Source organism: Bos javanicus, chromosome 17 (genome assembly GCF_032452875.1).
Source record: "Bos javanicus breed banteng chromosome 17, ARS-OSU_banteng_1.0, whole genome shotgun sequence".
Classification (NCBI taxonomy): Eukaryota; Metazoa; Chordata; class Mammalia; order Artiodactyla; family Bovidae; genus Bos; species Bos javanicus.
The window spans coordinates 73,139,792-73,197,519 of record NC_083884.1 but is presented as its reverse complement, the minus strand read 5'-3'; the positions used below and the strand labels follow the sequence as shown (position 1 = coordinate 73,197,519).

Below are 57,728 nucleotides of genomic sequence, written 5' to 3'. Positions count from 1 at the left end.
GGGGCCAGAAACCAAGATCGGGAAACCGCCAGTGTGAAGGGCAGCAGGCCCCCCAGGGCTGTGGGCTTCCTGGCTGTCCAGGGCTGGAAGGGTCCAGAGACACAGGCGACCAGCGCCAGGCCTCTGTCACCTGGAGCTGCCCTCCTCCTCGCCCTCAGGTGAAGGCTTCCGAGACAGGGTTACGGCAGCACTGAACAACCACTCACACTTTAGTGAGAACTGGTGGGCTGATCCAGGAGACTCAGCATTAGTCTAATGGCAGAGGGGTACTCACAGGGCCCGGAGTGGGCGGAGGCCCAGAGGCCATTCCCACGGGGGCAGAGAATGTCCCTGTCTACCGGCCCTGAGACCCGGGACACCCACAGGTACTGGGTGGAGATTCCTGGGCTCACTGAACCAAGCCAACAGCCCCTCCATAAGCTGCCAAGGGAGGGAGACAGGCTCCTCTCACCTGGCCCAGTGACTGGGCATGGGATCCTCACCCTATGTGTGTGGGTAACACCCATGCCCGGGGCGCAGGCCAGGAAGTGGGCAGCGGAGGGCCCAGGGAACCACACCCGTGTGTGGTTCCAGGATGACTCCTCCATCCCCCACCAGCACTGAGGTTCCTGCAGTGTGTAGAGAACCGGCAGTTCTGATGGGCTTTCGTTTAACATTTTCTTTACCACAATCACTTCAGAAACTATTAAGTGCAGCTATTCATCATTAGGTAATTATTATCTGCTCATATATTAAGTTTCTGGTCACCAAGAGTGTCACGAAGATTTAAGATCTTTAATTGTTAATAGTGTTTCCCAAACACAAGCGAGGTTTAATACCCCTCAATATGTTCCCCCCACCACCACCGCCTGGATGAGGCAGGGAGGGCCCCCCACTACATGTGTGTTCTGGGCCCTGGGCATGACCCAACCCTCCCCAGTCCCACTTAGGGCCCTAGAACACCAGGCCAGGAGTGTGGCCCTCTCCCATGGTCCACACCCACCCACATCTGCTGACATCTCGGAGGCCCTGTCATCAAGGTCGACTGGATAGTGGCTGTGCGAGGGCCCTGCTCTCCCCAGGTCAACTCCAGCCCTGTGACCAGCAGACCAGGAGGAGCCGTGATGGTGCGGGTGCCAAAGGGGGTGGTGGAGGTGGTGGTGGTGGAGGAGGTGGTGATGGTGATGGTGATGGTGGTGATGATGGAGGTGGTGGTGATGGTGATGGTGGAGGAGGTGATGCTGATGGTGGAGGAGGTGATGGTGATGGTGGTGATGGTGGAGGTGATGGTGATGGTGGAGGAGGTGGTGGTGGTGGTGGTGGAGGTGATGGTGACGGAGGTGGTGGTGGTGATGGTGGAGCTGGTGATGGTGATCATGGAGGTTGTGGAGGTGGTGATGGTGATGGTGGAGCTGGTGATGGAGGAGGAGGTGGTGCTGGTGGTGATGGTAGGGGAGGTGATGGAGGAGGGGACAATGGGGGATGAGGTGGTGAAGGCAGTGGCAATGATAGTTGTGCCCATGGTGACAGCAGTGATGATGAAAGCGGGTTCTCCTGGACGCAAGTTTCCCAGACAAACGCGGTTTTGCCGCTGCCCTCACCCCAGCCGCTGGCAGGGTGCCCACCTGGGAGCTGCCCTCGGAGGCGGCAGGAGAGAGAGCCTTGACAAGTCCTGACAGGACAGTGGGCTATCCTGAGCTGACAGACAGCGTTTAATCTTAGTTAAAAATAAATAAGTTCAATTATTTTTGAAAGGGAAAATACAGCCTAGTGTTTACTGCAAGTGAAAGGAAGGTGATCACTCAGGGAGAAGTCCACTGCGGGACACTGGGCACCTGTCCCAGCTGTCAGGGGCCCTGTGGGCCGGTGGGGCCACCTCACCTCACAGGCCTGGCAGGAGGGGGCCAGGCCTCCGCTCGCGATCTGGGGCCTCCCTCCACCCCTCCTGCCCCTGGCTGAGTGAGGTCACCTCCCCAAAACTAGCAGCAGGGAGTGCCAAGATTTGGGGGCTGGCAGAGACCCTAGCCCCGACCCCGGGCGGCATAGCTGATGAGCAGCAGAGAGCCCCTGCCCGCAGTAATTAGCGTGAAACGTGACGCCTTCGCCAGGGAGGAAAACCTCATCTTGGAAACACACGGCCAGAGCAGGTTCAATTTCACCCGAGGGGCCATAAAACCCTTTTCCAATCACCTGGAGCCATGGGCTGCCAGCGCCGTTAATCCTGGGGATGTTATTTAAAGCTGAGACGTCACTCGGGAAGAATCAGACCCGAGCCCCACAAGGAGCCCCTTCAGTTTCCACAGGGGCCCTGGGAGCCAGACATGGCCGCCCGGGTGCTGGGCAGGCCAGGGGTGTCCTCAGCTGCTCTGGGTCTCCCCAGCCGCCACCAGGCTGGCGGGGCCCCGCATGGGCCCACGGTGGGTGCAGCTCCGCCCCCCCCGCCCCCCCAGACTTCCATCATCCCAGACTCTCTTTAAAAGTCGTTTCCTTGATTACCAAGGGTAACAATGAAAACATGTAATTGAATCTCCAAGAAATTACCATTTTTATAACTTGTGCCCAGTTCCTGGGGTAAATGAACAGCTCCCTGCACACAGCAGGGGCCCCAAGGAGCCTCCGCCAGGGGTGAGCCTGCCCCCTGTCACTGCTGTGGGCCCCGTGCTATTTCCCGGGGGGGCGGGGGCGCGGAGGTCTCCCCTGCTGGAAAGCCATCGGTGGTTGGAGGGAGTAGGGTCAGGGTGGGTCAGGGAGGGCTGCAGAGAGCAGGCCTGGCCAGGGGGAATGGGGGCTCCCTACCTGCCCCCTCCTGCTGACCACCTGCCCCCAGGAGCCAACTGCCCAGCAGGCCAGGTTGGGCACCCAAGGATCCTGGGGCATCTCAGGTCAATGCAAGCAGGGAGGTTGGAGAGGTGACCAGTGTTGGAATGGTCATAAGCTGGTGGGCTGGTGGGGCTGGTAGGCTGGTGTGTAAGGTAAGTGCCTCTTGTGGCTGCGTGGTTGCTGGGTGGGTGGCTGGCTGGGTGGCTGGCTGGGTGGCTGGCTGGGTGGGTGGGTGACTGAGTGGGTGGCTGGCTGGGTGGGTGGCTGGCTGGGTGGGTGGGTGACTGGGTGGCTGGCTGGGTGGGTGGGTGACCGGGTGGGTGGCTGGCTGGGTGGGTGACCGGGTGGGTGGCTGGCTGGGTGGGTGACCGGGTGGGTGGCTGGCTGGGTGGGTGGCCGGGTGGGTGGGTGGCTGGGTGGGTGGCTGGCTGGGTGGGTGACTGGGTGGGTGGGTGGGTGGCTGGGTGGGTGGGTGACTGGGTGGGTGGCTGGCTGGGTGGGTGGGTGACCGGGTGGGTGGCTGGCTGGGTGGGTGGCTGGCTGGGTGGGTGGCTGGGTGGGTGGCTGGCTGGGTGGGTGACTGGGTGGGTGGGTGGGTGGCTGGGTGGGTGGGTGACTGGGTGGGTGGCTGGCTGGGTGGGTGGGTGACCGGGTGGGTGGCTGGCTGGGTGGGTGACCGGGTGGGTGGGTGGCCGGGTGGGTGACCGGGTGGGTGGCTGGCCGGGTGGGTGGCTGGCCGGGTGGGTGACTGGGTGGGTGGGTGGCTGGCCGGGTGGGTGACTGGGTGGGTGGCTGGCTGGGTGGGTGGCTGGCTGGGTGGGTGGCTGGGTGGGTGGCTGGCTGGGTGGGTGGCTGGGTGGGTGGCTGGCTGGGTGGGTGGGTGACTGAGTGGGTGGCTGGCTGGGTGGGTGGGTGACTGAATGGGTGGCTGGCTGGGTGGGTGGGTGACTGGGTGGGTGGCTGGCTGGGTGGGTGGCTGGCTGGGTGGGTGGGTGAGTGTTGGTCCCTGCTCCCTGGGGAGGGGCACACCCCAAGATCAGCGCGGGAGCCTTAGCTGTTCCCAGCCTGCAGCTGCCACCCTGGGAGCCCCGCCACGCCCAGGCCCTGCCCACTTCCCTGACTTCTGAGGCCCACCCCAGAGCCACAATGGTCCACTTCACCCCCGACCAGCGATTGGTGCTGCACCCCAAAACCCCACCTCACCAGGACACAGCCTGGCTCCACGGAGCAAGGGCTGGGCCCCAGGGCTGAGAGGTGCGGGCCTTGGGGCCCGGTCCCACATCCAGAGAGCCTGCCCTGAGCAGCCCCAGGCTCCGTGCCCTGCACATACACCAACACCGGGTGTGTCTGTCTGACCGGCTCTGAGAAGGATGAGGCCGGGCGTTGTGGGCTACAGGTGGGTCCAGGCTTGTTTCCATGGCAGCACCGCGAGGTCAGCCAAAAGCAGCGGCTCTGCCCACGGCCCGGACGGCCCCACCCCAGGCCCAGGGCGGTGGGCACTTGGCACAGAGCGCCCCCCATGCACCCCACCGCCGCCTCAGGGGCTCCTGGCTGCCTGCCTAGCCTCCCAGGCACCTTGGAGACCCTGCAGGCAACCGCCTCCGGCCCATCCTGGCCCATGGGGAGTCCTGGACACCGGCCTACCCCGCCCCGAGACAGGCTCTCGCCTCCCAGCGCCTGGGCCTCAGAGGCTGGAACTGGGACCCCCGCCAGCTGTGTGCCCACTGACAACCGGGCAGCCTGGGGCCAGCCCAGGGCTGCTGGAGGGTCCACACCCCAGCGGAGTGGGGTGGGGAGCCCCACCCCAGGCACCCGCACCCCAGGCAGGGAGCAGGCGAGGGGCTAAAGGAGGCGGGATGAGCCCCAGGGTGAACCCCGGGGAGGCGCTGGCAGGATGTGGTCAGACCCCCACGGGAGCACAGGTCCAGCTGCGGAAGGCTTTCTCCCCCGCACTGGCAGACGCGAGCAGGGATCACCCGCCGGGCCTCAGGGTCCTCGAGCCTGCAGCCCTTCTGTGGGCTTGTGTGGCCATCTGGTGGTGGATTCTGGGACCTACGCCTGGCTGGCCTAGAGAGGATGGACTGTCCTTCAGAGCCAAGGAGCCGCGGCCACGCGGTCTCTGCCCTCCACCTGACTCCGGGTCTCACTCACCCCTCCACGTCCACTCCCCAGGGGCAGGGATGGGCCCATGTGCTCCCCACCCCCCGCTCCCAGCGAGCGCGGGCCGGGGGCAGGGTGGACAGCATGGTGCCCATGCGTCCTGGACTCTGGCCCCAGGAAGGGTCTCAGGAGGTGACCCCAGTTTCGGCTGGCTGGGCTGGCTTCCCGGGCTCACTGTGGGCTAGCTCACCGTGGGCAGGTGTGAGCCCAGCTGGCAGGGACCCCCTTGGGGGTCTCTGGGCAGGTTCTGTCCACCCGTCTTGGGTGGGGCCTCAGCATGGCCACCCCCCAGCCTGCAGCCCTCAGCCCCTGCTGACGGTGCCCCGCGGCGAGGATTTTCCTTGACACTTGTATTCTCTCTTCTGATTCTAAAATAAAAAATGCACAGCAGCTGTCCAGAGGGGCTCCGAGGGAGGGAAGAGGGGTGGGCTGCCCAGCGCACACCCGGCGAGCCACCCGGTCACCCACTGTGAGCAGGCATGCCTGACCCCCAGCTGCAGCCTCTGAGACGGACCCGCCGTGGGAGGACCCCACAGGCACCTGCTCGCCCTTCAGCTGCGCCCCACTCCCAGGGCCTGGCCCGGCCTGCTCCCTGTCCCTCAGGCCAGGGCGGGGCGGGGGCCCCCAGCAGGCAGTGGCCGGTGTCCACTCCCCTGCAGTGCGCTGGCCCTAGTTGGGGCGGTCAGTCCACAGGCTGCCCCTCACTCGCCACTCCTGGTGGATCCATCCTCCTGCCTACGGGTCTGGCCACTCCCTTGCGCCCCAGGAGGGCACCAGACCAGCCTCGGAGCCCACAAGGCCCAGCCTTGGGCCAGCGGTGTCCGTCACAGACTCGGACCCCCAGGCCCTGGGAGTGGCCTGAAGGCCCAGAGGGGGGGGTCCCCAGCCTGGGGCTGCCCCAAGAAGCCTGCAGGCCCTAGGGTCTGAGGAGGGGGTGGGTCCGTGTCAGGGGCCTGCCTTGGGGGTGCGAAGAGGGGTTTCCCTGAAGGCTGCGGCTGGCCCAGGGGCCCCGAGTCCCACGTGCCCCGGGCCTGTTGGCCCACTTGGGAAGCATGCCTGGGGCCCTGGACACTGGGGCCACAAGGAGGCCAGGCCGGGCAGGAGGCGTGTGGCCTCCAGGCCTCTCCCTCGCGGCCCAGCCGTGTTCACAGCACCAGGCTCCCCGAGGCCCCCAGGCGTCACAGCACCTTGGGCAGGGAGCGGCCGCCATGGCAACTGGCGTCCAGGGAGGCACGCTGCCTGGTAACAAGGGCCGCGGCTCCCCGTGACGCTGGATCTGGCCCAGCTTCCCGCTGCGGCATGGAACTCGGCCACAGGGACTCACCCCCAACCCCTACTGAGCCTCCTGGGGCCTGGACTCGATTTGGGTGTGTGGGGGCACCCCCACGCTAGTGAGATTTGCAGGGCGCTCTGCCGTGGGCATGTGTGTGTTCGCACACGTGTGCTCGGTCATGTCCAACTCTGCGACCCCAAGGCCTGTCTGTGGAAATGCCTTCATAGCTGGGGTTCCCTCTGAGAGCCCGCCACCCGCTGGGCCACGCCCAAACTCAGGGCCGCACCGCAAGGGCCACAGGGATGGGGCGAGGAAGGGTCCAGGGTGTGGGATCTTCAGGGTTCCGAGCCACCACCAAGCTTCCCAGGCAGGGCACAGCGAGGCACAGGCTGAGTCCAGGAGCGGGTTCCAGGCGGCTGGGGGAGGCTCCGGTGTCATTCGGCGTCCCAGGCACCCCCTCCTGCAGACCACCTTGGGGGCCCAGGTGAGACGCGAGGCCGCTGCCAACAGTTCCCGGGGTGTCTTTGCTGTCAGTACAGGGGCCCCGTCTCCACGAGGAGCTCCTTTCCCCCACATGGAACATTCCCCAGCACCTGCTGGCTCCTGATGGGATGGTGCCCCCACCTCACCCCGGGGGTGCCATCTTCTCCAGCGGGGAGTGGCCTCAGGAGGCCTTGGGGGCCTGAGTTGGGCTCCTGGCCCCGTCTTTCCCGGCCCCTCCCAGCAGAGCCTGTTGCTAGTGCCCAGATGCACCCCCAGAAACACAGAGCAGCCTGCTGGGGCCAGGCCACATGCATCCAGCTGGGCACAGCCTGTCCTCTGTGGGTGTTCCGCACTCAGCGGGGGCACCAGACCGCCAGCAGACGAGGGGTATTGACGGACTTCAGACAGGAAGCGGGGGGTGACCGCACCTGGGTGTGGACGAGGCAGGGCTGCTGACCCGAGCTGGCTAGGGGGCGGCTCAGGGGGCCACCCAGCACGTGCGAGAGTCAGCAGGTGGCAGGGGACCCACAGGCAACTCCCCAGGCTGGCCCCCTCCAGACGTCTGCCCAGAGAACTCCCCGGCTGCTAATGGGGAGTAGCAGAGCCCTTAACCATTCCTGGCAGGAAGGCCTTCCAAACAGAAGATCCTGAAGCAGAAGCAGCAGGAAGTGAAAGCTCCCCTCCCCGCCAAATTCACTTTGTCCCTAAAGGAGAACAGGAAGCTCTAAGAAAAGACTAGGGAGAGGCAGAGAACAATGGAGACGTCCTGGAACGTTATAGCAGGGTCTCCCACGGGGAAGGGCCTGAGCTACCGGGAAACACTGTCTGACCGGCCCAGCCTCACAGGCAAGCAGCCTGAGGTCAGAGTGATCTGCCGGCTGATCCCCAGGGCTCTCCCGATCTAGCTCCCCACACCAGAGGCTAAAGCAAACACCCGTCAGCCAGGCCTGGACCACTTGGCTGGCCCTACCGGGTGGGTCTCTGTGGTCTCGCTGGGCTTGTCAATCCCCTCCGGGAGCTGGGGACCCGCCGGATGACCAGAGCCCCCCCTTCCCCGTGACCTGGAATCCGAGAGCAAGGTCACAGAGGATCCAGAGAGCAGCGAGAAAGTCACCGCCCGACACACAAGCGTTGTTCAGACCTCCTGGTAAGAGCCCACAGGCCCAAGCAGGCCCCCTGGGCTCAAGCTAGCCCAGAGCCCAGGGTCACGTTGCCGAGGGTCAAGGATGCAGGGACGGCCGGGGTCTGCAGCTGTGTCCCGAACACGGGCACTCAGGCTTCCGCCAACCCTCCTTTCTGAGGAAGCTGCTTGCGGATGCGCTTCTGTGAAGCAAGGGAGGAAACTCAAAGAGCGGACTGTGAGCTGGGGGCTCCAGGAGTCGGGGCACCGTGGAGGGCGGGGGTGCAGTGGGACAGAGAGCGGGACACCGCGTGACGCTGGTAGGAGGGGAGGGGAGGGTGGGGTGCCGGAGCCGGCTGTCGCTCAGTCCCTGAAAAGACCCCTGAAGCGGCGAAAAGCTGGACCAGTGTCCAGCCACTGAACAGGCCATGGCCATGAGTGGGTGACTCAACCTTGGATAACAGTCCTTGTGGGACCACTGAATGTTCAATAAATGACTTAAAAAAACAACAACAACAAAAACCTTGGAGATTCACAGGTGAAAAGGTCAGGCTGTGGGATGGTCTCTTCTGGGTGGAGAGAGGCATGGCCACTGCCTCTAGGAAGGCCTCAGCCTTGGGGCTCTCGGGTGGGACAGGGCCACATTGGACTCCTGCTGCTGTTTGACTTTGCTTTTAGCTCACGGCTGCAGGACCTGCTGTAGTTTAAGAAAGTAGCTGATGGGACGTGGTGGGAGGGGCCCGGTCAGCCCTGCTCCAGCCACCGCCCCAGCCCATTATGACCTCCCTGGTCCTGCCCAGGCCTTTGTGACAGTCGTCCCTGAGGTGCCTATGAGCCATGACACCCAGAGCTCCCTTAGTAAGAGGGTGGTAGGACAGGCCAGGCCAAAGCCTGGACCTGGGGTCAGGAAGGGGTCACAGGGAGGAATGGAGGGGCCGAAAACCCTGGGACCCTGTGGCCACACCCACCCCCAGTGCCCCCAGCCCCCAGCTCCGGGCAGCCGCGGGGGGTGCCTGGACCCACCCTGCCCGGGGTTCGCCAGGTGGCCCTGCATGGCGCCTCTCAGCCCCACCCACTCGATGGAGACTGCCAGGCCTTTCTCAGCCCTGGGGACAGGGGGTGGGGGGCCCAGGGTCGGGGGCGAGGTACCCGGGAACTTCATCACAAGCGAGGACGGCGAGCTGCAGCGACAGAGGCCGCGAGACCCGGCAAGGATGAGACAAGGACAGATGGACACCAGGCTGGGGTGGGGCTGGGCCCTGCACTCCAGCCACGAGCAAGAGCGAAGGGCTTCCCGGCAGGTGGCAGGGCCCAGCTCGGGGCCCCGGCCCTGCCCGTGCCCACCCCTGATCCCAGGCACAGGGGCCTCGGCCTCACCCAGGGCAGACCCTCCCCAGCTCCAGGGTATTCCCCTGGGGCCCGCAGAGCCGTCCTTCCTCCAGCTGGAGCAGGAGAACCAGAGTCTGGTGAGCACTGGGCCCCAGCCCTGCCAGACCCCACGCCCCACAACCGGGCCCCACCAGACCCTGCGCCCCAGCCCCATCAGACCCCAGCACACCGAGGACCTGCCAGACCCCACGCCCCGGACCCCACGCCCCAGCCCTGCCAGACCCCATGCCCCACACCTGGGCCCCACCAGACCCCGCGCCCCAGCCCCGCCAGGCCCATGCCCTCTCTCCAGCCCCACCCCAGACACGGCTGTCCCCATCTCCCCATCTCTGTGCCCCACCCCAGAAGAGGCAGAACCAGGATCTGCGGGAGCAGCTGGGGGCCCTCCTGGGGCCGGGGCAGCAGTTCCTGCCCTTGTGCCCCGAGCACTCGAGCTGCACGGCCCTGGCCTGGGTGAGTGCGGGACGGGGCACGGCCCCGGCAGGACTGCGGGTGGCACTGTGGAGCGCCTTGTGGCTCCATGCGTTCCCCCAACCCCACTCCCAAGCAGTCCATGACCACGGACGCTGCCGATGGCCTTGGGGCTGAGCCGGGGGCTCCTCCACAGCCCCCTGAGCAGGCCTGCGCCCAGCCCCTGGAAGACAGGGCCCCTCTGCAACTGCTGCGGCAGGAGCTGTGCAGGGGCGAGGAGTCCTTCGTGCAGCAGTCCCAGGTGGGCCGGGGGGCGGGGGAGGGGAGGGGACGGGATAAGGCGGGGCCAGGGCTGGGAGGGGAGGGGACGGGGCGGTGGGGGGAGCGAGGAGTCCGTGCTGCAGCCCCAGGTGGGCCCGGGGGCGGGGCCTTGGAGGGCGGGGTCGGGATGGGGAGGAGCCAGGGAGTCGTTCCTGCATCAGTCCCAGGTGATCCGGGGAGCGGAGCCGGGGGCGGGGCCAGGCCGGGGAGGTGAGGAGGAGTTCGTGCTGCAGTCCCTGGTGGGCCGTGGGCCCAGGGGAAGGGCGGGGGCGTGGCCCGCATGGGGCGGGGGCGGGATTGGGCGGGGCCAGGCACTCGTTCCTGCAGCAGTCCCAGGTGGTCCAGGGGGCGTGTCCAGGAGAGGCGTGGTCGGGCCGGGGCGGGGCCGGGGCGGGGCGGGGGGGGACCGGGGCCGGGGAGGGGGAGGAGTCCGTGCCGCAGTCCCGGGTGGGCCCGGGGGGTGGAGCGGGGCGCGGTGGAGCGGGAGCCGACCACTCTCCAGCCCTACCTCGGCCCACACTGCGCCCCCTCCCCAGAACGAGCTGCAGCAGATCCGACTGTCCTTTGAGAGGAAGAAAATGGCTATCACCGAGGTGCCACCTGCAGGGGTGGGTGGGGGCGCCGGGCGGGGGCTCCACCTGTGGAGAGAGGCGTCCAGCACGGGTCCTGCTCCATCCTGAGGGCGTGACCCAGCCTCGCCCCTCCCACCAGGTGTGGGACGGCGTGGCTGAAGTACACATGGCCCTCAACAACCAGGCCACCGGGCTTCTGGTAGGTCCCCAGAGGCGCGAAGCCCAGAGGATGAGCAGGCGGGGAAGGGGCCGGCGAGCAGAACCCCCACTTTACCCTCTCTGGCCCCCAGAACCTCAAGAAGGACATCAGGGGCGTGCTGGACCAGATGGAGGACATCCAGCTGGAGATCCTGGGGTGATGTGGGGGCTGGAGGCCCGGGGACGAGGGCTGGCTGAGCTGCGATGGTGTCTGGGTCAGGGTGCGGTGCACCCGTCCCTGACGGGTCCGCAGTTCCCCAGCGCCAGGGCAGTGGTGAGGGCTGAGGAGGGGGTGTACCTATGGTGCTGACTGCAGCACCCCCGCCCCCCCAGGGAACGGGCCCAGTGTCGCACCCAGGCCAGGAAGGACCAGAAGATGGCATGTAGAGGGGTAAGCCCCCACCCCCACCCTCCCGGAAGCCGCGCTCGGGCAGCGGGGAAGGAGGCGGGTGAGCAGGCCTGCCCTGACCTCACTGGCTCGGCCCCTTCTCCGCAGAAAGCGCGGCTGCAGCTGGGATGCTCCGAGGGCCTCAGAGGCCAGCTCTGGTAGGTGGCCCAGCCTGCGCAGGGACCGAGCCCAGTGCCCAGGGCCCGTGCCCGGGCGCCCCGCCCCCTGACCACCAACGCCCGCAGGCTGCTGGCCCTGAGGCTGCTGCTGGGCGCTCTGTTGGCCTGCACCGCCGCCTACGTGTACGTGGTAGACCCCGCACCCTTCGAAGGGATGGTGCCGCCCCTGCTGAGCCGCGCCGCTGTCTGGAAGCTGCGGGCCCTGCTGGGCCCGTTCCTGCGCCTCGAGGTGGACGGCTTCCTGCCCTTCTAGGCCGGAGGCCCAGCGGCCCCAGCGAGGAGGAAGCCAGCAGGCCGGCGCGGTCCCCAGCGCCCAGCGGCCGCGCCGGCCCCGTCCACGGCACTGCAGCGCACCGTCCCCGCCCGGAGGCTTGGAGAAGGGAGGGGGCGGGGGCTGTCCTGAGGGCCGGGCCTGCGGCCGGACATATAGTCGTGACTCTGGGCCTGTGTGCTTGTTTCCATGGATACCGGGGCTGGCGCTGCTGGAGCCTGTGACGCCTTCCCGGGCGGATCTTGCAGCGAGGGTCCCCGGGGTGGCGCCCCTCTCTGGCACCCCTCGCCCACCTGCTGCGGGGGTAGCCTCTCCGCAGCCCCCTTGTCACCAGGAGGGGGGAGGGAGCCCCAGTGAAAGTGAGCTCCCCAGGCCTCATCCCCAGGTGGGCGGACCTTGGGGAGCAGGTTCTGTCCCAGAGGTGCTGCTGAACCCAAACAACCTGCATCCCTGTCTGGCCTACCACCCACCTCGCACACCTGCCCAACCACCACCCAGCGCCCTCCCCCCCATTCCTGTTTACCTCCCCAACCCAGGGGGTCTGTCCAGTCCAGGCTTGAAGGACAGGGGCACCACGGTGGTGGACAGAACCATGGAGGTAAAACACCAAAGATTTTATTTACTGCATTAAACTGGGGCGAGGGAATACCTTTTAGAACAAGAGACCAGATTTGTGGCTGCTCGTCCCCATGTGGGAGAAACAGCTCTGCTGGCAAGAGACGGGGGCTGGCCAGGGCCCCGCCCCGCCCCTGGGGGCGTCGGGGGGCCCAGCTGGCTGGGGGCTGCAGGGCTGGGGATGGCGGGGCCCTCTGAGTACCCCAGGTGTGCAGAGAAGGAAGGAAGACCGTCGGGGCAGGGCTGGCGGGCTGGGGTCTCCTCTGGCTGGCTGCTGCAGGAGCTTAAGGCATCAGTTCATGTGCAGGGTGCAGGGGGAGGGGGCAGTGCAGAGACCTGCAGGGGCTGCCTGAGACCCCCACCCGGCCCGGCCCAGCCCACAGAGGCCGGGCTCCCTGGGAAGGAAGGGAGTTGGCGTAAAGTGCTTGGTCAGGCAGGGGGCCGGGTGTGGGGGCAGCGACAGCCCAGAAGGCTGTGGTGGCCCCTGCAGCTCGGGGGCCCCCGCCTGGGGGGTCTGACCCTCTGTGGCGGGCGGGGGCCTCCTGAGCCGGGAGGGCGCAGGGTCACGGGCCCTGGCAGGCTGGGGATCAAGTCAAGCTGTGGCTGGTGGAACGGAGGCCCCGGGGCCCCTAGGGTCCACAGCAGCCCAGCCCTCCGGGGCCCCAGAGTGGCCTACTTGGTGCCCCGCTCGGGCCCCGAGAGGCTGGGGAAGAGGCTGGAGGCAGCCAAGTGCAGCCGGCACACAGCCCCCCGGGGAGGCGCCCCTGGGGCTGGGCTCCAGGGGGCCCGCAGCGGCGGGCGGTCCTCTGGGCGGCCGAAGTGGCACAGGTGCAGGCCAGGGGGCGCCCAGGGCTGGCCGCGCCGCCCCCATCCACGGCTGCAGGTGCCGATCCAGCCCCTGCGGGTCGCAGCGTCCAGTGAGAGAGAAGCAGAAAGGCGGAGGTCAGCGGACCAGGCCCTACCCCGGGGCCTCCAGTCCCCGGAAGGCTGTGGATTCCCCCCACCCTGCCCACCGCGCGTCTGAGGAGGGGCGCAGGGACCGGTCCAGCTGCCCAACATCCCAGCCACAGGCACCCCCTGCTCAGGGGCCCCGGGGTGGCTCAGCCCAGCTCCCCCAACACCCTGTTACTTCCAGGTGACACAGACACGGGAGGCCACACACCCCTGCCCGGCCTCCAGCCTGGCACCAGTTCAAGAGCGCCCACAAGGAGCAGCCAGGCCCGGACAGGCTGCCATCCCCTCTCCCACGGCCTGACCCCTCTGCCCCGCCAGGAGCCCTGGTCTTGCTCAAGGAAAGGACCCAAGTGACTCTTTTTCTTTTTTTAATAAAATTATAGATATATCGATGTAGATATAAAAACATAGAACAGACACAATGCAAGCGGACACTGCCGTGTGCTTACTCTCGGGTCCCTGGCACCAGATGAAACTCCAAGCCCTCCCGATGTGCTTCCCACGTGGGCCCCAGGCTCCAGAGGGGCCTGGGCTTTGTGTGCCTTGGGTGGGGGTCTCCAGTTTGCAGGGAGGGGCTCGGGGTGGCCTGGGCCCCCAGGGGCGGCATTGGGCCTCCTGTCTGCTCCCCCAGCCCCCGTCACCTCCCACAAGAGCGTAAAGCAGAGGTTAAGGCTTCAATTAAAGCGCGTTTCCAGGCGGGGCAGGGGAGGGGGACGGCAGGGGCCTGAGCGTTGACACGTGGGAGGCAGCATGGCAGCTCAGAGCACAGACGTGGGGATGCGCCCACCAGCGGGGGTGAGACGAGACACATGGAGCCAGGACCCCACCCACAGCTGGCTGTCTGTCCGTCTGTCCACCTGTCTGTCAGAATAGCTGGGTGCCTGTGGGCTGGGCCCATGCTCCCTGTGGGAGAGCTGGCCGTGCCAAGCTACAAGCTTGCAGCAGGTCCCTGAAAGGCAAGGGGTAGGGGCAGCCGGGCAGCGGGGCCCTCGGCCAGGGGCTCAGGCCTCTCTCTCCGTCTCTGGGCCACGGGAACCCACGCAGAAGGGAAGCGGGTGGGGCCGGCCGGGTGACAACCTCAGGGGCACAGGTGCGCTCCGTGCCTCTCGCCGCCCCAGCTCACGGGAGCAGAACCACCAACACACAGGCCCTGCAGCCCCATGGCCCACAGCCCCGCAACACCTGGTGAGCAGGTGCGGACGGGCGGCCGAGGACCAGGGACGGGCCGTGGAGGCATGGCTTTCCTCGCCGAGGCGTCCGTGCCAGGGGCAGAGAAGCTGGGAGGGGTGGCCGCGGGGGGTCGTGGTTCCCATGGCGCTCGGCGACGGGGGCAGTCGGTCCTCACACCGAGATCTCGTATGTGGTCCCACCCACGCCGGACACCTTCTTAACCAGCGTGTGCCGGGCGGGGCTGGCGGAGGGTCCCGGGGGGCCAGGGGCCGGCCCCAAGCGGGTCAGACCCGGGGACTGCCCATTAAGCTTACTTGGGGGGGTCTTCAGCTGAGGGTGGTCCCTGCATCGAAACAAGCAGACACACGCACACTGTGAACACGGGTACACGGCAGAACACGGCCAGCGGAGGCAACGGACAGAGGACACAGACAGACGGAACCCTGGGCAGCCCCTGCCTCTGAGCTGGACAGTCCCACGTGGAGATGGGGGATGGGGGGTGGAGGACAGACATCTGTCAGAACAGCCACCATCCCTTCTTTCCCAGGCTGCTCAGCACAGACCAAGAGCACAAGGAGGCCAGGTGGACCCTGGCCAGTGCATCCGTGTCCTGGCGCCCTGAGCTGGGGAGCCCACAGTCACCCTCTGACCTCCTCCTTGCTCCCTCTGAGGAAAGAGAGGGGCTGCCCTTCAGCCCTGCAGCCACTGGGCGCTGACCAATAGCATGGACCTTGCCGCCCACTGGGCCTGTCACCCAGCCTGCCTCTGCCCCCTGCCTGAGCCTCCCTTTGCCCGTCTCTGAGCAGGGAAGGCCCTGGACGGCCAGGACCATGGTGCCCAGAGTGCATATCCCGCTGCAGGATGACATCACCCTGACTTGGCCTTCTGAACTCGGGCAGTTGACCATTTCTAGAAAGACCCAGGATGCCCCACGTGCTGGGTCTGTCAGCCCGGGAAGGGTGCGGGCTGTTGGCTCAAGGTGCAAAATCACCTGCCCCCACCCCAGGGTGTCCAGGGCGTCCTCGGAGCCGGTGACCCTCACGCTGGCCAGCAGGAGCCTCCAGGCCGGATGAGGCCCACCCCCCAGGGTAGCCTCAGGCCTCCTGGGCAGCCTCCCAGCCAAGAGCCCCGCAGACCCCTGCCCCGTGCCCGGTGGCCAGCCACACTCCAGCACCCACCTCTGCACAGCCAGCGAGGGCGGCGGTTCCGGGAGGTCCGCATGGATGAAGGCGACGGCCTTGGGGCCGGCATAGGAGGGTGAGCAGGGGGTGCCAGGTGGGGACGGGGGCACCTGGTGCACCGGCGACCTGTGTGGGCCGCTGGTGGGACGGACCCCTGGGCCGCCGCTACTGGCCAGGTCTGTCTGCAGGGAGGAGGAGGAGGTCCGTGGTGCCCGGCTCACCGCGCTGGACAGCGAGGACAATGAGGTCTGCAGAGCGGGGTTGCGGGCGCCCCCGAAGCCAGGCCCGGCCACCAGGTCATCCCGGGAGCCGCAGCGCAGCCCGAGGCCGCGTGGGCCCTCGGACAGCACGCCGGCCTGCTGCAGGCTGTAGGAGCTGGGCGTGTCATAGACTCCCGAGTCGCCGAAGAGTGAGTCGGCCTGAGAGCGCAGCAGCCGCTCCCGCTCCTCCCTGTCCTTGCGCTCCTGGATGGAGGCCATGATGGTCCGGGATAGGTTGTCGTAGCGCACCGGCGAGGGCTCCCGCGGCCGGGGGCCCAGCACCGGGCTGAAGCTGCGGGGCGGCGGCCGTGGCGGGTCGCCTGGAGCCCCCGCGTGCAGGTAGGGCGAACGGTAGCCGGGGGCGCCAGCTGCAGGGTGGGCCGGGCAGGCGTGGCCCCCAGGGGAGCCGGGGTTCAGCAGGCTATCGTAGGACAGGCTGCCATTGCGGTTGGGCAGCGCGTGGGGGGCAAAGAGGCTGCGGTGGGGCGTGGGGGGCCCACCCTCGGAGCGCAGGGGCTGCAGGGCCACGTGGTCCCCGCCCCGCCGACTGGCCGCCTTGAGGCTCAGGGAGCGCAGGGCGCCTGAGAAGGTGTCGGCCGCGCTGAGGGGCGGGTAGTCAGGCAGGTCCAGGCTGGGCTCGGACGCAAAGTCCAGGCTGTGGATGCTGTCCTCCCCCAGCGTCAGGGAGTCGGTGCCCGTGACCTGCAGGGAGAGAAGGCCTGTCCAGGTCTGCTCACCCCAGGCCCTGCCAGATGCCCTGTGCCCTCTGGGAAGCTGCCATCAAGTGGCGACAAGTGCAGCGACGAGCTGCCCCCAGAAGCCCGCAGTCCCCTTGCCCCCGGAGGGAAGAGGCCCGGGGTGGGCACAGCAGTGTGGGTGGCCTCAGGGCACATGGACCACCAGCCAGACCCTCTGTGGGGTCCAGGACAACCCCAGGAAGGAGGCGACCATTCTAAGGGCCACGGGACCCTGGCCAGGCAGGCCATCAGTCCTGGGGGAGCTCCCTGGGGATCCGGGTGTGCTGGCCCATAACAGGCCTGCCCTCCAGTGGCCATGAAGGAAGCATGCAGCCCGGGGACCTCAGGGCTCTTGTCCTCTGCTCAGGCCGCCCACCGCCCCACGTGAACGCAGAGAATAAATGTGCTTCCTCAAACAATCTCAAATTCCTCTGAAGCCTTCGCGGGGGCCCTGAAGGCCTCAGGCAGTGACTAACGTGGAATTCCAGGCGCCCCGCACACAGTGCTTCCGGGGGCAGCGCCCACAGTGGCCCGGGGAACAGAGCCGAGCCAGCAGGCAGGCAGGCCAAGGGCCAGAAAGACCAGGACACCCTGCCCCAGATGGCACGCTAACCCTCTGTGACCCAGAAGGGGTCTTCCCGAGGGCCTCACGGGGGCGGGGCCTCCTCGGGTAGGAACGCCTGGGGCGGGGCCTCTCGGGTAGGAGCTCTTGGCTGAGGGGCCTCCCGGGCAGGTCCTCGGGACCCCGGGCGGGGCCAGGCTTCCTCACCTGCTCCGCCGGCCCGCAGAATGGCGCCTTGGGACCCGTGGGAAAGGCGGGCCGGAACTTGTACATGGCGGGTGTCGGGGGGCTGGTCCTCTGCGCCGACAGGGCACTCTCTGGAGGAGACGGGCCGCGGTCAGGCTGGGATCGCTCGGCGCCCCTCCCTCCACTCGGGTGCTCCCGCCTCACCAGCACTCTCCGGGCGCGGGGTCTGCAGGTCGCTGCCAAACGTGCCAGCCTCCACCTTAGGGGGCAGTGGCGGCCCCAGGTCCAGGGGCTTCTCATCCAGCCGGTCCAGGCTGCCCTTGGACTGGAAGGGGATATGGTCAGTGGTGTGCAGGCACCGGCCAGGGGCAGGGCTTTATTGGGAACTCTATCCTAGCGCCCAGGACCCTGACCCTTCCTTTGTTCGGCTCGGTGGTCCTCTTCCTTCTACTTCGTGGTCCCGCCAACCTGGCGGCTTCCCGCTGCTCCCCATCCCCCGCCCACCCCTGGGCGCCCACCTTGCTGCGGCCCAGGCCAGCCTTCAGCCCATTGTCACTAAGCTTGACCTTGAGCGGTGGCGCTCGCTCCAGGAGCTCCGGCCGAAGGAAGGGCGGCTTCAGGCGAGCAGCCAGCGGCAGCCGGGGCGGCTCCACCACATACCTGCACCAGGGCAGAGGGTCAGTGGCCAGGGCGGCCGTGCTTGAATGCGTGCCGAGGGGAGGGCCCGCCAGGCGAGAGCAGATTGGACAGGCTGAGAGCCTCACCGGGGCGCCAGGGGGCTGCACAGCACGTGCTCCACGTTCCCGTAGCAGCCGCGGGTGAAGGGGTTCACGCCCCCACGGAACTTCCCCGTCACCTGTGGGTATGGAACCCCTCAGCCAGCCTGGCCACCCAGGGTCAGCCAAGGAGGGAAGACAAACAGGGACAGCGGGGTTCCTCAGAGGTCAGTTGGGCAGCGTCAGCACAGGGATGTCCCCCACCTAGGTCACCAGGACCTGCCCCTGCATGCAGTGGAACTTCTAGGTTGATTCACTGGTGGCCACAGTGGCCACCGATGGGGGTCTGGAGGGGTACAGGGCAGGAGAGACCCTACGTGCCAAACCCCACTGGGGGCTCCAGGGCTGGAGCCTTCCCCAGCACTGCTGCACGTCAGCCAAGGGCCCCCAGGCCCCTGCTCCGACCATGCTCCTGCACGGCATCGTGTGGCCCAGGCTCCTCGCTCAGCCGGTTGGGGACCCGCCCACACCCATCCCCGTCAAGAATGCGCGGCACCCCCCAGGTCTGCACCTGCTCGTTGGTGGTGCGGCCCCGAGTGACCAGCACCACGTGGAAGCCCGTGAGGCCGACGACGGGGATGAAGAAGAGGCCGGCCACACACATGACGGCCATGCTGGCCCGTTAAGGCCAATGGCCAAGGGCGAGGACGGAGCAGCTGCCTGTGGCTAGACGGCTCAGGCCCTCCCCACCACCCCACTCAGGGAAGGGGACCCACTCCCCGGGGGCTTCCGGGCTCCGCCCCAGCCCTCCGGGCCTCGACTTCCCCACGAGATGTGTCCCCGGGCCACACCGCCTTTGTGGTCAGGCCAAGGATACGTGATGGTGGTATGGGCGGCGCCCAGCCCCTCCGCGTGGTTCAGCACGTAGACCAGCCCGAAGGCGACGACGCCCACCATGTGCGCGCTGAGCGACAACAGGAACAGGAAGAAATAGCGGTAGTTGCGGCGCCCGATGCAGTTGTTGACCCAGGGGCAGTGGTGGTCGAAGTCCTGGGTGGGAACAGCGCGTCAGCACTGGGGGGGGGGGGGGGGGGGCAGAAGCCAGACCGCAGGCGGAGCAGAGGCAGGGGCAGGGCCAGACCCAGCAGAGGTGGGGCGGAGTCAGGGGTAGGGTGGGGCCGAGCAGAGGTGGGGCCAGGGCAGGGCGGGGCAGAACTGTGCACGTAGAGCAGAGGAGGGGCGGGGCCAGGGGTGGAGCAGAGGTGAGGTCAGGGAGGGGCGGAGCGGAGGGGCGGAGCGGCGGGGCGGGGCGGGGCGGCGGGGCGGGGCGGGGCGGCGGGGCGGGGCGGGGCGGCGGGGCGGGGCGGGGCGGGGCGGCGGGGCGGGGCGGCGGGGCGGCGGGGCGGGGCGGGGCGGCGGGGCGGGGCGGGGCGGCGGGGCGGGGCGGGGCGGCGGGGCGGGGCGGGGCGGGGCGGCGGGGCGGGGCGGGGCGGCGGGGCGGGGCGGGGCGGCGGGGCGGGGCGGGGCGGCGGGGCGGGGCGGGGCGGCGGGGCGGGGCGGGGCGGCGGGGCGGGGCGGGGCGGCGGGGCGGGGCGGGGCGGCGGGGCGGGGCGGGGCGTCACCTCCACGCAGTTGTCGCAGACGCTGCAGTGGGAGCACCGCGGCGGGCGGTAGAAGTGGCAAGTGGCGCACCACTTCATACGGACCTGGATGCCCCGCACATCCACGTTCTTGTACAGCGGGGCCCGGAAGTCGTCCTCCTTGTCCTCGTCCTCATCCGCTGTGGGCCGGGGGCGGCAGGAAATTGACCGCCCTGGCAGAAGAGGCCAGCCCTTCCCCAGCCACTCCGCTCCCGGCCCGGCTTGCCCTCGTCCAGCCACTCACACTCGAGCGAGAGAGAGTGGGGAGCCGCCCCGCACAGGGCCCTACCTCGGGGGAAGACGCCAGGGTCCATGAAGGTAGCCATGCTGAAGTTGGCCAGGACAAAGAGGAAGAGGATGCCATTGTAGACAGGGACGGCTGGGGACACGGCGCGTGTCAACCATGGGCACCTGTGTCGGACAGCAGGGAGAGCTCAGTCTGGGGTGTGGCAGGTGTGTGGGGAGGGGACGTTGGGGCAGCGGCCTTAGGCCACACACATGCAGTGCTCAGGGTGGCCACCAGAGCCAGCTCTGACCCAGCCACCCCCCAGCGCCTGCCAGGAACTCAACTTCCAGTTGAGAAAGCTGAGGCTCAGAGAAGGGCAGGAGGGGTTGGCCAGAGCCAAGCCTTGTCTTCCCATCCCCACTGGAGATCTTTGCTGGGTGCCCTGCCCTGGGAGGGGTGGACACAGAGGGTGAGAGACCCTCTCTGCACATGCGGTCTGATGGGCAGAGGCCAGTGACCCGCTGGGCAGCTCAGGCCAGCCCTGGGCCTCACTGAAACCTGTCCCTGGCCCAGCAGGCCCCTGCTTCCAGGGAGGTTCTGGGGTGTGATGTGGGAAGCGGCCTTGGTCTGTAAATGCACGGTGCGGAGGATGCGTGCCGTCCCCTGTGGAGTGCGGTCTCAGGGCCTGGGCCTAGGTGCATCTGCACCCAGACAGCCTTGTTTCATTATCTTATGTATTTGTCTGTGGCTGTGTCAGGCCTCAGCTGCGGCACGCAGAGTCCAGGCGTGCGGGCTTCTCCCTTGTCGAGGTGTGCAGGATCAGTAGCTGTGACCCACAGGCTGAGCTGCTCCGCGGCAGGTGGGACTCAGCTCCCCAAGCAGGCATCCAACCTGCATCGGATCGGCAGGCGGATCCTCAGCCACTGGACCCCCAGCAGCCCCAGTCCCTTCTTAGCTTGCCGCCTTTCTCTCCGCAGGGCAGTACAGAATCCCTGTGGCCTCTGAAGGCACATGCCCCTACCCCTTCGCCGTCTCTCATCACCCCTCCACACTGGGCTCCAGGGCTGTCCCCTCTTCCAGTAAGCCTTCCCAGACTGCTAGCTCGCTGCGGAGGTCTTGCACATGTCCCTGGTAGACACTCTGGCACCAGAGTGTCTTCCTAGCCCTCACAGGACCTGCCCGCAGCCCTCTCTGAGGATGTGCCTGGCCTCAGGCAGTGGCCGGGGGGCCCCTGCCTCCACTCTTGGCGGTTCCCTGAGTTTGCCCACCAGGCTACCCTGAAGCGCCTCTGGCTCCAGGCTCCCTGTCCCTCCTGTGCTGAGCAGCGGGTGCCCAGTGGGTCCGCTGTGCACACCCAGGCCCTGCATGGAGGCCAGGAGCCCCTGGGATCCCCGACACCGGCCTCAAGGACAGGCCCTGTGGCCACGCGTGAACGAGTCGTGTGGGTGGCCCTGGCCAGCCAACACTGGTCACACTGGCACCCAAGCCTGCCTTGGCCAGCTGCCAGCCCTGCCACCCCAGCAACCACCTCCGTGCGGGTAGAACTTCTCTATTTTTAGTGGAAAGCGAGAGGCTATTTAAAGACTCCGCTCCCACGGCAGCACACTGGGCGGGCTGGGAGCCGCGCGTCACCCCTTCCTCTTCTCCGGGACCCGCCGTGGAGGTGACACGCGGCCCAAGGACACAGCGTCTATGTGCCAGGCGGGCGGCCCGCCTCCACCGTGCCTGTCCACGGCCAGGAGCAGACGCCTTCCCCGCTCCCGTCCCTGCGTGCTGCCCGGCACACAGGCGGCATTCGGTGCGCGTTCGTGGGCTCTGGTCCAGCGCCATTTGGAGGGTCGGCGGTGGGCCCCAGAGGCGTGCTCTGCCCAACGGGATGGGAGGGGCTACCGGCCCAGATGCCAATGGAGAGGGGTGGATGAGACAGAGCCAGGCCCGGCCGGGACCGGGGACAGGTGGGTGCCGCAGACCCGCCCTGGTGCGGAGAACTGGCTCTCCACGCGCCTTCTGGAGACGGCTGGCCACGGCCTCCATGTGGAAGGAAATGTGCTCTCCTGCACTGGTGCCGTGGAGGAGCCAGCCCGCTCCCAAGGAAAGGGCCAGGACGGGAACAGACAGACACGTGGACGCAAGGTGCAGCGGGGTGGCACACCTGTCAGCTCCAATTCACTGTTGGGTGTGGGTATCAGGGTTGTTGCCCCACCCCCGGCAGCCCATGCCGCCCTGTCCTCCCTGAGCCTCCGTGGCCCTAAGCGGCAGCAGGACCAGGGCGAGAGCTGCAAGGCAGCGGAGCCACCCTTGCCAGATGGCCTCTGCCCCGGACAGGCACCACCCGCCCCCCAGCGCCCATGGGCAGCACGTCCCAGGGAGGACACGGTGCGGCCTCAGCAAGGGCAGGGCAAGCCTAGGGGGACACGGGTTTTCTGACAGGGGCCTGAGCCCCCTCCATTCACCATCTCTAGCCCCCTAGGCTTAACTCGAACACAGGGTCAGGGGCTGCCCTGCACCCTGGCCCCCGTCCTTCCGCTCGCAACCTCCACCCCGGGCGTGCCAAAAGGGGTCTCAGGCCTGGGTCCCCCACAGGGACCGGCTCAGTCACCAGTGCTGCCAGGGCCCAATTCAGCTAAGCAGGGGAGAGAACAAAAGAGCACACGTCCCTGTGAGCATGCACACATGCACATGTGTGTGGACACTGCATAAGCATGCACACACACAGGACAAGTGCAACACGACAGCCAGGTGTGCACTGACGTGTGTACAGACAAGCACACTCGTGCACACAGGACACGTGATCAACACGACAGCCGGGTGTGTGCTGACGTGTGTACAGAAAAGCACACTCATGCACGCAGGACATGGGATCAACACGACAGCCGGGTGTGTGCTGACGTGTGTACAGACAAGCACACTCGTGCACACAGGACACGTGATCAACACGACAGCCGGGTGTGTGCTGACGTGTGTACAGAAAAGCACACTCGTGCACGCAGGACATGGGATCAACACGACAGCCGGGTGTGTGCTGACGTGTGTACAGACAAGCACACTCGTGCACACAGGACATGGGATCAACACGACAGCCGGGTGTGTGCTGACGTGTGTACAGAAAAGCACACTCGTGCACACAGGACATGGGATCAACACGACAGCCGGGTGTGTGCTGACGTGTGTACAGACAAGCACACTCGTGCACACAGGACATGGGATCAACACGACAGCTGGGTGTGTGCTGACGTATGTACAGAAAAGCACACTCGTGCACATAGGACACGGGATCAACACGACAGCTGGGTGTGTGCTGACGTGTGTACGGACAAGCACACTCGTGCACACAGGACACGGGATCAACATGACAGCTGGGTGTGTGCTGATGTGTGTACGGACAAGCATACTCGTGCACACAGTGACACATCCATACCCACAGACACGGACGCAGACACGTCCCCCTCCGGTGGACTCTCACCCCCGCCCTCTCTGGACCCTGAGGAGTGAGGAAGCATGCGCTCGGTGGGCAAGGCCTGGCAGGCACTGCCCAGGCGTCTGAGCCTGCGCCAGGCTCCCGGGGGACCTCTTGGCCCTCGGGACAACCCCCTCAACCCCCCGGGGAACGGCGTGCTCCAGGCCCCCCTGCCAGCTGGGGTTGGACACCGCCCACCACGGAAGCTGTGCTGCGGGCCCGGGCCGGCCCCCTCCCCCCGAGCCTCCCGTGACCCCACCTGGGCCTGCAGGAGGCCCCACCCAGTAGGATGGGGGTTCCACAGAGTAGCAAGCAGCCACGGCCAAATGTGGAATGGAAAATTTTAGCTCAGACGTTTTCATTTAAATCGGATTCTTCATTAACACTGGCTAATGAAGCTCAGGCACGGGGCAGCCCGAACCAGAGGTGGGCGGCCACTCTGCCCTGGTCCGGCCAGGAGGGCCTCTGGCTTCCTGCACCTACCCCACGGACCCCCGAGCAGAGGAGGAACGTGCCTCAGGGCACCGGGGCTCCTCAGGCCACACGTGGCAGGTCGTGGCAGGGGGCTCACCTCTCCCTACAGCCCCTGCAAGGGGGCCCATCCATGTGGGCCCACTGCAGGCTGGCTTGGTCCTAGGCCAGGCCTCATGGCCCGACTGGGCATAGGGACCACTCAGGTCCATCGTGCCTACGCCTCTGTGCGACATCCAGAGTGGAACCCAGTGGGTCCAGAGAGACAAGACAGCACAGGCCTGACGTGGGTCCCAGCCCCACAGCCCCGGCTCTCTGATGCTCACAAGGTCCCCGTCACCCTGCAGGGTGGCTCCAGGAGTGGGAAGGGGCGGGTCAGGGACCTGGCCTGGGGCTCTCAGACACCCCCGACCCAGCACCTAAGCCGGCCTGGCACTGAGCCTTCTGGTGCCCAGGGGGACAGGACTGTTCTGAGAACCCAGGGAAGCTTCCTGGAGGAGGAGGGCTGCCGGGCAGCTCCCCTGTGGCATGCTGCCCTTCCTCAGCGGGGGGACCCCACCTCTGGGCATGCTCGCCATGCCCAGCCTCTCCTGGTGGCAGGTCTGAATGTCCTGCCAGCCAAGATGCTCAGCAAGCTGGCCCAAAGCAGGGGTCCCCAGTCCCCTCAGCCTGGGCTCCCACTCCGAGCCACACCAGGAGCTGCTGTCCGCGCCGACCTATCTCAAACAGGCAGCTCATATTTCCTGAGCGCAGAAAGGGGCCAGGGGCCCCAGTGTCCAGCAAAGTCCAAGAAGCAGAGAACACAGAGTCCCGATCCCATGGGGGCCCAAGGCAGGGTGGGGAGAGCCCCGGAGCGGGGTCTGGCTCCGCGCAGGGCCTGGGACCAGAGCTAGGGGGACGCGAGGCCTGTCCGAGGAAGGCACTGCCCGGTCCCCTGCCCACCCGGAACAGCCCACTGCAGGCGGCACCGCTGGGCCTGGGTGGCCTGGCAGAGCCCGTGCAGAACCGCACCACCTTGGTGGAGCCCAGCAGGACTGGGCTGAGAGCAGGCCAGGGTCCTTGATGGTCACTCGGCCAAGGAGCACGGCCCGGGGGTGCAGGGAGGGTCCCAGGCAAGAGGACGCTGCACCTGGACACGGCCCGAGCCCCCGCGCCACCTTCCACACCAAGCTGCCCTGGGGCGCTGAGCACAGAGGCAGGGCAGGGACCCTGCATGCTCGGCCCCAGGGATGGGGCCATCGGGACCTTCTGAAACCAAGGGAAGCCACAGGACAAGAACCCTGCCTTGGGGGGTCAGGGTGCTCTGAGCAGGAGAGGGGATGATGCTAAGCTCAGCTTCTTGTTAAACTTTTCCCTTACATCTCACAAGTTCTCACCAAGAACACGAATTCCTTTTAAAGTCAGAAGGACTAAAGCTGAATTGCACTTGGGGGTGAGGAACCAGGACCAGCGAGCGGAGGCCAGGCTGTGAGGAAGCAGGGCTGAGGCTCCCCCGGGGAACCCCACCGGGGCCCAGAGGCCAGAGCAGGGAGCCCGCCCCCCAGAAGCTCCCGCGGGACACGTCCCCCCTCGGCCTGCGCCCGCTGCCCACAGCCAGCAGCATCTCAGTGACGAGAACACGTCTGCTCGCCAAAGCCAGAAATAAGACCATCCACACAGCCTTTTTTAAACACGCTCCTGGCAGCCTGTGGCGCCCACCCAGCCCAGCAGGGCCCACTCGCCTGCGGGCGCCCACTGCAGCCTGGTCAGCCTTGGGCCGCTGCCCGCGTCCCTGCCGAGGGGAAAGGGTGCCCGGCTGGCCGCAGTCACCCTAAGCCTCAAGTCCCCAGAAAGGCTGGAGCGGTAGTTATTCCGGTCACCTGGCCATGTCCCAGTCTGGAAACCATGGCAGGAAGTGGCCGCAGACCTGCATGGCTAAAGCCGGGGTTCCCAACTGCTCCCTGTGCCTGGGGTGGGGGGCAGGGGGCAGGGTCACGACAACGCAGAGGGAACCTCTTCATCAGCACCCGCCTGGTCTGCACTAGCCCAGGACCGGCCGGCCCTCTGCCTCAAGGGTCCCAGTGCCCACTGGAACCAGAGTCCCTGGGTGTGGCCTGGTTGGGTCCTTTGGCCATGACCACTGGGCCTTCCTGAGGACGTCAAGGGAAAGAGGAGGGCACTGCCAGGCCAGCGTCGGCAGTGGCCGTGGGGCAGGCACGTGGCAGCCGGGCCAGGCCACACCTACACGGGAACAACTTGGCTGGGGCCTGGGGCCGGACGGCCGGGAGGGCACCTGGGAGCCACCGTCCACTGCTTGCAAGGGGGGGTGGTGGCCCTGGGTGGCCGGTGTCCCCTCCTGGGCCCACAGGGAGGGCAGGGCTGCAGCCACACCCCGTGCAGACCCACACGCACTCCGCTGCCCTGGGCGGGCGCCTTGCACCCAAGGGGGCCTGCCTGGGCACTCCGGGGTGCGGGGGTGGGGGTGGGGGGCTGCAGGATACCAGGGTCCTCACACCCAGGACTCACCTGGCTCTGCCTGGCTGGCATCAGCCATGGCCCAGAGTGGGGGCTCGCGGCGCCCACAGCCCTGTGCCCCCCACCCGGCCCAGCCCACTGTCCAGTCCCCGGTGGGGTCCAGTCCCGCCGGGCGAGTGCAGCGCCCTGCGCGCAGCCCTGCCCCTTCTGGCCCCGGCGCCCGCTGCGGCCGACTCACGTGAACACGAAGAACAGGGTGCTGGAGCCGACCAGCAGCGCGGCCGCCGTGGCCACCGGGATGTACTTGGCGGGTTTGAGGCGCGTCCCGGGGCTGCGGGGCATCCTGGGTGCCGCGCCGCCGCATCCCTCCCCGGGGCCGGGCGGGCGGGGCCGGCAGGACGGGCAGGACCCGGCGGCGGCGGCGGCCCGGGAGGAAATCCCACCCCGCGGGCGCGGCGGCGCGGCGGCGTGCTGATGTCAGCGCGCCCCTTAAGGTGGACCGGCGCGGGGCCAGGGGCCAGGCGAGGCCCCTCGCGACCGCCGCCCCGCCCGCCCTCCCCGCCCATCGCTGGGGGCGGGGCCGGGCTCAGACCTGCCTGGAGCGCCCCCACTCCCACCCCAGGACATGTCCAAGGGTGGCGGATCGTGACACGGCAGGGCGCCTTGGTGGTTTATCCCCTGCCCACTTCACAGGCCCTGAGCTGGACGAGAGGGCGGCAGCCGGCAGGGTAAGAAGGGCGGCCGGCTGGCCCTCTCCTGTCCCAGGCTGCAGGCCTCACCGGACAGAGTGGGGTGCCCTGCCCCTGCCTAGGACAGGCTGTCTGGGTAGGCTCACCCCTTGCAGGAAACCCCACCCCCAGACCCCGCGGCTGCCACTTAAGGTGGACCTGACCACAGTGCGATCGGGCCAGCCTGGGTCCGCTGCTCTGAAACCAAGACCTTCAGCCCCTCCCCAGGTGGGAATCCATGGGGAAGGGTCTGCTGTTCTGTGGCCAGAACCCTGTGCAGCCGTGTGCCTGAGCCCCTCAGGCTGGGAGACCCCACCTGGCCCTGGGGCCCCAGGCAGCTACTGGACAGAAGAGATGGTGTGGGTGTCCTCCCACCACTCCTGGCCATAGCCTCTGCCTGGCGAGGAGCAGCCCCCTGGAGGCCCAGGGCCGCAGGCAGGCAGGAAGCGGACACCTCCTGGCTCTACCCGGCTGCCTCTGCCTCCGGTGGCCCGAGGTCCTGAGGACACACTGCGATTCTAGCCCTGCCCCTCAGGGTCTCTGGGTCTGTAGGGGGTGAGTGCAGAGAGTGGGCAGGATGTGTGTCCCTCTGGGCAGAGGGTCCCAGGGAGCTGTGGCCCAGGGATCCCCTTCCAAGGGCAGCGGGGAGCAGGCCTGACCTGCAGGCCGGGCTGTGATACAGACGCGGCAGCCACTTCCCTTCCCCGCGCCACCCTCTCGCCCTGCCCCACACAGCCTGGCTCAGGGCCAAGCACAGGCATCCTCCGGCCTGGTCCTGCCGTGTTCCCCAAACCCCTGCCCCCACAGGACTCCTTCAGAGCCGGTGGTCTCTGCGGAGGACACAGGGCTGCACTAGACCAGCGCCGACTGTGCACTTGGGGAGACCCACCCCCCGAGGATGCCCCACCTCCACCCAGACAAGAGGGCCCAGAGCTGCGGGGGACAGTCTTCTCTGAGGACGGTCACGGGGCTGTGCCCGGCTCCAGGTCAGACGGGTGGCTCTGCCAGGGCAGAGGGCCACCCAAAGATGCCCGGTCAAAGCCCGGGGCACACCGAGGGCACCTGGTGGGCGTCCCCACCCCAAAGCCGGGGCAGAGCGAGGGGGCGGCGCACACACGTCCTGCCTCCGTGCAGGTTTCAAATGTGTTGTTTATTCGCTATTTTGATGACTATAAATAAGTGTTTCCACTATGGAAAAGAAAGTTAGCACGGTACATTCTCGTGACCAGGGAATGGATTTTCTGAAGTTGTCTTCATGAGGGCAAAAACTTGGAAAAAAAACAACCTGAATGTTGGAAGTCAGTTCTTTATATAAAGTCCCTTGTAAAAACAAAACAGAATAAAAACAAACCGAAAAGAAGGCGCAGGGCAAAATTAAAAAAAGAAACGGGGAGACGGGGGCAAGGTGCCCGGGGCGCCTCACTGCTCCTCCTCGACTGCCGCCGGGGCCGCGTCCTGGGGCTGCTCGCCCTCCTGCACCGATAGCGCCTCGAGCTTCTCCACCACCTTCTCGGTGCTGTCATTCTTGCCGGACCCTGGGGGACACAGGGGTGAGGTCAGTGGGAGGCGCAGCAGCCGGCCGTGCCCCAGCGTCTCCAGGCGAGCGTGTGCCCGGGACTCTGGCGGCAGAACAAGCCCAAGCAAGCAGGCACAAGCACCTCCCCAAGCCCCCACGGCCCCAGGGAGACACAGCCAGCCCACCCCCAGAAAGCACCCGTGTACCGGGGTAGCTGTGCTGCCCGTAACAGGGCAGAGGTCACAGCCCCCGCAAGTTCCTGTGGCAGACGGAAAAAGCACCCGCCTGGGGCTGCGGCTGGGTGCAGAGTGAGTCTGCAGAGCCCCCACCCACAGGCCCGCGGCACCTTTTTTTTCTTTCTCTTCAATCTCTTTCCTGCATTCTTCAAACTTCGTCTTAAATTTCTGTGCATCTGCAGAGATAAGAGAGGTTGCCCCCAAAGATCCCTGAGCAGCAAGGGGGACACAGTCCTGGAGGGTCCCACGGACACCCCGCTCCCATCTGGGCAGCCCATCCTGCCAGGCACTGTGCTGGAGCAGGCCCCACAGAGCAGAGGCGAGGCCGCCTCAGCACCAGGCGGCCAGCGACTGGGTGCCACGCTCGACAACACCAGCGAGAGGACGCCGCAGCCCGGGGAAGGCAGGCTGGACACAGCCCTGTGAGCGCGGGCCTTCCCAGAGGGCCCCCCGCACACGTCCAGGCCCACTTACTCTCGGCGTTGAGGAAGCGGATGGCCAGGAGCTCCTGCTTGGGGCACTCATCGGCAAAGTCGGCATGGGTATTCCAGACCCAGGCACGGTCGCTGCCTGCGTTCGGCTTCAGCTCCATCATCGGCGTGACTGGAGGGAGAAGCCCCATGAGGACCGCATGGCTGCCAGGCCGGCCCCCACCCCGACCCCTAAAGGCCCGACTAGAGCAAAAGCCTGGTTGGGGCTTCGCCAACCAGGCCCAGACAAAGGCTTGTGGGTCTGGATCTTACCCAAACCCCTGAAAACCCCGTGTCCACTTAAAAGCAGGACTGTCCTGAATCTGGGAAGAGGGCAGCCATTCCCTGACCACGAGGACACCTCAACAAGGGTCTCCAACGCCACGAGACCTGTTCACCACCAGCTGCCATGGCCCTGTCCCTGTCTGAGCAGACCCAGGGCAGATGTGGACCGCAGCTGGGCAGGCCCAGCCTTCCTGAACAGGGTGCCCACCATGTGGCCAAGTCCATGCCTGGCCACACATCAGGACCCAGCCCACAGCAGGCAGGGCTGTAGCCGAAATGCATAAGCCACAAGTGGGGTGAAGGAGACCCACCACTCTCGGCCTTGCACTGCCCAAGGACATCCCAGGGAAAGAGGCCTCTGGAAGTGGACACCGAAGGCCCATGACCAGCGTGTACACCACAGAGATTGAGCCACATCCAGGAATCTGCGTGGCCACCCATCCCTCAGGCCACGCAGGGACTCAAGGAGACCAGCTTCCCAAGAAACGAGTGCCCCACGGCTATACTCGCCCCACGTGCCTGGCAGAAGTCTCCTAGGACCAGCCCCAGGAACACGTCACGCTCAGCACCGAGACCACTCATCCCAGCCCAGACTCCCGGTGAGCCCACGTGCCTACCAGGCACTCAAGGCCCCTCTCTGCCACCACACACCTACAGGCACACCAGGCCGGAAACCCGGTGACCAGCCAGGCTCTGAGAGAAGCAGGGTCAGGGAAAACCCCTGGGAAACACCTCAAACTGGGCTGGAGAACAAAGACCAAGCCAGAAGCGACAGGCGGGGCGGGGCGGGGCAGGGCGGGAGGACCTCGGAGCGCGGGCATGGGGGCTGGCTCACGAGTGTCGATGGGGCCGTGGTACTGGGAGGCCCGTCCCCGCCTGTCCAGCCACATCACCCTCCCTGGCCCTCTGGTTCCTGCCGGGTCACCTGTGTGCCGAGAGCCCCGCCCCTCGCCCCGCCCCCTGCAGTGATTGGTGTAGATAGTGAGGGGCCCTGCTCCTCGCCCCGCCTACTGCAGTGATTGGTACAGATCTCGCGGCCCCCCCCCCCCCCCGCCTACTGTAGTGGTTGGCGCAGATCTTGAGGGTCTTGTCCCTGCGCATGAGCAGGCGGATGGTCCCCTTCTCCTTGTGCTTCAACAGCTTGACGTCCCCCGTGCCCCGCTCCTTCCACTCCGGAAGGTCGTTCTCTGAAGCAAACCGGAACAGCTTGGCCCGCCTGCGAGGAAAAAGCCGTGGGGCGAGGCGTTAGGCGGGCACAGAAGGGACGAGACCGGGTCTACACCCGAGGCCTCGCCAAACATCTCTGCCTTTTACTCCAGAACTGCAGGTCAGGACATCACCAGAAAAGCGAGGAGGCCCAACGAGCCCCAACCCCTACAGGAAAGCCTGGCGCTTCACAGGGCCCACTGCACTGCCGGCCGGGGCGGCCGTCACGGTGCGGGGCTCCCTAGCGCCACGGAGGAGGGCAGGGGACGAGGGGCCTTTCCTCTGCTGGGAAGACAGGCTGCAGGCCTCCACTCGGGGCACAGGTTCTGGGCCAAGAGCTGGCCTTCCCACCCACAGCAGCTCGGCCATCTGCCTCGCCAAGGATCCCAGCTCTGCCGGTCCCTGTCCTGCGGAGACTACTCTCTGCGCCACACGAAACCAGCAGGGAAGCAGTGAGCCCACGAGGAGGCCCCTCCCGTTGGCCCGGCCTCCCTGGGGAGGCTGGGAGGCACAGACGCCCCTCCCACCCCAGGCGCTTAGGACTGGTCTCAAGCCTCCCGGTCTTAGAGGAGAGGTCACAGTGCTGGTGATCCCCTATGCTTCCCTCCTCTGACCCACAGCAGAGCACTCAAACCGTACTCTGGTGTTTCTAAGGGAACTTGAAGCGGTGGAGAGTTGGCCCTTCCGTCCCTCCCACCGCCCAGCGATTCCCACTAACTGGCAGCTGTGTCTCCCAAGGCCCCATGTCATGCGGTGCCAGCACTCTCTCACAATCACCTGGCCACACAGCTTCCGAGAGTGCTGCTTCAAGGTGCGTGGCCACCATAACATCTTGTTGAAGGCACCAAGATCACAATGATTTTTTAAAAATATAACTTCAATGACTAACCACCCACCTTTTATCTGTAATTCCGAGCATCATTTCATACATTAAAAATACTAAATCGGAAATTCAGGAGCTTCAAAGGATGCCAGTGTCGAAGAAAATAAGACAGTGTTGGTAAAGACCCGATGCTCAACCAGACATGGGGCTGTGGGAGTCTTAAAGGCAAGGTGGCAACGACAGGGGTCTGTGAAGATGTCAACTGTGGGCAGAGTGGAACAGGCCTCAGGGCAGTGTGGGTCCCAGGGGCCAGGAAAGAGTGTATTCAAGAGCAGCTCAGTCTCAACATGGGAGTAACCATCACAAAATTCTGTGGTTAAAGGTCAAGCCAAGACCTTAACACCTGTAAAAAAAAAACACTTTCGACCTCAAAGTGAATGTGCCTACTTCTGAAAAGATGCCAACTTACATTTTAAAAAGTTCCTCTTCATCTTCTTCCAGCGTTTTAATTTCTTGCTCGGGAAGAGAAACTATTGGCTCAAACTGGGGGTCGTGGTTGGACTCATCAGCATTCTCGGTGGAGGTGTCGTGGTCCTCGTGGGTGTCCTGCAGAGGCGGGTGGAGACGTGAGTGACCCTTCTGGCTGCGCCAGACCCCACCAGTGCCCAGAGCGAGGCATTCCCACTAGTGAAGGGCCTATCCCCCTCAAAGCCTTTCTCCAATCTGCAGTGAGCCACTAGACTCCGATATTTTCTTTCAGATGCAAGACACCACCTCAGACTCCCCAAACTCTCCCGTGCCCCCGCACTTCATTTGTAAGATGGGAACGCAGATACTGCCACGTGCAGATTAAGGGCACAACAACGGGGTGGGGGGTGGGGGGAAGGGCCTCGAGTCGATCACTTCTCTTACAAAGCCTTTTTTGAGTTTTTACTGGGTGAGAAAAATCTGTGCTCTTGCTTAAAAGTTGCGGCGGCGTGCTACTATGTATGCAGAATTCAGTTCTGCCAACTTTATCTCGGTTGGTGAAATGACGCGTGAAAATCAAGAGGATTCACGCAAATAAAAGCCACAGAGTTCTGATCCAGTGCGGAGGACTAACTACAGGGCACAAAGGATCAGGTTTTGGGTTGTCTCACGGAGCACGTGGCTTGGAGATCCATAGCCCCAGAGGGTAAGACGCCCGAACTAAGCTCCCCGGCTCGGCCCAGGAACGCAGGCCTCCGCCGGCCACTCGGCCGGACGGCAACCACCCCCCCCTCCCCAGCCCAGGTGGCCACGGGCCGCCAGCCAGGCCGCGCGGGCGCGGAGGCGGATAGCGGCTCGCGGACCGGCACCGGATGAATGGGGAGCCGAGTGGGCCGGCCGCGTCCGCGCGGGGGGCCGGCGGCGGCCAGGGGCGGGCGCGAGGCCCGGCCACCCCAAGGTCACGCGGTGCGGCGCCCGGGCCCGCGGGCCGGCGGGGGTTGGAGACGACGCGGCCCGCCCACGTGGCTGCCGGCGGTAGCGGCCCCAGAGCCCCCCGACGCCCGCCCCGGCCCGGCCCACCTTGGCGGCCGCCATGGGCGCGGCGGCGGCGGCTCGGCGGGCTCGGTCGTCGCGGGCTCCGCGGCCTCTCGGCGGCTGCTCACAGGTCCTTCCTCCGCGTCTGGCGCCGGCGCCTCCGCCCGCTCGCTCGCTAGCTCGCTCTTCCCTCCGCCCCGCGACCCGAACCCCGACCCCTGACCCCGGCGGCGGGAAACGCGCCGCGATTCAAAACCGGCGCAGCTTTATTGGGCTTGGGCGGCGGACACTCGCATTGTCCGGCCCGCCCCGCGCTTCCCGCCAAAACGCCCGCGGCGCATGCCCGGCCAGCCAGGCAGGCTGGGAGGGGGACGGCTGGGGAGCACACACTCCGGGCGGCCCTCGCGCGCACTTCCGCCCCGCGGCCGCGCGCGCGCGCCCCTGGAGCTAGAGGACTGGACTGCGGGGGCGGTGGGGGGGCGTCGAACTGCGCGTGGTGATGACGTCGCCGGAAGCGGGGACGACAGAGACGCCCCTCCTGCCCTGAGCACGCCGGCGGCCTGGCGGGAGGGCGGCGGGCCCGGGGAGCAGGCGGGCGGCGCAGCGCGTGGCCGAGGCCCGGCCCCGAGCACCGCGGGTTCGCGTCCCGGCCCCTCCCAGGCCGCAGCCGGACAGTGTGCGCTCCAGGCCCCAGGCAAGGCGACGGACACTGCGGACGATGGGGGACGAGCTAGACAGCGAAGTATGGTGCTGGGGAGCCGGCAGGGTTGGGGGCCGGGGCGGCGATGGGCTGGGGAGGCCGGGGCGGGGCTCCGGGCGCGCGGGCCGCTGCCAGTTCCGCGTCTGCCGTCTGCACGCAGGGCCCGGCGCATGTTGGGGACCCCTGCCGGGACGGCGCCGAGGCGCCTGGCCCGCGGCGGGAGGAGGAGCCGGCAGCGGCGGCCGGGCCCGCGGGGCCGGGGCCCTACGGCTACATCCGGGCCGGCCTGTTCACCTCGGAGGTCTTCAAGCTGGAGCTGCAGAACGTGCCGCGCCACGCCAGCTTCAGCGACGTGCGGCGTTTCCTGGGCCGCTTCGGGCTGCAGCCCCACAAGACGAAGCTCTTCGGGCAGCCGCCCTGCGCCTTCGTGACTTTCCGCAGCGCCGCCGAGCGCGACAAGGCTCTGTGCGTGCTGCACGGGGCGGTTTGGAAGGGCCGTCCGCTCAGCGCGCGCCTGGCCAGACCCAAGGCTGACCCCTTGGCCAAGAAGAGGCGGCAGGAGGACCGTGGGGAGCTCCCCGCTGGCCCGGCCGCGTGCGTCGCCGACGTGGTGACCCCTCTCTGGGCCGTTCCTTACGAGGAGCAGCTGGAGCGGAAGCGGCAGGAGTGTGAGCAAGTGCTGCAGAAGCTGGCCAGGTGAGTGTAGGCGCGGGCATCGCGGGCTGGGCGCTGCGTTCGCTCAGCCCGCTTCCTACACCTCGCACACAGGCTCTTAGGGAGCTAGCCCGGTAAGAGCCATGTGTTATGGCTCAGACAAAGGGGTCCTGAGCGCCCCCGGGGCCAGGGGGGTGGGGTGTTTGGAGCCCCACCACCGCCCCTCCTCTGCCCACAGGGAGATCGGGAGCACGAATCGCGCCCTGCTGCCCTGGCTGCTCTCACAGAGGCACAAGCACAACAAGGCCTGCTGCCCCCTGGAGGGCGTCCGGCCCTCCCCCCAGCAGGTTAGGCCTTGGGGACCCGCTCTTAGAGCTGCTTCTGGTTCTCACCAAGCACCCGTTGGTTGCCGTCGGCATGGTGCCCTCAGCTGCCAGGCCCGTCGGGGAGCCTGGGCCTCGCATCACCTCTGCACTGCCAGTGTTGGACGGTCAGAGTGAGAACCGGCATCTGTTTCCATTGGCCCTTCCTGCAGACCGAGTATCGGAACAAATGTGAGTTCCTTGTTGGCGTCGGCGTGGACGGGGAAGACAACACAGTGGGCTGCCGGCTCAGCAAGTACAAGAGTGGGACATGTGCCGTGGCAGCCCCCTTCGACACAGTGCACATCCCTGGGGCCACCAAGCAGGTGGTGAGGGCGTTCCAGGAGTTCATCCGGTGAGGTCACTGGCAGCCTGGGATGTCCAAGGCGGTCTGAGAGCAGAAGATGGGGTCCAACCCGGGAGGGGGCTCTGGTGGTGGGGCTGGAGGACACAGGCACTCAGGGCCCTCTGGCTCCCTCAGGTCCACTCCCTACTCGGCATACGATCCGGAGACGTACTCAGGTCACTGGAAGCAGCTGACCGTGCGTACCAGCCGCCGCGGCCAAGCCATGGCCATTGCCTACTTCCACCCACAGGTCTCGGGCGGGCAGAGTGTGGGAGGGGCGTCCAGGCTAGAGTGAACTTGGACACAGTCTCACCAGCCCTTTCTTTCTACCACCTGCTTCAGAACCTGAGCCCGGAGGAGCTGGCGGGGCTGAAGACATCTTTGGCACAGTACTTCATGGAGGGGCCGGGCAAGGCCAGTGGGGTGACCTGCCTCTACTTCGTGGAGGAGGGACAGCGGTCAGTAGTCAGGATGGCTGGGGCAGGGGTCCACGTGAGGGCTGTGAATGAGCGCTGTCTCGTGCCCACAGAAAGACCCCCAGCCAGGAGGGCCTGCCTCTGGAGCATGTGGCCGGGGACCGATGCATCCGTGAGGACGTGCTGGGGCTGACCTTCCGCATCTCCCCCCACGCCTTCTTTCAGGTGGCCGGAGCCTGGGCTCAGGAGGGCGATGGGGTGGTGGCCGTGGAGCAGAGTATCTGGGGGGAGCCCAGGCCCACTGGCGGGGTCTGCGGTGCCTGCTGCTGCGGGGCCCGAAGGGCTTGCGCTTGGGAGGAAGCAGGGTGCAGCAGCACTGACTGAGCTGTGTTCTTGAGCCAGGAGACTGGGAGGGGCCCTGGGGTGCCCAGGGAGTCGGAGGCAGGGAAGCGGTGAGGGAGTCAGGCGGAGGGCTACTCTGATGGCCCGGTCTGCACACAGGTGAACACTGCTGCAGCCGAGGTGCTCTACACGCTCATCCAGGACTGGGCCCAGCTGGACGCAGGCAGCACGGTGCTGGATGTGTGCTGTGGCACGGGCACCATCGGCCTGGCTCTGGCCCGGGTGAGCCCCACTGCGCCGGCCGGGCGCACCCCCAACACCGCTCCTGTCGTCCCCCTTCCTATCTGTTGTGCGACCCCACCCTGTACCAGCCCCTCCTTCACTGCCCCAGGACGCCCGGGCTGGGTGCTCATCAGTCCTTCCTATCTCCGCTCCAGAAGGTGAAGAGAGTCGTGGGGGTCGAGCTGTCCCAGGAGGCCGTGGAGGACGCGCGGGTGAATGCCCTGGACAACGGTGAGGGCCAGCAGTGGGGGGGCAGCCAGGCGGCCATGAGCCGTTACTGCCCGCGTGGCGTGGGCCCCACTGCAGACCTATGGTGCACCACGACGCCTGGGGCCACCCCGCTATGCTAAGTCCCTTCAGTCGTGTCCGACTCTGTGTGACCCCATAGACGGCAGTCCACCAGGCTCCCCCATCCCTGGGATTCTCCAGGCAAGAACACTGGAGTGGGTTGCCATTTCCTTCTCCAATGCATAAAAGTGAAAGTGAAGTCAGTCGTGTCTGACTCTTAGCGACCCCATGGATTGCAGCCTAACAGGCTTCTCCATCCATGGGATTTTCCAAGCAAGAGTACTGGAGTGGGGTGCCATTGCCTTCTCCAGGGGCCACCCCGCAGGGAAGGGCTTTCCTGAGGCATCTTGGTCCCTGGGCTCTGGGCTCTGGGACACAGGGTGGCCTGGCGGGCCTGTAGGAGGCGCCCCGTGACACAGCTGCCCTGCCCCTTGCAGAGTTGAGCAATGTGGAGTTCCACTGTGGCAGGGCTGAGGAGCTGGTGCCTGCCCTGGTGAGCAGACTGGCCTCCCAGCAGCTCGTGGCCATTCTGGACCCGCCCCGCGCCGGCCTGCGTGAGTGGCAGCCTCCCCAGGGGGGAGAAGGCTGCCCAGGGGCCTTTCCCTCGGGGGGCTCCTTGGGGACCCCCCGTGAGGCTCTGTCTCCCCCCAGACTCCAAGGCGGTCCTGGCCGTGCGCCGGGCAGAGAACGTCCGGAGGCTGCTGTACGTCTCCTGCAACCCGCGGGCAGCCATGGGCAACTTCGTGGAGTGAGTGTGGGGTCGGGTGGGTGGCTGGGTGCCCGGTTCACCCCTGCAGGGGACCTGCCACACCCACGCACTGACCATGCTCTGTCCTGTACAGCCTCTGCAGGGCCCCGTCCAACCGCGTTAAGGGTACTCCCTTCCGACCGGTCAAGGCTGTGGCTGTGGACCTGTTCCCTCAGACCCTGCACTGTGAGATGCTCATTCTGTTTGAGAGGGTGGAGTACCCTAATGGTGCGGGGGCCCTGGAGCCCCAGAAATCTCTGGTCCAAACCCCACCAGCACCCCCAGGTGACACCCCACCGGAAGCCAGGGTCTCCCCCGCTTCTTAGGGGCTGCGGAAACCAGCCTTCTGGAACAATGCCTGGACTGCCACAGGCGGAGCCTGGGGTCCTCAAGGCCCGCCTGGGGACAGCCAGGCAGCAGCCACAGAGGCCACCAAGCCCGTCCCTCACCCACAAACGAGCCACAAGGGCCAGAATAAACAAGTGTAGAACTGCCAGTGTTTGTGATATGAACCTGGGGGGCAGGCCCCGAAAGGCACCTCAGAACTGGGAGTGGCGCTTTCAGCACCCCACAGCCTGCGCTGCTCAGAGGTGCAGGGCCTGGAGGCCCACCACACCCCACAGGGCACACAGGGCACGGTGCCGAGCCCCCATCCATCTCTCTGCCCCAGAGGCTGCCCCTCCTGGTGGCGGCAAGAGCTGAGAGGAGCTGGGGACCCCCACCCTCTGCGAGGCTACAGCCTGTGGAGGACCCGCAGCCCCAGGACTAGCAGGCCGGCCGTTCCCTTGGGACAGCTCCGCTTCCCGCCCGTCAAGACTCATGCCTATGGCCGTGGCCCAGCTGCCCCCACAGGCCCTCCCTGCCCTCTGCCCCTGCAGCAGAGCCATGCCCACACCCAGGGAAGGGGACAGAGGGAGGCAGTACCACGGTGAGGTCACCACCTGCTGCATGACGCATTGGGTCAAGGTGGTGCACTGGCTGCTTTAAGGGCAAAAACAGTTACAGTCAAGTTATTATTCACCACCGTAGACGGGACAGGACAGAAGCAAGCGTATAATTACAGCGACTTGATTTGTTGATTGCTTAACAAAGGTCCACAGGGGCTGACCTCAGTCATGTGGGGGGCGTTCAGAAGGCTCCGCAGCTAAGGGTGGGGACAGCAGCCCCCCGCCGGGGCCTGGGGTGGGACAGACCCGCCCCCATCCCCGGGGCCACCTGGTCACGCCGCACAGCCACAGGTGAACTCGAGGGCCACCTGCACCAGCATGAGCATCTTCAGTTCCTCTTTAAGTAAGTTCACGAGCTAAAATGCATTAACTGGTCACATCTGCTACGTGATTCCACACCTATCTTCTACCCTCACTGTAAAAGCTTCTTTCCAAATGCTAAAATATCATAAAAGCTTTAAAAATTGATGGGTTGACAGACTGGACTGTGCAAAAACTTAGTAAAAAATTACCAGAGGCCAGCAAAGGTGAGGGGCCTCTACCTACGAAGGCGTGTTCAGGGCACTAAGAACGGACGCCAGGCCAGCAAGCAGGCAGGGCAGCGCCCACGCCCGCAGGCAATGCCTCTCTGGTGGTGGTTTGCCTGCAATCTCTGAAAAATAGCTGTGGTACTAAATCCTGTTCACTTTAAACAGTCCTTCCTACTGTTAACTTTTTCAGAAAAAAGAAGGAAAACCCAGGAGGCTGGAAGGGGAGGGGACCAGCCTGCGCCTTCTGGCTGGGTCACTCCACGCCTGTGGGAGCCGGGGGTGCGTGGCCTTCACATTTCACGTCAACTATCACTTCTGGTCAGTGCACGTTACATATAAAATTCATGAAAACCTTCAGGGTCTGTCCACACGACCAGAGCCTCACAGCGATCTCCCAGCTGTCCGTGTCTGCCTGTGCGGCAGGTGGGTGGAGGCCGGGACACAGCCGCCCGGACTGTAGGTGGCCTCCAGGGGAGCTGCGTGGCCTGCCGTCGGGCGTGCGGCGGGGGCGGGGGCCAGAGGCCTGGGTGGCAGGGTGTGTGGGGAGGTCCCCAGTGCGCTGGCAGCCCTGCGCCGGCCGCCCTCACACGTCCACGGTGCACAGGGGCTCGCCGCCGGGCTGTGCGGAAGCCACGATGGACATCTTGGGCTTCTTGCGCGTCTCCTCCTGGAAGGACACTGAGGTCAGGCGGGGCCACAGGGACTGCAGCCCAGGCGCAGTGGGGCCCTGGGGAGGGAGCGAGCCCAGCACACAGCACCACGCACTGGTGCTTCCGGGGCGTCAGTCGGGATGCACGCCCCAAGAGGAGGGTCAGGGTCGCAGCCCCCAGGGGCTCGGAGCCAACGCATACCCGCTCCTCCGCCAGCCGCCGCATCTCCTCCTGCAGCTTGCTCAGGATGTGCAGGTTGGGCTTGTTCTTGCGAGCGAACTGCTGCAGCTCGATCACGCTCTTGTCCGAGGTCTCCTGCGGAGCAGAGCCTGCTGGCAGCACCGGCCGGGGCCTCCCCTCCCACAACCCACCTGCCAAGCTGCTGGCTGCCCCTGCTTCAGCCGCCTCCGGCGTGGGGCGTGTGCCAGCCCCCACAGCCTGCCAGCCAGGCATGCACCATGCCCAGAGGCATCCGGCGAGGGTGGCCGGGACCCAACGTGGTCAGGGGGACGGCACGCGCCGGCCCAGGCTTGCCCAGCCCCGCGGCTGCCAGAGGGCCGACGCCACACTCCCCACACATCCATGGGGTGAGCACGGTGTGAGGGTGCCTGCAGGCCGCGCCCCACCCGATGGCTCTGGGGCCTCCTGGCAGGGCCGGGCACACTTCTCCCCGGCTCCCAGACCAGCAGGATGCTCTCCACGCAGAGACAGGAAGGCAGCGGCTCAGCCACACACGGCCCAGCGCCTCAGGGCCCCCCACGCCCCCCAGCCCAGAGCCAGGAGCTCTCCGGGAATGGCTGGGGTGCCCCCCGCAGTCCTCACCCTCCATACCCACCACTCACTGGGGACTGTTTCTGAAGTCGGGGGAAAATAATCAAAAACCAGACGTCACTTTCCTGTACTTTCCCATAAATGCACAAAAACTTAACAGCATTGTGAAATCTCAACATCTCGGCCGAAACAGAGAACAGACACGTGCGGGCTGTTGAGAGGCACATGGTGCTGGTGCCCGGGACAGCGCCCGCCCGGCCGCCGTGCCCCCCAACTCCGTTACCTGCTTGACCATCTTGCTGCTCTCACGGCCATACATGCGCAGCAAGGACCCCCAGTTCTTGACATGCGGGTGCAGCAGTTGCAGGATCTTCTGAGACGCCAACTGCTTCCCAACGCGCTTGTTCTTGCCTGGGCGGAGACGCGGACAGAGTCAAGACACCCATGTCCACAGGGCACTGTGTCCAGACGGCACACTCCACACAGCCCTGCCCACCAGAGGCACAGGGGGGCAGGACGTCCCCCAGGCCGCAGCTGTCAAGGCCCCCTGCCTGCAGCTGCAGACACATAGATGATGCATCCCGCAGGGCAGGCTGGGGCCGGAGGGGAGTGCTGTGCGGCGGATGTTTCTAGACGGAGGGAGGAGAGGCCGGGGTGCAGAGCAGGCTGGAGGGGCACGGGGCCTCTGGCCTGGGTGGGTCTGTTCCCACCCTGCCCCCTGCTCAGCGCTGGGCCTCAGCAAGCACTGGTGTCCGTGGGGGACGGCCCAGTCTGCACAATCTCCCGCAGCCTGCTCGAGCATGACCTTCTCCCTTACCCGGTGCTGGGCTGTGTTTAGACAGTCCCACAGTCTCTATGTGAGGCTACCTCCAGCCCTGGGCGAGGCGAAGAGCAGCGGGCCCGGTCCCCTCCCACGGACCCAGCGCTGGGCAGGCCATGCTGGCAGCCGGGGCCACGGCCCAGCCAGGTGAGCAGCTCAAGCCCGGGACACTAGCCACCACAGCGGCGTGCAGGCTGGCTGGGTCTCAGGGTGATGTGCAGAGCGGCAGGCATGCCCGGAGCTGCCGGCACAGGGCTGAGGCCCCAGTGGGCCTGGGCAGCGGACCCTGCGGCCACTGAAAGCAGGCCCACGTGTGTGCGGGGGGAGGGGCGGGGCTTACACCAGCCGCGCACTGTGTGCTTGCCGCACGCCATGACGTATTCGCTCTTCTGGTTTTTACCAGGAACCACTTCAAACTTGATGGAGGTATCTCCCATCCCGTGGTTTCTGGGGGATAAAGCAGACAGTAAGCAACATCGCCCCGAGACGGCACCCACCGTCCTCCCCAAACCGCAGCTCCCAGCCCAGAAGGGCTCTCCCAGGCCCCACCGATCCCCTGGGGAGGCCCCCAGCAGGGACACCCCACCTTTTAAGGCACTCGTGGAGGATCTGGTAGGGGGAGAGCAGCCCGGCCTTGCTGGTCAGCTCGTAGACCCGCGAGTCCTCGATACTGATGTGGTTGAAATACTACAAAGAGAAGCAGCCGGTGAGTGCCAGCCATGCCCAGGGCCTGTCCAGCCGCCCGAGCCCTTGTCACGGCCTCTCAGCGACACTGCACCACACCTCGGGCCAGGTCGCCCAAGACACGCCTGCCTGCTGGCCGCGGAGCCCATCCTGAACCAGAGTCTGATGGGATGACTTGGCCAGAAAGCTAAAGACACACAACCTTTGGAAAAAACCTTGAAAACCATTGTAAGTGAATTTAGAATAGAGAAAGTGACCAGACACAAAAGAATAGAAACTCAGCCACGGTGACGAAGAGGAGGCGCCCAGCCGGTTCACAGAGAAGGAAACTGGCAACAGGGGCCTCGCCAGCCCGGAGCCAGCTGGGACCCTCAGGAGCACAGCCCCTCCATGGCAGTGCTGTGTTCACCTCGCAGGCTGGCCGTGACCCAGAACCAAACACTCTGTCGGAGCCTCTCGGGGAGGCCCCTTCCCCGACTGTCCAGCTCCTGGGGCCCCCAGCCCCACCATCTTCATACAGAACTCCAGGAACCTGCTCCTCCAGGAGCGAAGGGGCTTCCTCCCCCACAGCGTCAGGAGGGGGCCTTGATCCCAGCGAGTGGAAAAGCACCCTGTCTGAGTGTGCCTCCCTCCCAGCACCTCTGGGTGTTAGCCAGCCAGGGCACCCTGAGCCCCGCAGTCAGGGTGCTGCTCAGACCGCCGGCCACGAGGGAAGAACCCACCCCCGGGCACGGGGGGCAGAGGATGGGGCTGCAGGTCCTACCCCCTGACTGCACAGCGGCGCCCCCAGCAACCAGCCCCCTGCCTTGGGCCACCTTGACGTGAACTCAGGCGGAGGGAAGGGGTTAGAATAAAGGGTTCCCTTCACTTAAATTGTTTTTACTTTCTGGCTGCACCTCCTGGCACGCAGGATCCCAATTCCCCTGCATCAGAAGTGTGGAGTCCCAGCCATAGGACCGCCAGGGAAATCCCAAATGTCCCCTTCACTTTTATCAGAAGGAGCTGTTTCAGGAACTGGGGACAAAAACCAAACGGCAATTTCTCTACTGCAGTAGCTCTTTGCAGGGACCAAGGACAGAGACCAAACGTCTATGTGTTTCTTTATTACATTATCACAAAGACATATGTGCCTAACAGCCCCAAATATAGGGAGCAAACCTGAGGGCAGTGAAGCGACAGCTCGGCAGTAGCTGGGGACTCGCCGCTCTCTCCAGGACAGACCCCCCCAGGAGGGCGCACACCCCTGGACAAGCCTCGACAAGCGTTAAAGGGACCAGCTGGAATCACACAAGCTGTGGTTCTGAATCACAATGGAATTAAGATAGAAATCAGTAACTGGAGACCTCCCTGGTGGTCCAGTGGCTAAGACTCCATGCTCCTAATGCTGAGAAGCAGGGTTCGGTTCCTGGTCAGGGAACTAGATCCTACATGCTGCAACTAAGACTTGAGTCAGCCAAATAAAGAAATATTTTAAAAAAGAATAACTGAAGGAAACTGGGGAGATGCACAAATACATGAAAAGTAAACGGTCCTAAACGGTACAAAAAAAGATCTTCACGACCCAGATAACCACGATGGTGTGATCACTCACCTAGAGCCAGACATCCTGGAATGTGAAGTCAAGTGGGCCTTAGGAAGCATCACTACGAACAAAGCTAGTGGAGGTGATGGAATTCCAGTGGAGTTATTTCAAATCCTGAAAGATGATGCTGTGAAAGTGCTGCACTCAATATGCCAGCAAATTATCAGCAGTGGCCTCAGGACTGGAAAAGGTCAGTTTTTATTCCAATCCTAAAGAAACGCAACGCCAAAGAATGCTCAAACTACCGCACAATTGCACTCATCTCACACGCTAGTAAAGTAATGCTCAAAATTCTCCAAGCCAGGCTTCAGCAATACGTGAAACGTGAACTTCCAGATGTTCAAGCTGGTTTTAGAAAAGGCAGAGGAACCACAGACCAAATTGGCAACATCCACTGGATCATCGAAAAAGCAAGAGAGTTGCAGAAAAACATCTATTTCTGCTTTATTGACTATGCCAAAGCCTTTGACTGTGTGGCTCACAATAAACTGTGGAAAATTCTGCAAGAGATGGGAATACCAGAGCACCTGACCTGCCTCTTGAGAAATTTGTACGTGGGTCAGGAAGCAACAGTTAGAACTGGACATCGAACAACAGACTGGTTCCAAATAGGAAAAGGAGTACGTCAAGGCTGTATATTGTCACCCTGCTTATTTAACTTATATGCAGAGTACATCATGAGAAATGCTGGGCTGGAAGAAGCACAAGCTGGAATCAAGATTGCCGGGAGAAATATCAATAACCTCAGATATGCAGATGACACCACCCTTATGGCAGAAAGTTGGCTTAAAGCTCAACATTCAGAAAACAAAGATCATGGCCATCTGGTCCCATCACTTCATGGGAAATAGATGGGGAAACAGTGGAAACAGTGTCAGACTTTATTTTTGGGGCTCCAAAATCACTGCAGATGGTAACTGCAGCCATGAAATTATAAGACGCTTACTCCTTGGAAGAAAAGTTATGACCAACCTAGATAGCATATTGAAAAGCAGAGACATTACTTTGCCAACAAAGGTCCATCTAGTCAAGGCTATGGTTTTTCCAGTGGTCATGTACTGATGTGAGAGTTGGACTGTGAAGAAAGCTGAGCACCGAAGAATTGATGCTTTCGAACTGTGGTGTTGGAGAAGACTCTTGAGAGTCCCTTGGACTGCAAGGAGATCCAACCAGTCCATTCTGAAGGAGATCAGCCCTGAATATTCACTGGAAGGACTGATGCTGAAGCTGAAACTCCAATACTGTGGCCACCTCATGCGAAGAGTTGACTCATTGGAAAAGACCCTGATGCTGGGAGGGATTGGGGGCAGGAGGAGAAGGGGATGGCAGAGGATGAGATGGCTGGGTGGCATCACCGACTCGATGGACGTGAGTCTGAGTGAACTCGGGGAGTTGGTGATGGACAGGGAGGCCTGGCGTGCTGCAGTTCATGGGGTCGCAAAGAGTCGGACATGACTGAGCGACTGAACTGAACTAAAACGGTCCTAAAATAACCACTGGCTCAAAGAAAAAAATCACAAGAGAAGTCAGGAAAATATTGTGACACAGATAAGAAGAGAAACACAACATATATTAAAGCAAAATTATGGGATGCAAATTAGTACACAGAAGAAAATTGACAGCTGTAAACTCCACATTTAAAAAGACCTCAAATCAATACCCTAAACCTTAAGAAACTAGAAAAAAGGACAAACCAAACACAAGCCTGGCAGAAAAAAAAATAAATAAATAAGGCTGGAACTGAAACAGAGAATAAACGAGAACTGCCACACAAGCAGCAGCCGCTGTGAGAAGACCAGCGACGCACAGACACCGAGAGTGGCCGAAAGAAAACAAGACTCAAACTGCTGACACTCAGGGACGAACGCAAGGATGCCACCAGAGGGCACGGCGAACGCCAGGCCCCAGGAGGGCCCGGCCAACCGGGAAAACTCCTGCACAGACCCAGAATCCCACAGCCGGCTCGAGCAGCAGCAGAAAACCTGAAAACGCATAACAAGTAAACACCTTGAAAACAAGGAAAAGTCCAGGCACAGACGGTTTCCCTGGTGAATTCTACCAAGTGTTAAAAAAATTAACATCAATCCTTCACAAACTATTCCACACGATGAAAGAGAAAGGAACACTTTCCCACTCATGCTATGAGGCAAGTACTGCCCTGATACCAACACCAAAGACATCATAAGGAAAAAAAATACAGACCAGCACCCCTTAGAAACACAGCTTCAGAAATCCTTAACAAAACGGCAGGTAGCTGTGCGGCACAACTGAGGGCACTCATCCCAGGAAGGCAAGGTCTGTTTCATGCTCAAAAGCTAAGAAGCACAACCCCACACCAGTGGAATCAAAGATAAAAACCATGTGATCATCTCATAGAAGCAGAAAATTCAAAACCCAACATCCACTGCAGACAGAAACAGTCAGCAAACCAGGAGTGGAAGGAAACGTCCTCATGCCGATAAAGCCCCGGCTCAGCAGCAGGAGCACGTGGGTCTGGCCCCACTAACTGCAGAGGTCAGAGGCCGCGGGCCCAGCACAGAAAGCAGCCAGCGCCGCAGGGCTGGCGGGCGGGACAAGCCTGGGCTCAGATGGCGGGCCGGGGCTTCCTTCCGGAGTGATGAACACAAGCTGAGCGCACAAAACCCACTGTGCTGTGTAGCGTAAAAGGGAAAAACTACGGTGTATCTAAGTTACACTTCAACAAAGGTGCTGTGGAAAAAGAGTGCAGGGCTTCCCTGGTGGTCTGCTGGTTGACAGCATGCTTCCACTGCGAGGGGCCGGCCTGGGTTCTGTCCCTGGCCAGGGAACTAGAGCCCACGTGACGCAACTAAGCCCGGCACGGAAGAAACAGAGACAGCTCGGTATTTAAAAAAAGGATGCATCCTTCAGTGTGAGAAGCCCTCGCTGCAAAAACCCACAGAAGCAATCCACCCAAAACAGCTCACAAACAGTTCTAAGTGGTTCTCAACACAAAGAACAGTCCAGCTTTTGCAGCCTCTGCCTCAAAGGCTCGTCCACCACACAGCTGTCGGTGCAGCATGACTTCATTGCAATATGGCAAATGCAGCCTCTCACACCCACAGCGAGATGGGGACGCAGACCCGACAGGGGACGGCCCCCGCCCACAGAGACAGGCGGGCTCCCCGTCCCGATGCGAACGGCGGGCCCATGCTCACCTCCAGCTCCTCGCTGTCTCTGGGCTTCTCCTCCGACGTCTGCTTGACGAAGTCGGGGATGAGGATCTCCAGCGTGGCGCGGGCTGTGGGGAGGAGCACCAGGTGAGGGGCCAAGCTCAGACAGGATGCAGGCCCCAGGGGTGGAGCAGCACTCGGGGAGTTCTGCGGGCCGAGCGTGGGTGCCCTGGGCACAGCACCGGGCACAGGAGCGCGCCTGCAGGAGCCGGCCTCGCCAGGGTGGGCTGGGGATGCTGAGCACCTCACAGCTTTCTGCCCTGAGAGCCCGCAAACAGCCCACTGATGGGTGGAGCCGGAAGACCCTCTGGAGCCTCTCTAAAGCGGAGGGGCCTCCTGGGCGGTGGGGGAGAGACCACGTGACCCCGGCGCAGCCTGGCACAGTGCCTCCCCAGGAGAGGGGCTAGACAGCTCCCAGAAGCACGCTGCTGCGCTGGCAGGGGTACAGCCAGGCAGCAGGCTTGACAGGAGGAGCCCCCAGGGCCTGCCCAGCTGTGCTCCAGACTGGCAGCCCCAAGTTTCACCGGAAGCACTCGGGAGCGGTCCTCACGAATGTCAGGACCCCCAAGGAGCATGCCTGCCGTGCGGGGTCTACACAGACGGCACCCAGGCTCAGGCAGCACAGAGCGCTGTGTGTGTGGCGGTGGGGGAGGGCGGGGTGTGGAGGGCCGGGGCAGGAGGCATGGGCACCCCACCCCCCCGAGCGGACGAAGGTCTTCTATGTTCGCTTCTCACATTCTGCCTTCTTGGTGAATCCTTCCCAGTGAGTGTATGACTTAAAAAGATCCAAGTGGATCACTCCATAGATACCAGACTCGCCCGCCCCACCTCCAGCCAGGATAGTTCACATGGTCCCTCTGACACCAGGAGGCACGTTACCAGCTTTGTTCTTGGCCAGTTTTTTGCTGCTCGCCGTTCCAGATCCATAGGTCACACCGTCAATGGTCACCGAGGCACCAAAAGGCTCACTTGGGTTCTCTTAAATTAAAATGACCACTTTAAAACACACATGGCCAGGATGTTCACAGCACACCAGCACACACACACTCTGCTCACCGCAGAGTGTGGGGCAGGGCTGCTGCAGGAAGGCAGGGCGGGGGTCCCCGGGGCACTGGGCAGCCACACAGGGAGACAGGCCAGAGGCAGAGCCGCCAGCGACAGAGACCAAGGTCTGAGAAAGATGGACGGGCGTGGGGTGCACACAGAACGCGAGGGGCAGGAACCCAGACTTGGTAAGCCCGAGAAAAAGGGAGACCACGGTGGACCTGAGCTTCCAGCCTTCACTCAGGAGTGCTGAGGGCAGCACCGAGGGAGCCGGCAGCCCTGCGGCTCCTCCAGCCCGAGGCCTGGGGGGGGGCTGTGGGAAGGAGGGGACAGCAGGCAAGGATGACCCCCTCCATTTCCTGTCTCATCCCAGCAGGCGGGGCTGCCCCTGACTGATGCCCGAGGCCGAGACGGAAGGCGGGACGGGGAGGCTGGGATAGGGGCACTCACCGCACTCAAAGAAGCTATACACGGGGCGGACCTTGAGCACGCGCTGCATGTACTCGTGCAGGATGCACACCTCAGACTTCCCGTTGGGGTTGATGACAAACTCTGTGACGTGACGACAGGGGTCATCTCAGAACAGCCTGAACCCCCGCCTGCGGGAGGGACCCCTGGGCCACAGGGCGGACGAGGCCAGGCTCACCTTTCTTCGTGGGTGCGTCCTGCACAGACAGCGTGATGAGCTTCTGGTTGGCGGGCAGGATGGGCCTCTCGGACTCGGCCTGTTTTCGCTTCATTTCTCGGTTGAACTGCCGACGCTCAGCCCACGTCCTGAACTTCTTCACGGTCACTTGCTCAAAGTCAAAGCGCTTCTCCAGGTAATTCCGGAACTCCTCAAGGTCTGCACGGATCGACCAGACACCCGAGTGACTGACTCCCAGCCAAAGTCACCCCCTCGGTGGCAGGACGGGTCCAGCCACACAACACCCCTCCCGCTTCCCCTCAAGGATGAGGAGCCAAGCAATCAAGCTCCTTCGCTCTGCCAGGTCCCCCAGGGAGAAACTTCCAGGCTACCCTTTTAGTTTATTTAGAACAGAAAAACAAAAATAAACAAAGAAAAAGGAACGCTTAAAAAAAACACCACTATTAGCCTCCAGGACCTTCTACCCATCCAGAACCAGGTGCCAATGGCTCACAGCAGAGGCGTCAAGCCCAGCACGGCCTCCTGCCCCCGCCTCTCCCCCAGGACCCCAGGCCTCCCGTCAGCACCCCCCCGCTGTGTCCCCCAGAGGCCTGGACGCCACGCACATGCTTGCACACTTAGGGACGGAGCGAAACCACAGAGCTCCCCACACAGCAGTGTAGACCAGTGGGCACATGCTGAGGATGGTGCCACGGGGAGACCATCAGGCAGATGGGAGCCCCTCCAGCTGTGTCTCGAGAATACCCTCGTGCCCGTGGAGCACCAGCGTGCCCCCCGGAGGCTTCCCCACCAGCCCCAGATGCAGCCCCTCCTTGGGAGCAGCCCCCAGCCCCTCACGGGCAGGAGCACAGACAGCTGGGATCAAACACGCACCACCCTCTAACAGGGACTGGACAGGGGTTAAGAGAGCTGCCCCTACAGAAGAGACGCGGGCCAGGGAGGGGTGACCCAGGACTGAGGGCACCCGCGGGGCTGAGACAGTGGCTGCGCCCACCCCAGCAGTGGGACCCAGGACCAACACGCACACACCCTGCGCCAAGAGGCCCGACGGTCGTGACCAAAGGCTGTCTGGGCAGCGGCCCCGGTCGGCGGGCGGGTCTCCTGAGCGCGGGGGCGGGCTCCTTCTTGGGGACCAAGTTCGCCCCAAAGCTTACCGACCGACTCGTCCTTGCACACCTCCACCTTGGCCTTCACCTGCCCCAGGGCCCCGGGTGCCGCCTCAGCCCCCAGCGGGTCCTTCTCGTCCGGGGGCCCCGCGTCGGTGCCCAGCGGGTCGGGCTCGTCTGGGGGCAGCTCCGGCTCGGGGGGGGCTATCCCCGCGGCCCGCTCCCGCTCCTCACTGTCCTTCATCTTCCGGTAGTGCAGGCAGGGGATGCTGGTCAGGGGAGGGCCGTGTTTCTGCGGGCAGGGAGACCGCACAGCTCACCAGGCCGGACGTGCGGGCCTCTGATGCCCCCACCGGCCTGCCTGGCGACCACCCTCCTCCTGCAGCTCGCAAGACCACATGCAGGACGGACACGGCCCCTACCCGGATGCTCCCCGTGCCCAGGAAGTAGGGCCTGGACCAGGTGACCACCCGCGACTCCCGGTGCAGGTACACGGGCACTCCGGAATTGTGGAACGTCATGATCCAGCCATCGGGCAGCGGCTCCGTCGGCGGGCGGCCACGGCCTGCGCGGAGCAAGAACAGCTGTGGTCACAGGCGCATGGGCGCCGTCAGGACAGTCACAGTCAGCCCCCGGGGGGAAACAGCAGCATGCTGGAGCCAGCCTTACAGAAAAGCTCTGAGCAGGGTGGGGTGGCCCACCCCCACCAGGAGAGCCCAGCCCCGCCTGCAAGCCTGCTCCTCTGCGTGCTGGGCCCGAGCCTCTGGGGGACCCACAGGCACCAGACCCTCCTCACCTGCTCTAGTCCCCGGACACACCGCAGAGCCCTGAGCAGCGCTCCGCAAGACACGGGGCCTCGCTGCAGCTCTGCTGCCCTGACACTGCCTCTCTGCCCGCCTCCCACGGGTACAGCCACAGGGGCTGGGTAGGCTCCGCTAGGAACCACAGACTGTGGGTCACTGCTCCCTGTGACCAGGTGGCAAGCCTGCACTGTCCCGAGCTGCCAAGGACAGGCCTGCTGCTGGGAGATGCCTTAAGGACAGCTTGCTCTTCTTACTAATATCGGGAGCCAAGTGAAAAGCTCAGAAACAAAAGTGAAACGCCACGTGGAATCTAAAAAACACACGGATGAGATGAAAACCACCCCACCGACTCTTGTGGAAACGGAACGACTCCCTCGTGCCAGGTCTGACACCCACAAGCGGCTGACGCCAGGCGAGCACCAGCATCAGGACAGCCCCGGGAGGGCAGGCAAGGCTGGGCACGCACAGGCCCCCTCAGGCACCCCTGCCCCGAGGGCTGGGCCAGGAGCTGCCTGCAACCAGCCCCGGGTACCCGAGGAGAAGGAGGCGTGTTCGTGACCGTGAGCAGACCAGAGCCCACGCGGCAGACACACGCCCTGCCCTGCCGACGGGAAACGGCGCACCGGCCACGCCTCAGTTCCTCCTGTCATGCCGGCCACCTGCACGGTGCTCAGCAGAAGGCATCGCCTGTGTGCCCAAGTCTCTCCAGCCCCTTCCCACCGCCCACCCGACACCAAGAGGCACCCCCAGGCCAAGACAGAAACAGGGAGCCCGAGACGTCCCCGTGTCAGCAGGTGGCCGCACAGGGCAGCTCTGGGCACCCCAACCGCTCCTTCCAGTGTACCCGTGACCCCTCCACCTCTGCCCACACACGGCCATGGGTCGTGCTTTCAGAGCAGACTATGGAATGAGTCCTGCCTGCTTCCAGTGGCTTCCCCAGCACTCGGCACAGAACCCAGAACTCAGACGGGGACCATGAGCAGCCCCTACGCTCAGCACCGCCTCCATCCGCGGCCTCCACACCCCAGAGCCCCCTCCCCCACGCCCTGGCAGTGCTGTGTCCTCACGCTCCAAGCTGCTGGCACCAACGGGACCCTCCTGCCCACAGTCGCACACAGCCGCCCAGACCGCCTCCCGGCAGCCTGAGGGCTCTCCCAGAGTGTACATGCGCCCGAGAGCCTTGCTACTTCCCGGCCCTACTCACTTTTGAGAACGGTTTTAATCTTGGTCATCATTGGCTGCACGCTTGTCTCCCCATCCGACGGGTGGTCGCTGTCTCCTCCGTATTTCTCCTCCATTCGCCTCTTTTTGGGAGCACAGAGGCCCTCTTCCAGAAGGGCATCAACATCGTTGTCAAAATCATCCTGCAAAACACGCTGTTCAGAAACCGCGGCCCCTGGCACCCGCATTCCTGCCCGCGGCAGGCGTCAGCGACAGCACAGAGAAGAGGTGGTCTCAGGGGCCTAGGTGCGCCTCTGTGGTGCGCGAGCATCTGAAAAACAAACAGGGTGAAACAGCAGCCGAGGCACACGCTCGTGACCAGCAGGTCCTTCCAAGTCGGCGGAGACAAGGGTGCAAGGCAGACCTGCCAGCCAAACTATCTGTTAGCAGAGCTGGGACCCCTGGACTCCTGACGGCTCTCTCTTTCCGCATGGACCTTTCCACCTCCTGTGGGTTTTTTCCTCTGCAACATTGCAACATGGGCTTCCCACAGATGCTGCAACTCCCAAACACCTCTCTTTGGGTTTTGCTAACAGTGCTCCAAAGGAGGGGACGCCGACATACCTCGTAGGAGAAATTCAAGGCCTCTTCGTCCACTCTGTCTCTCTGCACGATCGCTTTAGCCGTGAACCCGCCTGCGCCTTCTTCATCTAGCTCCAAATTGTCAGTAAAATCTTCTAACTCATCGAGCACTGCATACTCCACTCTCTTTTCCTGATCCAGCTCATGTTCCTCATCCCTCTTACCCGCACTCTCACCCCCTGCGCCTACCCCGTTCCCCACGCTCCCGCCAAAGGGACCAGCATGCACGTCCCCACTGACAGGGCTGAGGGCCAGGCCACACTCTGCCCGCACGTCGCGCTCCGCTCCCGTGTACAGCACCTTCCTGTCCTCACTCCTGCAGCTCTCCGTAAAGCTCACGCTAATCTTTACATCCTTAAGCAACTTAAGGTCAGGGGAGAACTTCCGGACCGCAGGTGCATGCCGCGCTGTGCGCGGGCTGTGGCCACTACAGTTCGGGTCTACGAGGAGGCGGGCCTTAGAGGAGGATCCTTTGGAGAGAAGAGAAGCTCCGTAGAAGTTGAGCGGGTCCTCGGCAGGGGGTTCGGCCTGTCCATCACCACCAGAGCCAACGTCCATTACCTCTGCATCACTGGACGTTTGCCGGGGAGGTGGTGGAGACTGTCCACGGGGCAGCGCACGGAGGGGGCGAGCTCGGTCCTCCATCGCCACTCCTCCTGCGGGCTCGCGCGGGAGAGGAGAGGGGCTCCCACATGTCTCCATAGTACAGTGGTTAGGACTACTTTAAAAGACCAGAGTTTTTAAAACCCTGACATAACTCTAGACAGCTAACATGCACAAGTCCGTCGAGACCCGGGTGCGTCCTGCCCGCGCTGTGCACGCTGGCGGCTTAGTCAAGCTGGCCACATTGCTCTTTTCATTAATGTAGACAGCTTTTAGAACCACTGCCTCAATTATTGGAAATCACAATGCACTCAGCTTAAATGACTGACGACTACGCGAGTCTGTCCTCGAGCCGAAGGGGCACCCGTCTTCCTCCACCTGCAAAGAGACGTAAAGGCGCCGTCACACAGCGACCGAGGCCTCCGCTTCCCGGCACCGAGAGTCCAGTGACACTGCCTGAGAAGGGCGCCTTCCATGCTTCAGAACGGGCAAACTTGACTCCCTTCTTCAGAACCTAAATTATAACTTAAATCCTAAGTCAAGTATTTTACTAATTGTCCGCTGTATTTCCAGCTTCAGAAACACAAAAACCGTATTATACTTAGGTTCAAAAAGGATTAAAAAAACCAAAACTCCTCTACTACACTGCACCGCGGCACTCCCCTGGCTCGGCTCACGTGGCCGACCTTCCACAGCACACGGGGGTGTGTGGCTTCCATCCAGCACCAGTGATGTGGGTCCACTCACCTGCTCGGGCCGGTCAGTCAGAGGGCAAGCGGGCGGCCCTCCGCTCAGCTCTGCGGCACTACGGCCTCAGAGGCATGGCCGGGGCTCCGCCACCCGGGACCCCAGGGCACGGGGGCAGGGGCAGTGATGCGGCGGGCTGGGCATGGCTCTGCTCCCAGGAGGAGGAGCGCTGGGAGCCACGGGGACGGAGCCCGGCCGGGCGGGCAGGGAGAGGCTGCGGGGGCCGGCTGAGCCCAGGCACGGGGGTCCTGGCAGCCTCTTGGAGCCTGGCTCCATGCTGGGGCAGAAGGCAGGCCCAGGGTGAAGGTACCCTCAGGCCACAGTTCAGTCCCTACACAGAAGGGAGGCCCACACCCGCGAGAAGAGCGGACACAGAACTGACCACACTGCCGAGAGGGTGGAGGCGGAGAGCGGGACGAGGCAGCCCTGAAGACCCACAGGGCCTCTCCCCAGGGGACACTCATGCCGAGCGGGTGGAGGCGGAGAGCAGGACGAGGCAGCCCCAAGGACCCACAGGGCCTCTCCCCAGGGGACACGCAAGCAGGGCCCGCAGAGAAGGGTGCTCGGAACCTCTGGGCAGACCCGGCCAACGGGGCCGAGGCCACCAGGACGAATCAGCCAGGCGGTCACCCACTCCACAGGAGAGGCCACCCAGAGAGCGAGGGCAGACCAAGAAAAGGGCTGGGGACGCAACCCTGGGGAGTTCGCGCCAGAGGGAAGACACCAGGCTGAGAAGGCAGGGCGGGGCGTCCAAACAAGGGGCCGCGGCAGGGAGGTCCCAGCAGAGCAGAACACGTGCAGACACGCACGCAGGCGCACACACGCACGCACGTGCACACACGCACCCCCACACCGTGCAGACACGCGCACGAACATGCCATGCACATGGATGCAGACACACATGCGTGCGCACACCACTCGGGGCGGCTTGCGGGTTGCAGACAGACAGGAAACAGCAGACACCACACGTTTTAAGAGGTTACGGTGGAGGGACAGGACATCAAAGACAGAGACTTGTTTAGGTGTAACCAATTCATCCAACAACTATTCACTGACCACCTACTCTGATGGGGGCAGCAGCATCAACAAGAGGGCAGCAACCACTGACCTGTCTTCTACTTCCCGGGTCCCAAGGTGTCCTCATGTTTCTGAACACAATACCTCCCCCGCAGGCACGTCTGCCAAAAGCGCTAAGGACCAAGGAAACAGGGCACGCAGGTGGTGACGGACACGGGGCCGGGAGGCCACGGAGGCGGCGCTGGACGCACGAGGACCGCCGAGCAGGGCACGGCCAGTCTCCTGGCACCAAGAAAGCTCATTTCAGACAGGCAGGCCAGCACGCCCAGCACTACAGAACACTGACACGACCAGGACCAAAGCCCTGGGCACCAGGCAGGTCTGCCAAGACCCCAGCAAGAGCCCACCCGTGATTCTGGGGGCCAAAAAGGCTAAAAGAAAAGACGTGAAGAGGACGGGGACACCTCCGGCCATGTTCAGAGGCTGAGCAGCTCAGTGTAGAAGCACAGAACTAAGATGATAACGATGAAACCTGATGAAGGGAGGCCTTGAAGAGGTGCCCAGAGTGCAGGCTGGGAGCTGCGGCAAGTGGTCCTTGGAGTTTGGGGAGCCACCGGGCCCCGGGGCAGCAGTGCGCTGAGGGCTCCGCTGCAGGCTGTCCCGAGCACGCTCCTGACCTTCCCTGTTCGCTATCTGCACCCGTCAACGCCTTCCATGCGGCGCACACAAAACACTGCAGATGCTGAGGACGGGAGACAGACGAAACCCCCGGCCCCAGAGCTTACACGTTAGCAGAGAGACGGACAAGTAACAACTAAGAAAAACTGAGACGCGTTCAAGAGAAAGCAAAGCAAGGAGCTGAGGAAAGGTGGGCAGCGAAGGCCTCACAGCCAACACCCCCTGAAGGCAGAGGAGGGGATATTCCAGGCAACATCGAGAAGAACAAAGGCCCCGGGGTGGGAGCACAGGGTGGCGGATGACAGCAGTGTGCCCGGGGGAAGAGGCCAGGGCAGTGAGGGTAAGGAGACCAGGACTCCGGCTCTTATCTCGAGAGACAGGCCCCTGGACGGGAGGGTCCAAGCGGTGAGGTCACATGATCCAAGGTCAGCAGTCACGACCAGCCCCCGGGCAGGCCCTGCTCTAAGCACGTTGCACACTATCACTCACCAGTTCTCACACAGCACCGTGAGAAAAAGGTTAAGGACAGACAGGTTAAGCAACTTGCTCAAGGTCATACAGCGAGGTGGTGGTGGAGTGCTTTACCACCCAGGTAAGGTAGCTCCAGTCTGTACTGCCTTGGATTACACTTACGGTTGAAAAGAACAGCTCTGTGTCCTGAAAATCCCTACGTGGGTAGATAATAGGAGGCACAAGGGTGAGAGCAAAGAAACGAATAAAGAGGCTCACCAGACAGCCTGGACCAGCACATCAAGCTGGAGGTGGTGAGAAACCGCCCTGAGGAGTGCATGGAGACCGAGGAGACTCCACACTCAGGGACAGAGGTGTCGCGCGCAGAGGTGGTGAAGGCAGCGTGGGGAGTGTTCGGGCGGGTGAAGATCATAGCCTAGGTTTAGACACGGCTACTTGGCACCAAAGTAACACGTGGAGGTGTGGAAGAGGCAGCCAGAAGCATGCAGCTGTCAGAAGGGAGGCCGGGGCTGGAGACGGACATGCAGGTCTCAGGAGAGACAGCGTTAAAATCAGGGACTGGACGAGATCGCCAAGGAAGGGAGCGCAGATCCTACAAGAAGCCAAGACTCACTTCCCTACCCTGAGATCACAGTCAGATTATAAAAGCCCGGAGACATGCCCCACATGGTGGCCGGGGCCACAACGGGCTCAGAGGCGGGCCCTCCCGCCATCGCTACTGCTCCAGCTGACGGCACACACGGATGCAAACCCGGGCGTCAAGTGGACGGTGAGCCAGCAGCAGGCTTGCAGCAGGCACCCCCGGGCCCGGCACAGTGCAAAACCAAGACACTCGGACAGCGCCCTTCACTTGGGTCCACTTGCTGGGCGGGCGTGGAGGCGCTGTCTCGAAAGGTCCAGTGCTGTAGCTGCCGCCTTTCGTCAAGCCTCTCGCTGCAGCCTCCCGCCCAACCCAGCGGCAGAATGACCTCACCCCGTCCTTTTCTCATCTTCCCTCCGCCTCGCATCCCACACTCACTGGCGCCACTGCTGACTGGCCGTTCCCCCCCTTCTGGTGGGTGACCACCTGCGGCAGGGTTTCTGGCCCGCTCTACCCGCCGCCCAGGACTGGAGTCCAGTCTGCGGCCAGGACACAGGACACCCGCCTAGCATTTGGGGCCTAGCAGTCCCCTGCCCTAGCCCGGACGGCTGGGCGCCGGGTAACCGAGGCACATGCGAGCATGCAAACAAGTCAAGTTCCTACCCTGAGCAACCCAGGTCCATCGGAGGACACCTGGCGGGGACCACTGTCAACAGGTGGTCACCTTCCACTTGTTTCTACCCCAGGGTCATTGTTACGACAAAACCACATCCCGATCGTCTACGTGACCCTGGGTCCGTGAGCGTGTGGTGGAAAAGACGGAAGGCTCCTCACGTTTCCCAGGCTCTCGTGCCCGGCAGGGTCCCGGGCCGGCACCGCCGCGGTAGGGACCTTGCCCGCCCGAAAGCCCCTTATGGCTTCGGGCCCACCGGACGAGGGGTCTCCTCACACCCCGGGGCCGGCCCGCGCGGAAAGCGAGCGGCGCGGCGGCCCCCGGCCCCGGCCCAGACCCCAGCGGGCCCCGCGCCCGCGCCCTCGGCGCCTCACAAAGGCGGACGGGGATTCCGCGTGGCCGGGCCCGCCCGCGCCCGCCCGCCGCCCGCCGGCCCCGCGGCCTCGGCCCGGGAGCGGAAGGGCGCGCCTCACGCAGGCCACAGCGCCGCCCACCCGCCCGGCCGCGGGGCGCCCCTCGCGCCCCGCACCTACCTCCGGCGCCCGCGGCCCGCCTGCAGCGCAGAGCCTCGCGGCCCGGCCGCCGCCGCCGCCGCCGCCGCCCTCCAGAGGGGCCGCGCGGGCGCTCTTCGCTCGGCGGGACCCGCCTGCCGCGCGCGGCGAGCGGAGGGCGGGCCTTGGCGCGCGCAGCCAATCCGGCGCGCGGCCTGCCCGCATTGGGGGAGCCGCCGGGCGGGCTGCGGAGACCGCCAATCGGCGGCGCGCGGCGCTCGCGGCCGCGGAGCGCGACCCAATGAACGGCGCGGCTGCGCGGGCGCGACCGGGCGCTGAGGCCTCCGCCGCGCTAACGGTCGCCGCCGGGGCGGGTCTCGGCGCGCGGAGGGCGCCGGGAACGGGGGGAGCGCGGGGGACGCCGGGAACGGGGGGAGCGCGGGGGACGCCGGGAGCGAGGGAGCGCGGGGGACGCCGGGAGCGGGGTGCGGGAGCTTAGGACGCGCCTTGGGTCTGAGCGAGACCGCAGGCACGCCGACCTCCACGCTCTCCGTGTGAAAGCGGTGAGCGTAACGATAAGGGGGCCAAAGTCAGGAGGGCGCCGCTGTCCGGCCCTTCTCGGCTTGCTGGTCCTGCGCGAGGAGCCAGGATTGCCCCTGCCGAGGCGGGAGCTCCCCCGGCACGGAGACGCCTGCAAACCAGAGCCGGCGGTGCGGACCGAGGGCCGAGAGCGAGGGCCGGGCGGGGCCCGTCAGTTTGACGGCGTTACAGAGCACCCCCCCCCCCGCGCCAC

The 57,728-nt window shown here is 64.7% G+C and overlaps 5 protein-coding genes and 1 non-coding gene across 20 annotated transcripts; 2 read left to right on the top strand and 4 right to left on the bottom strand.

The window, feature by feature from the left end:
• Positions 1-6,527: 6,527 nt before the first annotated feature.
• CCDC188 (coiled-coil domain containing 188) lies at positions 6,528-13,560 on the top strand. 8 transcript variants are annotated; one of them, XR_009730514.1, is made up of 10 exons: positions 6,536-9,301; positions 9,570-9,677; positions 9,775-9,936; positions 10,493-10,564; positions 10,668-10,727; positions 10,819-10,883; positions 11,060-11,117; positions 11,223-11,272; positions 11,547-13,121; positions 13,315-13,560. XR_009730514.1 is itself a non-coding variant. In XM_061385726.1 (9 exons), exons 1-9 carry the CDS (start codon positions 8,555-8,557, stop codon positions 13,316-13,318), a joined length of 1,326 nt encoding a protein of 441 aa, XP_061241710.1. In that variant the 5' UTR covers positions 6,528-8,554; the 3' UTR covers positions 13,319-13,560. The 8 variants fall into 8 exon arrangements, 7 of the variants coding, with proteins under 7 accessions (XP_061241710.1, XP_061241709.1, XP_061241708.1 ...); XM_061385726.1 differs by lacking the exon at positions 11,547-13,121 and having other exon boundaries at positions 6,528-9,301; XM_061385725.1 differs by lacking the exon at positions 13,315-13,560 and having other exon boundaries at positions 6,528-9,301; positions 9,832-9,936; positions 10,493-10,549; positions 11,360-11,734.
• On the bottom strand, positions 12,852-26,629 carry ZDHHC8 (zinc finger DHHC-type palmitoyltransferase 8). Of its 2 annotated transcripts, none has more exons than XM_061385713.1 (11): positions 26,432-26,629; positions 19,875-19,996; positions 19,568-19,725; positions 18,823-18,995; positions 18,517-18,619; positions 17,994-18,085; positions 17,748-17,889; positions 17,434-17,554; positions 17,251-17,360; positions 15,482-16,446; positions 12,852-13,077 (listed from the first exon to the last, which is right to left on the bottom strand). In XM_061385713.1, exons 1-11 carry the CDS (start codon positions 26,533-26,535, stop codon positions 12,852-12,854), a joined length of 2,316 nt encoding a protein of 771 aa, XP_061241697.1. In that variant the 5' UTR covers positions 26,536-26,629. The 2 variants fall into 2 exon arrangements, with proteins under 2 accessions (XP_061241697.1, XP_061241699.1); XM_061385715.1 differs by lacking the exon at positions 12,852-13,077 and adding an exon at positions 13,489-14,646 and having other exon boundaries at positions 26,432-26,628.
• Positions 26,630-28,052: 1,423 nt separating this feature from the next.
• Positions 28,053-34,867, bottom strand: RANBP1 (RAN binding protein 1). Of its 4 annotated transcripts, none has more exons than XM_061385750.1 (6): positions 34,707-34,867; positions 31,927-32,063; positions 30,487-30,644; positions 29,148-29,276; positions 28,784-28,849; positions 28,053-28,456 (listed from the first exon to the last, which is right to left on the bottom strand). In XM_061385750.1, the coding sequence occupies exons 1-6, from the start codon at positions 34,776-34,778 to the stop codon at positions 28,341-28,343; spliced, it is 678 nt and encodes a 225-aa protein (XP_061241734.1). In that variant the 5' UTR covers positions 34,779-34,867; the 3' UTR covers positions 28,053-28,340. The 4 variants fall into 4 exon arrangements, with proteins under 4 accessions (XP_061241734.1, XP_061241735.1, XP_061241738.1 ...); XM_061385751.1 differs by lacking the exon at positions 34,707-34,867 and adding an exon at positions 33,006-33,381; XM_061385754.1 differs by lacking the exon at positions 34,707-34,867 and adding an exon at positions 32,597-32,864.
• Positions 28,634-28,755, bottom strand: LOC133229287 (small nucleolar RNA SNORA77). Its single transcript, XR_009730522.1, has one exon. It is a non-coding gene; the product is annotated as a small nucleolar RNA SNORA77 (small nucleolar RNA).
• TRMT2A (tRNA methyltransferase 2 homolog A) lies at positions 33,471-37,594 on the top strand. Its single transcript, XM_061385727.1, has 12 exons — positions 33,471-33,702; positions 33,821-34,356; positions 34,553-34,661; positions 34,850-35,031; positions 35,158-35,272; positions 35,365-35,480; positions 35,552-35,663; positions 35,940-36,062; positions 36,218-36,293; positions 36,788-36,904; positions 37,002-37,098; positions 37,193-37,594. The coding sequence occupies exons 1-12, from the start codon at positions 33,679-33,681 to the stop codon at positions 37,422-37,424; spliced, it is 1,839 nt and encodes a 612-aa protein (XP_061241711.1). The 5' UTR covers positions 33,471-33,678; the 3' UTR covers positions 37,425-37,594.
• Positions 37,595-38,092: 498 nt separating this feature from the next.
• DGCR8 (DGCR8 microprocessor complex subunit) lies at positions 38,093-57,063 on the bottom strand. Of its 4 annotated transcripts, none has more exons than XM_061385718.1 (14): positions 56,978-57,063; positions 51,658-52,656; positions 51,077-51,236; positions 49,492-49,634; positions 49,118-49,361; positions 47,964-48,161; positions 47,768-47,869; positions 47,153-47,251; positions 46,259-46,341; positions 41,403-41,503; positions 41,157-41,263; positions 40,280-40,407; positions 39,427-39,540; positions 38,093-39,242 (listed from the first exon to the last, which is right to left on the bottom strand). In XM_061385718.1, the coding sequence occupies exons 2-14, from the start codon at positions 52,375-52,377 to the stop codon at positions 39,159-39,161; spliced, it is 2,283 nt and encodes a 760-aa protein (XP_061241702.1). In that variant the 5' UTR covers positions 52,378-52,656; positions 56,978-57,063; the 3' UTR covers positions 38,093-39,158. The 4 variants fall into 4 exon arrangements, with proteins under 4 accessions (XP_061241702.1, XP_061241703.1, XP_061241701.1 ...); XM_061385719.1 differs by lacking the exon at positions 56,978-57,063 and adding an exon at positions 56,435-56,520; XM_061385717.1 differs by lacking the exon at positions 56,978-57,063 and adding an exon at positions 54,134-56,244.
• Between the last annotated feature and the right edge of the window lie 665 nt (positions 57,064-57,728).

Coding starts and splice junctions, on each gene's coding strand:
- CCDC188 (XM_061385720.1), top strand. CDS start 8,555: ATGGGACGTGGTGGGAGGGGCCCGGTCAGCCCTGCTCCAGCCACCGCC. Junction 9,937..10,492: donor CCTTCGTGCAGCAGTCCCAG/GTGGGCCGGGGG, acceptor CCCCCTCCCCAG/AACGAGCTGCAGCAGATCCG. Junction 10,728..10,818: donor ACCAGGCCACCGGGCTTCTG/GTAGGTCCCCAG, acceptor TCTGGCCCCCAG/AACCTCAAGAAGGACATCAG.
- ZDHHC8 (XM_061385713.1), bottom strand. CDS start 26,535: ATGCCCCGCAGCCCCGGGACGCGCCTCAAACCCGCCAAGTACATCCCG. Junction 19,997..26,431: donor ACCCTGTTCTTCGTGTTCAC/GTGAGTCGGCCG, acceptor TGTCCGACACAG/GTGCCCATGGTTGACACGCG. Junction 17,890..17,993: donor TGCAGCCCCCTGGCGCCCCG/GTGAGGCTCTCA, acceptor GCCCTGGTGCAG/GTATGTGGTGGAGCCGCCCC.
- TRMT2A (XM_061385727.1), top strand. CDS start 33,679: ATGGGGGACGAGCTAGACAGCGAA. Junction 35,664..35,939: donor CCCCCCACGCCTTCTTTCAG/GTGGCCGGAGCC, acceptor GTCTGCACACAG/GTGAACACTGCTGCAGCCGA. Junction 37,099..37,192: donor GCCATGGGCAACTTCGTGGA/GTGAGTGTGGGG, acceptor TGTCCTGTACAG/CCTCTGCAGGGCCCCGTCCA.
- RANBP1 (XM_061385750.1), bottom strand. CDS start 34,778: ATGCGAGGCCCAGGCTCCCCGACGGGCCTGGCAGCTGAGGGCACCATG. Junction 30,645..31,926: donor GAAGAGGAACTTTTTAAAAT/GTAAGTTGGCAT, acceptor TTTTCCTCGCAG/GCGGGCCAAGCTGTTCCGGT. Junction 28,850..29,147: donor CCGCTTCCTCAACGCCGAGA/GTAAGTGGGCCT, acceptor TTATCTCTGCAG/ATGCACAGAAATTTAAGACG.
- DGCR8 (XM_061385718.1), bottom strand. CDS start 52,377: ATGGAGACATGTGGGAGCCCCTCTCCTCTCCCGCGCGAGCCCGCAGGA. Junction 49,635..51,076: donor GATTAAAACCGTTCTCAAAA/GTGAGTAGGGCC, acceptor TGCTCCGCGCAG/GCCGTGGCCGCCCGCCGACG. Junction 41,264..41,402: donor CTCCACGAGTGCCTTAAAAG/GTGGGGTGTCCC, acceptor TTTATCCCCCAG/AAACCACGGGATGGGAGATA.